The sequence below is a fragment of the Anser cygnoides genome, chromosome 1, assembly GCF_040182565.1.
Source record: "Anser cygnoides isolate HZ-2024a breed goose chromosome 1, Taihu_goose_T2T_genome, whole genome shotgun sequence".
Lineage (NCBI taxonomy): Eukaryota > Metazoa > Chordata > Aves > Anseriformes > Anatidae > Anser > Anser cygnoides.
Window position 1 is genome coordinate 49,638,577 of NC_089873.1, and position 72,089 is coordinate 49,710,665.

Sequence of the window (72,089 nt, forward strand, 5' to 3'; positions counted from 1 at the left end):
ATCACAAAGAAATGATCTAATCATAAGAAGAGGAGGCAAGCCCACATGGACACATGATGTATACCATGATCATGAAGCTGAAAGAAATGTCTCAGATTCGTCACTGAAATTCATTTTCATGCTGTCAGACAAAAAAAAAAAAAAAAAATTCTAACAGACTCCACACTAATCTCTTTAAAATAAACAAAAAATTATACTGAAAAATCTTATGGATTCTGTTCTCCTGAGACCCCACCTGGAATACTGCATCCAGCTCTGTGCCCTCAGCCAGAGAAAGATGTGGACCTCTTAGAACTGTTCCAGTGGAGGGTTACAAACATGATCAGAGGGATGGAACACTTCTCCTATTGAAGAAAGGCTGACAGAGTTGTGAGTTGTTCAGCCTGGAGAAGAGAAGGCTACAACCTTATTGCTGCCTTTCAAACTTAAAGTGGGCTAACAAGAAAGATGGAGAGAGACTTTTTACCAGGGCCTCCTGTTGTGAAAGGACAAGGGGTCATGGTTTTAAACTAAAAGGGGGTATAATATATATAAAATATATATTATATAATGTAGTCCTCAAAAAATAGTGAAAAGGAGCAATGAAAAGGAGCAATAAACTTCTATTTTGTCTTGCAAGCTGGGTTTTGCTGCTCTCATCCACCAAACACCTTTTGATTCCTTATCAAAAGCATTGAATGGCAGCTTCTCCAAGCAAGATGTCTTACCTGGACTTCTAAAGTCAACAGCTTTCATTGTTGTTGATTTGTGATGTCCAATACTGCTTACACAGGCAACAGAGTTGAATTTGTGAGCCAGATTCCATCGAGGTTTCACTGCTAATATAGGGTTAAAGCCTAATCCAAATTTATACCCTCATAAACAAGATGACATTTTGGCACCAGCTCTTGCTTTCTTGTTTATGAAGTGTCCCTGTGTTACTACAATAGTTTGACAGTTTACAGTAATAGCAGATCAATTTCAGATAGTTTAAACCCACACGTGAATGTGATGCAGATATACCAAATCTTTGTGGTTTTGATTCCAACTCATAATACTTTTCTTTTAAAGGTTTTATTTAAATGGTCTCAATAGTAAGGGGACATTTATGCACACGCAATGTAAAATATTTGTGGATGTCTATGGAAAAGTTTAATGTTCTCTTTGCATTTAAAAAAAAATAGGATAAAACATATACATATATATATAAAATTAAGAGTAAGCATCTTACTAAGTGAACTTCGCAGTTATGCCATAATATATGATTTTGAGGGTATCATCTCTTGGAAAAGGAAGACCATTTATATTGCTGTTTCTGTATCTTGACTTCATTGGCAGGCTGAAAAAGAACAGCAGATGGTTTTCAGGAGAAAAAAAAAAAGACATTTAATTAATGAATATTTTTAACTGCTAGCACACCCAAAAATGCAAATAACATTTCTGATTTATAAATGTAATGAAGTATTATTAATTCTATGTTTAGAAGTGTTCTCCCACATAGAGTCTCTATTTTAAGTCAAATTCATTATTTCAGCAAGAAAGATTTAGATGAATTTCACGTCTGAGAACACAGGGATTACTAGAACAGACCAAATGCAATACAGTCTCAGTGTATCCAGCTCCTGACCTACATATGGCTATTGTGCTAGTTGTTACTGGGTTTCTTTTTCACAGATTTCAATTCTGTTGGTAGCATACTGTCCTCTGAGGATTAATATTTTACCAAGGAATAAATTTCTACTTGAGACTGAATATCAAATTCAACTCCAAATTTTGAATTTTAGACTTGGCAGAAGCATGTAATAGGAAGATTCTATATATTGATATTACAATCATTCCTTGATGATGAGATTTTTTATACTTTCATTGCTATTACAGAATCACAGAATCATCTAGGTTGGAAGAGACCTCCAAGATCACTCAGTCCAACCTCTGACCTAACACTAACAAGTCCTCCACTAAACCATATCGCTAAGCTCTACATCTAAACGTCTTTTAAAGACCTCCAGGGATGGTGACTCCACCACCTCCCTGGGCAGCCCATTCCAATGCTTAATAACCCTTTCGGTAAAGAAGTACTTCCTAACATCCAACCTAAAACTCCCCTGTCGCAACTTTCGCCCATTCCCCCTCATCCTGTCACCAGGCACATGGGAGAATAGACTAACCCCCACCTTGCTACAGCCTCCTTGAAGGTATCTGTAGAGTGCAATAAGGTCGCCCCTGAGCCTCCTCTTCTCCAGGCTGAACAATCCCAGCTCCCTCAGCCGCTCCTCGTAAGACTTGTTCTCCAGACCCCTCATCAGCTTCGTTGCCCTTCTTTGGACTCGTTCGAGCACCTCGATGTCCTTCTTGTAGCGAGGGGCCCAAAACTGAACACAGTACTCGAGGTGCGGCCTCACCAGAGCCGAGTACAGGGGGACAATCACTTCCCTAGACCTGCTGGCCACACTGTTTCTTATGCAAGCCAGGATGCTGTTGGCCTTCTTGGCCACCTGAGCACACTGCTGGCTCATATTCAGCTGACTATCAACCAATACTCCCAGGTCCTTCTCTGCCAGGCAGCTTTCTAACCACTCATCTCCCCATCTCCCAGCCTGTAGCTCTGCTTGGGGTTGTTGTGCCCCAGGTAACCTGATCTACAGTTCCTTTTTTTTTTTTTTTCCAAAATCTAAGTATGATTTTCATGAAACATTTGAAAATATTGAGGTGAGTACTGTAGGTACATATGTCTAAGACAAATATTGCTTTTCAATATATGTGCAAAATGTGGCCATCTTGATTCCAGATGCTATAATTTTATCTTGTGATCTTATATATTCAATTAATATTTTCCTTTATAAGGCAAGGCCTTATTATATTGAATATTATATTGAAGTGTTTTTGTTTGTTTGTTTGTTTTTCTTCCTCCTTTTTTTTTTATTTTTTATTGTCTTTCTTCTTAAAGGCAACCTCTTAACACGCCACTATGGACGCTCCGTATTTCTAACGATCACCTGAGGTAAGCTCCAGCATGGGTAGCAAAGTGGGTAAGCAGGAATGGGAAAAGCTCTCCTTGTCTGCAGACTTTAGACCAGCACTGACCAAAGAAATCTGGCAGCATTAGTTTCCACCAAATGTGGAAAAACAAAGGAATCATATCTGCTGGAGATCAACAAAGTCCCTTTGGGAAGCACAGGATTTCTGGTAATCATCAAAACATATATTTTTGCTTTAAGACAGCTCACAAACATCTCCAATGTTATTGTAAAATCCTATTGGGAGCAATAGACTATTACCAGGAAGCAGAATAAATAAGGATACTTATGGGCACAGTTAAAAATATAATCCTGTCTAGCTACCTCTCTGATAACCACAGAGTTAGCGCCCGTTTATACTGTTCTGTAAAACAACTACTTTATTTTTACTAACTCACTGTAAAATAAAATCCACTAAAAACCACTAAGAGCCTATCTTCCAAAGCAGTGAAGACAATGTGATCCATTGGTCAGTTCTCCTTACAAGTGGAAACACGTGGAATAAAGTCAAAGAGGGTAAACTGTGAAGCTGGTCACGATCAAAGGCAATAAAAGGGAAAATGAAAGTTTTACAAATGCAAAAATGAGAAAAGAAAATCTAGACCCACCACTGAATCAAGAAAGAGGAAAACCAATTTATGATCCAGGGAGTGTTGAGACATTTAATGCTACATTTTAATTTTTTTTAATTCTTATTTTTATTTTATTTTATCTTCAAAATGAGGCATTCCTATAAACTGGTATAATATGGTTTAGCTGTGAGCATCAATTTAAGTAAGGCAATAATATGAATAGAGTAGGCAGTTCTTGGTGTTAGTTAATCAGAATCCTGTGTTAGAGCACATGGCCAGCAGTGATAATACTTTAATAGAAACAACTAAACTAATAAACATTCAAGAGTTTACAGAAAAGAAACCTGTGTTTGCCAAAGAGCTTTAAATCCAAGTGTTTTGTAGAATGCTACATTTTATCTTAAATCTCAAGAACAATTATTCTTATTCAGGATTAAATTATGAAAGAAATAATGTCTAGGATAGTCAGATTTTTCAGACTAAAGTTTCTTATGAAATCCACTTCAGAAATACAGCAAAATACTATTTCAACAACTAAGAACTGTCTTTGAGATCTCACACAGATGAGATTTGAAGGGATTAAAAAAAAAAAAAAGTAAATAAAATACATATCTATAAAAAAAAAGTACATATATACAAGAAAGGTTGAGGGAATCCAAGACAGGCATTTTAAATATGATGTCCAGGGGAAAAAATGTAAAGAAAATAAAAAAATATATTAAGTACTCATTTTATAAGATTCCAGAGCATATGTGGTGATTCAGAATATCCAGTTTAGGTTTGCTAAGAAAGAAGACAGAAGTTTTTACTTGTTTCTGCTTTTTCAGGTCAACATTACTTCAAATATGTTCAGAATGCTTTTGCCTGAGCTTCTTTCCCTTCCACTCTACCAAAATGATGAAGTTCATATTGCTTTACTTTTATAGATATTTTTGGTATTAATCTTCCTTTTATCTTACTGGCTTGTGTTATTTTAGAACTTGTTGTTGTTGTTGTTGTTGTTGTTAGAACTGTTTTGTTAGAACCAAATGGGTTCTGCTAAATAAATGTTTTGCATTACCAATATCATGGTGTTCCAGTTGTTCAGCCAATCCCAGTTTTCTTTGTAAATAGTGCTGTTCATTCAGCTCACACTATTGAGATGAAGAGCTTTTTCCTTTTTATGTATTTTTATGCAACATATTCTTTTTCTTTAAATGATATATGGATTATAGTGGTCAATTCTTAGGTAATTGCTTTATGAATAAGAGCAAAATTGCTCGTGCTTGTAGTCACTGATAAGATAAAAGGTTGTTATGAGAGGAGAATGCCAATGTTTTCACAGCTTATATCATTGCTATAGAAGCAGTTTTCTGTTTGTTTGGGTGCTTATGTTTTTAAAAGCTTAGGTTTCTTCAGAATTAAATCTCGATTCTGAGTGCTGTATGCTTCCATTGGCTGCTTTGCTTTTCACAACTACATTGCTTTGGTACTTGTGAAAATATTAAAATAGTGCTGGAAATAGATAGTGTGGTTTGTGTTCAATAAGGAGAGGCACAGAAATTATATGTGCTACTTGATGGAATTCAATGGTTTCACCGTAAAAGGAAATCTGTACAAATGTATCTTTCAGTTTCAATCCACAGAGAAGTGGTATCCATACGATAAATTATCACAGCTTTTAACCTCTCATCTGTGTTCTGCACTAATCTATTTCTGCAGGGAAGGAGGGAATGCATCGAATATTCACCAGTCTGGAACAGTTTCAAATGGAAGACATTAAGATATTGTTTGGGGTACTGGTCAAGCAATAGTCCTGAAGCACAGGGAAACTTTAAAATCTATTGGTAGATTTTTTGTTTACTCTTCAGCAATCTTTTTTTTGCTTGATTCAATAGCTTCTGGACATACTGTTGTTCAGCAAATCTGTTCTGTATTTAATTGGAATTTATGCAATATTCCTATTTTGCACGGTGCAAAAATCAGGATACTCTCTAGAAATAAGTAATTCTAAAACACTTTCAGTATGTATACCATTTATAACAGCTACAGATTTCTCATCTCTCAGGAAAACATTACACAGAGTTCAAGTCAAGGAGTTCAAGTGTAGCTATTTTATATTTTCCTTCCAACATCTGTATCAAAAGAAGGTTGTTTTGTCGCTATATACATCACGAGAGCTGGAATACCTGTGAGAGAATTGCAAGAGTATCTGTTAAACCAATGCATGTCTGACTCATGTTGGTGCAGAGGCTGATTTGTATATGCCTGTATACAAATAAGGGTGAAATGAAATGCAGAATTGCAAGACCACAACCCTGCATTCTGCTTTTACAGGCTGGGTTTGAACGCCTGCACGTTCTTGCCCACCGCTTTTGGAAAAATCTCACTTAACTGACTTATGTTGCAACAGCATTGTCATTTCACTTTTTGGATGACTAATGTGTTAAAAGGAATACAAATAGCATAGATTGCTGAAAAATAAATTGAATTTTTATTGCCAAATTTTCTCTCCAGTTGCTTTACCAGCTTTACAATCTTTAGGTTATTCTGGATGTTCTGAGATACTCACATAGTCAAGTTACTAATACTTTTACCCACTCCCTCTGATTGAGTAGACCATCCTACCAAAATATATTTCTGCCTTGTAACTGCCCCCTCTTCTTCCCTTGTGCTGTCTTTGGAAATGCCTAAACACATGAACAAAAGATGGGCCTAGAAGATGCCATAGACCAAACTATGCCCTTCACTATGGTTTTAGTTTCATTGCTATGTTTTTTTGTGGTATACACCTGTCACAAGCTGCTGCTTGAAAATAGCAAAGTGTCCATAGGTGTTTCTATTCTTACAGACGTACAATATGTTTTCTACTAGAGGTTGCTATTTTGTGGGATTTCAAAATTACTCTGAACATTACATCTTCTTAATACTGGATTATGAGAATTCTTTAATCTGTAGTTCACTCAAGGAGCTCACCAGAGTATTTCTAGGACTTCAATTCACAATTTCTTTTTAGAAAATAGACAAGTACTTGATATATCCACTTATATATTAGTAAAATAATTGTAAAACAATAGAAGTAACTATAAATTAACAATGGTAAAGTCTCTTGCAAGAAACTCCTGGCATGGAAGCTCTGAACTGCTCGAAGGAAAGTCCTGCTGATTTCAGTGAAATGTCTTGTGACTGCCTCAAAGCTAAGAGTCAAAACTCTTTGTTTAATGCATTATTAAGTATTCTTAAACTAGCAAATCTAGATCTACAGTTACATATCCCCTTTATAGGTGGAAATTCAAACCAATCAAAGGCTAAACATATACAGCCTCACATATATGAGGAAAAATGGAGAATGGGACACAACTGTTTAGATGATGACCTCCTCAGAGATTCCATCTCTAAAAAGAAGGCATTACAAATAGCTGCCAATTCCAAAAATGAAAGCTCATAGTTGTGATCTTGAAAACATGCATGCTGATAGTTAAAAATTTAACATGCAAATAACTCAGTTGGCTTTGATGGGTTGCTATAAATTATGCTCATTCCTAAGGTTTTTGTTTGTTTATTTTAGAAGAACTGGGACACAAGTAATTGAAATCATCCCATGGGTCACTCTCTCGGTCACACAATGACTCATCTGCTGAGTTGGTAACAGAACTGTCTCTGCTGGATCTGTATAGCTTCCCCTGTGTTTCTGGCACGAGGCTCTCTGCTAGTTCAGTATGATCTGCAAACTTAACATCACCATCTGCTACCATTCAAGTGGTACAACTCTTTCCCAGCATTCCTCATGTTTGATGTGCCAAAAGCCGAGGTTTTAGAAATTGTCAAGTGCTTTGAAGTTGGAAAGTGTTAAACTACAGCAATTTTATGTCCACTCTGCCTTACCACTTGCACAACTTGAGTTGGATTTTGGAGATCCCCGAATCTGATTCCATAGATACTTAAAAACATAAACAAAAATAAGAATGCAGAAGTCACTTTCAGGGTGTATATTTATGATGGTTGCCATAAGACACACTGCCCATGTATTCCTACTGACTTCAGCATAACAGAAAGATAGAGACAAGACACAGTTGACTTAAATCATAAAAAACAGTGAATCAAATCCTTGCCAATCCTGGGTGGGAATGGGTGATATAAACACAGAAGGCTTTAGCAAAAAATATTAGCATTGGTAAAACAACTTGAATGAAAATGTCATCCATAGAAAGATGGAATAAATTCCAGGTAAGTCTATCTGAAAGAAGGTTTAAGAAGACCACATTTTCACTTAAAAGTGCCCATATGGCAAATCAAGAAGACTGCAAGAAGAGAAGAAGAACTCGAAGACAAAAATATCACAATTTTAAAACTGTTTTCCTCTGTTCTGTGTCTATAACCATTCTTGCTGCTGCATGTGCAGTTCGTGAGGAAGAAGATAGTGAGTATCTGAAAGCTGTTGACCAAACTGAGAGGAAAGGAATAGGAAAGTACCATTATAACCTTCAGCGAATGCGAGGTTATGCCAGTCATGCTATGAACACATCCCCCAAACAACTTCTAGACAGCTGATCTACATGGCTCTTCGAACTGATGGGTAAAGAAAGTGAAGTAGTAAACTCCACTATGGTACAATAGTTTTTAAGTTGCAAGGACAAGGCCCTGAGCAACACAATCTAATGTCAGTCTTAATCCTGGTCTGAGTTGGGGACTCAACTAGAAGACCTCCAGGGGTCCTTTCTGTGATTCTAATAAGAAATGTCTCCATTCCTTTGTCTTACCACTGTATAATCACATACTGGGAGGAGAAAATAGCTTCTGACTGATTCATACATTGGCAAGAAGAGTGGGAAATTACTGGACAGGCCATGAACATCAGTGTCCATACCAGCTTAGAAAAAATGACTGTCAAAAACTGTACTCTACCTCCAACAGCTAGTCTTGAATGCTTAAGAAAGGGATAAGAACAGATCAAGCAATCAGTGATGCTTTCTTTTCCCAGTATTCAACTATCATAATATAAATAATAAATAGAAACAATAAATGAAGAATTGTTCTTTGGCCTTCCAGATACCTCATTGTTTCACACTAAAAAAATGCATTTCAATGAATTTATTTTTTTAAACCAAAAATGGACATATTGTATCCCTTATACAGGTTTGTTAACATGTACATCTATGGACTGCATGCTCCCTGTGGTAGGCAGCAAAAGACTGCTCATTTACTTTTTACTGGTGTCCTGTTACACGATGAGTTGCCCAAAAGCAGGGAGACTACATATTCTCCCTGAGCAACTGAGTGTGCCAAGCCTGGAGGAATTATCTGAATCATAGAATCATTAAGGTTGGAAAAGACCTTCAAGATCTGGTCCAACCATCACCCTACTACCAATGTCAACTACTAAACCATGTCCCTAAGCACCATGTCCAACCTTTCCTTAAACATCACCTGACGGTGACTCCACCACCTCCCTGGGCAACCTGTTCGAATGCCTGACTGCTCTTTCTGAGAAGAAATGTCTCTTAATTTCCAACCTAAACCTCTCTTGGTGCAACTTGAGCCCATTCTCTCTAGTCCTATCACTAATTACCTGTGAGAAAAGGCTGACCCCCAGCTCCCCAAAGGCCTTCCTTTCAGGCAGTTGCAGAGAGCAATAAGGTCTCCCCTGAGCCTCCTCCTCTCCAGACTAAACAACCCCAGTTCCCCCAGCCGATCCTCATAGGACTTGTGTTCCAGGCCCTTCACCAGCTTCGTAGCCCTTCTTTGGACATGTTCCAGTGCCGTGATGTCCTTCTTGTAGTGAGGGGCCCAAAGCTGAACACAGTACTCGAGGTGCGGCCTTACCAGAGCAGAGTACAGGGGGACAATCACCTCCCTGGTCCTTCTGGCTACACTATTCCTGATACAAGCCAGGATGCCACTGGCCACCACACTACTGGCTCATGGTCAAGCGAGCGTTGACCAACACCCCCAGATCCTTTTCCTCTTCACAGCTTTCCAGCCACTCTGCGCTATGTCTGTAGTGCTGCGTGGGGTTGTTGTGGCCACAGTGCTGGACCCGGACTTAGCCATGCTGAACCTCATCCTATTGACCTCTGCTCATCCAAACTGTCCAGGTCCCTCTGCAGGGCCTTCCTACCCTCTCGGCAGATCAACACTCTCCCTCCCAGTTGGTGTCGTCTGCAAACTCACTGAGGGTGCACTCAATTCCCTCATCCACATCATCAATAAATATACTAAAGAGGATGGGCCCCAACAATGACCCCTGGAGACCGCTGGTGACCAGTCACCAGCTGGATTTCACTCTATTCACCACCATTCTCTGGGCCCTGCTGTCCAGCCTGTTTTTAACCCAGCAAAGAGTGTACCTGTCCAAGCCATGGGCTGCCAGCTTCTCCAGGAGAATACTATGGTAGACCGTGTCAAAGGCCTTGCTGAAGTCTAGGTAGACTACATCAACAGCCTTTCCCTCATCCACCAGGTGGGTTACCCAGTCATAGAAGGAGATGAGCTTGGTCAGGCAGGACTTGCCTTTCATGAACCCATGCTGACTGGGCCTGATCCCCTGGTTGTCCAACATATGCTGCGTGATTGCATTCAAGATGACCTGTTCCATCACGTTTCCTGGCACCGAGGTCAGCCTGACAGGCCTGTAGTTCCCTGGGTCCTCCTTATGACCCTTCTTATAGATGGGTGTCACATTAGCAAGTCTCCAGTCATCCGGGATCTCTCTGGATGACCATGACTGATGATAGATGATGGAAAGCGGCCCAGCAATTGCATCTGCCAACTCCCTCAGCATCCTCGGGTGGATCCCATCTGGCCCCATGGACTTGTGACAGTTCAGGTAGAGCAGCAGGTGTCTAACTGTTTCCACCTGAACTGTGGGGGGTTTCTTCTGCTCCTCATCCCAGACTTCCAGGATGGGAGGCTGAGTACGCCGAGGATAAGTGGTCGGACTAGTAAAGACAGATACAAAGAAGGTATTAAGAACCTCAGCATTTTCGTTATCCTCAGTAGTCACGTTCCCCACTGCATCCAGTAAAGGGTGGAGATTCTCCTTGGCGCTCCTCTTGTTGTTAATATACTTATATATGTATATTTAAATATTTATAAAAACATATACTTGAATTAATATATTCATATATTTATAAAAATATATTTTTTGTTATCCTTAACCACAGTGGCCAGGTTGAGCTTGTACTGGGCTTTGGCCTTCCTGATTTTTTCTCTGCATATGCTGGCAATTCCTTGTACTGTCCCCAGGTTGCCTTCCCCTTCTTCCTTCTTCCATAAGCTCTCTTTTTCTCCCAGACACTCAGAAAAACTTCCTGGTTCAGCTCCGGCATTCTACGTCAGCTCATCTTACGGCACATGGGGACAGCCTACTCCTATGCCTTTAAGATTTCCTTACTGAGGAGCGTCCAGCCTTCCTGGACCCCTCTGCCCTTCAGGACTGACTCCAAGGGACCCTCCCTGCCAGTGTCCTGAACAGTTCAATGTCTGCCCTCTGGAAGTCCAAGGAAGCAGTTTTACTCACCCCCCTCCTGACTTCACCAAGAACAGAGAACTCTACCATTTTGTGGTCACTCTGCCCAAGATGGCTCCCAACCACCATATCTCCCACCAGTCCTCTGTCCATGAACAGCAGGTCTAGCAGGCCACCCTCTCTGGTAGGTTCACTGACCAGCTGAGTCAGGAAACTGTCTTCCATGTGCTCCAGGAACCTTCTAGACTGCTTCCTCAGGGCAGTATTGTATTTCAAGCAAATAAAGGAGGAAACACCTTGCCAAGACTCCTAGAAACAACAACAACAACAACAGCAACAACAAACTAGAAAAGTGAAAATAAGATTTTCCTTGTGATTTGAAGGAGAAAAATGGTGGCTACTGCAGTACAGGAAGCCACTGAAAAAGTACTGGCCTGAGAGCAAGCACACTGGAGGGAAGAATGCTGTGTGTCTCCTGGAGTTGTTGGTCAGAAAGGGAATTGGTTGTCATCACTTCTCTGGTATTCTGTCCTTCCAGCGTGAAACTGGACTCCATCTGAGTTTTCTGTTTAAGAAGAGTTAATCTCTTCTAGCACATAAGACACTGAAATTCCCTTTGGTGTTCTTGATGGCCTTATTTTAAGTGAAATGCACAGAAAGTCCTACTTAACACTGGTTATCTAGGATCTCATGTTGCCCTCTCCTCCTCCCAAATCATTGTTACCTGAGAAGAACACAAATGATAAATAATTCAAACAAAAAGAAATGGAATTAACATGAACATCTGGATACAAAAGTAAGATCCTACCATATGCTAAGACCTACATCTGCTGAAGTGAATATAAGGCTTTCTATACTATCATTATTCTTTCAAGATCTGGAGAGCATCTGTAAGGACATTGGATAAGGACTAAAATAAAAAATAATAATTAAAAAAAATAGTTAAAAATCAAATCAAACCAAACCAACCAACCAACAAAACAAACAAACAAACAAACAAACAAAAAAACACCTGCCCAGTCCCCACAGTCCCCAAAGGTTTCTCAAAACTGTAAGGGAGCTTTGTTAATATGTGGTAGCAAATAGAGAAGATGAATGGGCAAGCCTGGAATTTATTTGTTTTGCTTGCTTTGTGTTATGTACAGGTGGCATTTCTACTTTATTTGAACTTAAAGTGAAGAATAATGTACAGTTGTAAATAGTGTAAAAGTGTCTGAGGCCAGATAACTTTCTTTGAATGAGGCTGGGCTGAGTTTTGACTTAAACTGTGACTCCATCAAGGAAAGAGAGAGGAAATCTCCAGAAGTTTAGAGAGGGGAGGGCCTAACAATTTGTGCCTTAGAAAAATAGCTTGTGATGTTAATGCTACTAGATCTATATCTTAAGAATTAATTATTGCTAACCTGTTTATCTACCGTGTTGTAATTTTCTTTTATCCACTTAACAAGCAAGTTGTCCAGTAAGCTATTTGTGAGAGAGAAATGAAAACTCAGTGACTTTTATGTTTGTCTAGCTTTTCCAAAATCCAGGGTGATGGTGAATGTGATATTGTGGTGATGACCCTTTTAAATTCAGACTCAGCCCTTGTTGCCGACATTCAAGCTCTGAAAGAAGGGTTGGATATCTGGTCCCCAGTATCAGTACAGCTGATTGTGGAACTACTGAGAGGACTGTTGTGGTGTTGCTAAACCATTAGAGAGTCAGAGAGGGCAGGAATATGATTCCGATATCCCCAGACTGGGGAGACAGATACTCTCTGTAGGTGGAAATCAGAAATTGGTGAATTTCTTCCTACAGCCTTCTCAGAGTCAAATATTTATTCCCCAAACGAACTTCACATGAAAAGTTCCAGAAGAAGAATTTGTAGATAATTTTTTTCCCTTTCCCAGTTCTACTTCCCAGCCACTCCACTTGCCTCTTCTACAGGATGTCATTAAACAATATGTAAGAATTGGCAAAAGACAGTTGTATAAATATTAGAGAACCCTGGCAGATCTGGTAGTATTTGTTACTTGACCTTGGCTGGCTAGTATCCTTGTGTGTGGGAAGTCCTCCCACAACCATTTTCAGTCCTTCAAAGAGGACCAAGGAGACAGTCCCACACTATGACCCATTGCTCAATGTGAGATGTAGCAGGGGCTGGATATGGGGGTGCAGGTCTCTCATAACAAGACCTGCTGGGGGGTTTAATATGACAAAACTGCTGCTTGGCCCACTCTACTGAACAACATGCATACAGCAGAGTCCCCTGAGGTTAGCGGTGGTCTCTATGGGTTCACTTTGAGTGAACTTGCATATGCATATATAGAAGTGAAAGCCACAACCTACTGAATTCAGTGGGAGTCCTCCCATTGTTTACAGGAAGTTTTTGAGCTGATTCAATAGGATGCTAGCTTGCTTGGAAAAAGCATGTACAAAAACATCAGCATTTCTGCCCAGCGCTTTACAGATGGATTCTTCAGCTTAATGAGATATTTCTTTGTAAACAACACAAAATCCTTAGGTTCCTATCCTTACTTGTATTATTCTTGTATTCAATACACACAGACACACACACACAGACACATACACAAAAGGTCTTTTTTTCTACTACTAGTGCTATGCAAATATTAGTATAATAATCAAATCAGTTTGAGCTTTAGGAAATCTGAAACTGTTTTTTTTATTCCCCACCATCTGAAAAATCATCTTGAATGTTGTCTTTTGGCTGCTGAGTATTATATGCTGCTCAAGTGCTCAAGAATCTTTGGAGGATGGAAGGATGTTACATTTTGGTATAATAAATTGAGCTTTCTAATACATCCAGCTGAAAGGATAAAAGAACTGTTTGATGACTTCATAAGATAAGCAATTATTTTCATGCAGCCATATCATGAGAAGGAAATGAATTAATTTCAGATGAAATTCCTAAAAAGCTATCAAAAATAAAAACATATTCAAAAATGTTCTACGTTAAAAAAAAAAAAAATCATGTTGGAAGAGATTGCCAAATAGATCTTGTACAGAATATTCTAAATATAAAATTTTAGCTCATGCTTGGAGACACTCCTGTTTTTTTTCCTCACAACCATTTTCCTCAAAATTCTATTTGCATAAAAATACATAACTCAGTGAAGTACAGAAGGGGAGAGTGGACAAAATTTTGATGTTCATTTGTGTGTCTTTAAGGCCTCTCAACTGATTACAGATGCAGCATATAATGCACTGATTTAAGTATGTGAACCTTGTCAACCCTTTGAAGCTTGTAATTATTCAAATTAGACAAGATCAGGGAGTTTGCAGAGAGAAAAAATGGCATTAGAGCCTTGAGTTCTTGTTTTCATCATATTCCATTGATAATCTAATTTTTGTCATGTCTAGATTTTTCGAGATTGAAATTAAGTGGAAAATACAGTTTGGCAGCTCACTAATGGTTTTGCCATTTGCAAGAAAAGTGGCTCTAGTTAGAGAAAAACAATGTTAATAGTTAATGTTCAGCATGCACTGCAGAGCAATTTGGCTTTCAAGTCTGGCATAATCAGTTTTATATTATACTGACAGATTTTTTGCAACTAGAACTAGTGTTGTCAGACGTTTCTTTTTCTTTATTTTTTCCTGTTTTTTCTTTTTTTTTTCTTTCCTTTTGTTTCTATATTTATGTTGCTCCATTTTCAATAGTGATAAAGAATAATAAGATTATATGTAATATTTTCAAACTAAATCTGTTTGTTATCAAATTACTAGAGAAAAGTTTGTGTTTGGTTTCAGGTTGCAAGCTGATTTTAACACAAAGTGCTTGGAAAAAATGCACATAGAAAGATCCTTTTCCCATATGTATTGTGCTTTCTACACCTTGGATCTCAAAATAGCAAAATGTTATTAATAATTTCTTTATTTCTATTAAAATGGAAAAAACCTTCAAAAACTTGAGTTCTGTTTGTATTCTGTATATATAATATACATATAAATATATATATTTATCTTTTTTCACTGGGATTTAATAAACAGTAGTCAAGAAAACAAACCAGAGCAATACATATGGATAAAGCAGTTGATATTTTCTGGAGCACTCTGAATAACTTGGCTATTTTTTTTCAGGAACTGTTCCTGCTGAATAGTTCTTCATGCTATACCATCTGCCTTGCAGCAAGAGATGTTGAGGTATGCCAGCTGTGGAGGATAGGAGAGCCTGCTTCCCCTACAGAAGGTCCATGCAACTCAGCTCTAAGCAAGCACTGCTCCTTTTCAGGAGATGCTCTCCCATTTTGCTACTCATAGGGTGTCTTCAGTGGCAAAAGTGAGGTGAACAGTGAAGTAGGCAACCCTAGACAATCTCAAAGAAAAAAAGGACTGCTGATAAACAGCGAAACCCGTTGAACCTCAGGGAAAGCAAGTGAATCTATCAGCAATTGTTCCACAGGAAAAAAAAAAAAAAGAATCGGAAACTTGGGTTTTGGCAAATAAATTTAGACACAACCAAACCATTCTTAGAAGAGGTAAGTCTGTGCTGTCAGACACACTGATCTAAAAAATTCTTTCTCTGCAGGGCACTAAGGACATAAATACCTCCGAGTAATCATTTTCTAACTTTTTTTTTGTTTGTTTTGTTTTTCTTTTCACTTTTCCTTTGGCAAGGTTTCATGAGCTATCTGCTAAGCTAAACACCAAAAACTAAACTTTCAAAAGAAAATATTTTAACCTAGGATGTGTAAGTTTTGACACTCTGTCAGAAACAGAGGGCAGCTAGCATCTCATACTCTACATAAGTCAAAATCCAAAGACAAAGTCTTTTTCTGTGATCTCAGGAATTCAAAGAACTCTGAGACTACATCCTGAGATGATCAAGCCCCATATGAAATGCATTTGTCATTTTCTTGATAGACACACGGTGTAGTGTTCCATTCTGTAATGGCTCAAACATTTTCCAAGGTTGAGGAAATCCTGTGTTTGGTTCTCTGTTATCCTACAATTTCCCTTAACCAAAGCATTAGGATATGGGGAAGAAAGATCCTGAAAACACTGTGAGCAAGAGAAAACCAACTTGGTGTATAAGTACAGGAGTGGGCAAAAAGGATTCTTGGCTTCCTGACCCCACTGCAGAAATAAATATGACCTGCAAAAATAGATTTGAGAAAGCACCATCTCTATTTCATTTTTTTAAAGGAAGAATTTATGATCCTGGTTTCAGGTGCAGATCTTTGAGACCAACTTAAATAGGTAGAACCATTTCCCTGAAGCATTTAGCAAGCAATTAAGTGTGCTCAAGGAGATGAGGTGTAGGATGCACCATTCTCCTCATCTCTGAGCTCCAGACTGATGAGCCTGCCTTTCTCATACCGAAGTACTCAGATTATCTCAGAACCCAGCTGGCTCCCTGGCACAGGAGGTTAAGGTACATTGATGTGTTTAGCCAACAACACACCAAGAAGTGACATGTTTACTATTGCATTTAATATCACAATGACTGCTGTGCTGAGTGACCAGTTGTGCTCACAAGGGACCACATGAAGCCAAGGAATCTTGTGGACCTAAAGCTGTAGCAAGACATTTACTGCAGCCAGCAGAGATTTGGGCCAGTGATCTGAATTCTACCCCTGGAACCAAACACAAAGTTAGGTGGCATTAGGTTAATATTGTGGGATATATGTCCCTCTGTAACGCTGTGACAACTAGTTTATACTCTTAGTGAAAGAATAGAAATATTCTATATTGTCTTTAATACAGAATATATATATGTATATAGAATATATAAAAATATTCTATATTGTCTTGAAAATGTTTGACTAAATGTATCTATAAGAAACTGGTAATGAAAAGTGAAAAATTAGGTGTTTAGTAAAAATGACCTCAGCAAGTAGAAAAAGTTATTTGTGGTTAATACATAAAGAGCTGTCTCCCAAGACAGCAGATTCCCTCATAAGTGTTACAAATTATTTGTGTAGACTATTTTTGTAATCAAAACAAGGATCCATCTGAATTTCAGAGGATTTTAATCCTGGCTTGCTTAACAAAGGCTGCAAAATTGTTTGGGTTACTAAACATAAATCATATCTTTGAAAAATTCAAGGGCTATTACAGTAAGAATTCCCACTCTCAGATATCTCTCTGAAATCACTGTAAAAGATCCTGGAAAGACAAAAGCAAAATCAATCAAACAAACAAACAAAACCCAACACTTGAAGTATGATTGATCATTTTGACTCTGAGATTACAATTTTTTTTTTTTTGTTTTTTTTTTTTTTGGTTCTGTAAGATGCTGCCATAATCTATATGTTTAATTCCTTTGACAGTATAGGACAGTAGATGGGGAAAATAGTGAAATACAACATTTAAAAACTCCATTTATTTTAAAAGATGGACTGTAAAAATCCTCTTGTAGTTTGACATTGGAAGGTACTACTTCTCTGAGTTGCAGTTGCTGAGAGTCACATCTCTGGAGAGTGTTGAGACATCAGTGAAGAGCGGCTGACCTTTTCTGCCTCTGTTAACCCATGAGCCTACTAGCCTGGCTCGTGAAACAAAGATGGTAGATTTCTGTTGTTTTTATTAATTAATGGAGACTAAATGTTACTCCTTGGGCTGTTTTCTTAGACTTTCAGTTTAAACAACCAATCATTAACTTGATTTCTTTAGAAGAAGAAATCCAAAATATCAAAAGCTGTGCACTTTAAATAATGTCTCGAGCATGGAATTGTTAATTCCTGTGAGAACCATAGAGGTTTTTCAATGCATTTCAAGCAAAACAAAATGTCACTTTCAACATAATATGAAAAATTCAAATAAATGGAAAAAAAAAAAGAACAAAAAATACAAAAATTTCTTTTGTTGCCTCAGGATACTTGATAATAAGCATCTTGTGAGGGATACACATAGATTTGTAATAACGATCCAGGGGCCTGGCTTGTCCTCATTCTGTACTTGAGAAGGACCATAGCAATTAATAGATAAAAGTGAAGGTCTGCAGAATCAGGGACCTGATCAGCAATATTTACTTTCACTCTTTTTGAAGTGTACAGGATTTTAGAGGGGGTGGGGTTCACAGAGAAGGAAAATACCGTAGGAGTAGGAAGGTCACCTAAATAAGTCATAACTAATGAAGCATCTACCATTAAAAATAAATCATCATCACTTTGTCACTATCCAATTTCCCATTAAATTAGTTTCCAGATATGGAGTCAGGTCCAATCTTTTCCTATCAGAATTGATGCTTTACTGTCTAAAATGGGAGCACTGGAAGGATTTAAATGTTCAATGTTCATTAGATTTATCAGATTTAGAATCAGTAATCAGACTGTTTGGAAATGTGTTCCTCTTGATGTTTTCTCATTCCTGCTGACATTTATACTGTATAAATATAAACTAAACAACTAACTCCTACCTCTGCACTCTTGTCAAGGTAGTGTTTTCTTCACATAAGCAATTATTATTTCATTCTTTTTTTTTTTTTAGCTTGTGTACACTATTAACAGAAAAATAACACTGTTACAAAGACTGTCAATCCAAGAATTTCAGAGCAATCTAAAAATTTTATCTTAATTAAAATGTTTCCCTGGATAGAGTCACTTTCTCTCAAATCACTGCTGAGATGTGCAGGGTGACATTATATTCCTAATAATAATTTAAGAAAATCCTGTCAATATCTTTGTTTTACCAGTTAATCTACTTTGTTTCCATATGGATCCTCTTCCCTTGTGTCCTTATTGCTGGTTTCTTTTTTTCATTTGGAATTATGTTTTGCTGAACTATAACAAAGAGTTATATAAAAGTCAATAATTCAGTTTGATCAATTACTGTTCTTTTTATAACTAGCATATGAATGGTTTTCTTTCTAAATGGCAGGATATGCTCACTTACAGAAAGGATTCTTCTAGATTTAAGCCAGTTCTAACGGAGATCAGAACTTGGCCCATTATATAGTTAGAGTAACCTTATGTAGTGAGAGCTTAATTGCTAACATGACAGTTGCAGTAACACAGGGCATAATAAATCAGAAAAGGGCATTGCTTGATTAACTACACTGGAGATTGTCATTTTAGGTGGGTGACTGAAGGAGTGGTTCTGTCAGGACTCCCTAGTACTCCCTCTCTGAAATTACTAATTTGAACAGTCAACGATGGGCAGCATGAAGTTTATCTGGGACAAACAGCCCAACAGTTTGTCCCAAAGTAGGAAGAGTTCTTGGAATGAGAGGAAACTGACAGGGCTCATACAGGCCAGGAAACACTTTAGGTCACAATTTGGTTCTGACTGGTCACCTGATCAAAATGGAGTTCTAGCAGTGCTTGAATTTTCCATTTCAGGGTAAATACATTTGCCATTACCCACTAAGAATGCTAACTTTACTGAGCAAATAGCTTTTGCAACTTCAGCACAGCTGTTCATGAATAGGGCTCCTAAACCTTACCATATTATTCCAGTCTGATTCACAGTTGTTCATGGCTTCTTAAGAAATATCTTTGTTAATAGTCCACAAGTCCACAATCATCAGATGTCTCTACTTTAACCCTCAAGGACAGTCCATCCCAAGCCTGATGAATCCATGGCATGAAACTGACTGATTACTTTGTGGTCTGTTCTTGCATCTTGGTTGGCATCTAAAGACACAGCCTGGGTTTAAGTACAAGAGATGCACATTCATCCTTTTCTAAAAGACTTTGCTTGACACAGCATGTAGAAAAATGTACAAATAGCTTCACAAGAAAGAGTTAAAACTTTAAATGAGATTTATGTAATTTATTCTGAATAGATACAGATGAACTAGAAAACAACTTGTGGTCTAGAGCATCAGACAATGAACACAAACATTTCAGAAAAATAGCAAATTCCTCTTCTTTTATGAACTCAGCTTGTATTCACTTCCAGAGACAGTTTAGGACAGTTCTACTGTAAGCTAGTTTGCCACAATGTTGTGCTTTCGAAGGTATCTTCCACCTATAAGTGCTTATATCAGCAAGTACCCAGAGAACCCAAGTGAGAAGCTTTTCTTTTCTTGGCTGAGGGTGCACTGTGGAATTTCTTGCCTGCATTGTACAAGTGTCCTTCCCAAAACAGGCTGTTCCCATGGAACTGAGGATATGGAGTTCATTGAGAGATGCAAATTCAGACTCCCTTGACAATTTTGATATTTGAATAATTGCTTTGACTGTAAATGCGGACAAGAATCAGTATATTATATATATTTTTTTTCATTTAAAAAGTCTAAAATTGCATTCAGAAAATTCAGCATATTTCAGTGTGGATCAAGCCAGTGTTAAGCTGAATGTATCTGAGTTACTATGGTGTCTCAAGGAAGCTCTGCATCAAATGGTCTCTTCACCTAGGGGTCAGGTTTCCCAACTAGTTGATATTTTATGTATTCCAAGTGGGGCTGTGGTTTTAGTGCAATGCACAGCCTCAGGGAAGACTATCTGGTGTCATGGGCCAGGTAGTACTATACCCAAGTCTACTCCATGTGAGGCATCCTAGTGAAATACATTGATCTGGATTAGCCAGTGGATTAACCTGAAACATTAGCGTGCTTCAGGAAGCTTTGTAATTGGAAATATGGGAAAAATACTATTTTCAGAAACAAGAAAGAGACTCGCCTGGTCTGTTATGGAAGTGCAAGTGTAAAGCAGTAAATGAAACTGTTGGAGATAATTTCTAAATGCACAGAAGACACCTAACATATGTCTGGAGCTCCCACCTCTATAAAACTCTGAAGTATCCGTCTCTTTATTCTGGGTTCTGGGGCCGAGGACTTACACTCTATCCCCTGTCTCTCTAAACTGCTGATTTAGACTGTATGAATGGAAGTTTAGTCCTCTGTAAAACATCAGTGACATTTCAAGGTTACAGGTTGTTCGGTGAAGCTGATGTGTCTGTGGGAAAACAAGTTCCTGTAAATTGGGAAGAATAAAGCACTTACGAAATGTGTCTGTGAAACTTGGAGAACTACCCACTCTGTTTGACTGGCTTGTTTTATGGTGCTCCCAGGGGCTGTGTTTTGTTTAGAGTTTGCTATTAAGTGACTGTAGATGGGAGACTTTTTCATTTGCATAATCTTCTCATGGGACTACAGCTGCTAATTTGGTGATTAATTATCCATATTACACACTGTTTATTTGACCATGCCTAGATTAATTTCTCTTTCCAAGCAAATCACATTTAGATATGAATTTGCATATCTTGATTACATTTTAATGCCTTGGCTATCATTGTTTCTTCCCAGGGTACCTCATCAGATTAGAGAAGAGTGCTCAAGCAGGGAATGATGGAATGTCTTAAATGACATTGTGTATCACTGGACAGACCATGCACATGACTCTCCTTTAATGTAAAATATGCTCCTTTTGCTATCAGACAGGTTTTTGCCACCTATCTGCAGGTTCTTTGCAAGTTTTTGGGTATTGTTATTTAAGGAAGTGTTTCAAGCAGGATATTTTAGCAAGGTAAAATAAAGAAAATAACTAATATAAGTTTACGAATTAAAGAGATACTGACATTCATAGATTTTCATCTGCACTCCAGCTCTTCCAAAACTTTTCCACCTTTATAGGAATAATAAACATATGTAAAAATTCTCTTTCATTTAGCAGTAGCTGTTAAGTCACAGGCATAAAATCTGTGTTTTGACAATAAGGTTCAGAAGGCAATATGGCAAAGACTAGGATATATTCCAATAAAAAGTAAAAACAAAAAACAATTTGTTCCTGACATGCTTTTCTAAGACAAGCTTTTGCAAGAACTTCATTCTAACACAGCTGGAATCTGTGCAAACAACAGGAAAAACCGGATTAGTGTATTCACAAAAACCTTTCCAAGGATCACTGTAAGACCTCAACAGAAAACTAAGAAATTCCCTTTCTAAGGCAAGATTCTTTTTCTGCACACCTTCAAGTTTATATGTACTTGTTTTTTTATATATATATAAAAGTTTATATATATATAAAATATATAATACAAGTTTATATATATATTCTGAATATATATATATATTCAGAATTGACTGTCTGTCTTTTATTTAATTTCACAACACTTGCACTACTGAGGCACCACAGCCAGGCATAGCCTTAAAAATAGAATAATATTTATCATAGGCAGCATGATTTTTTATAGTTCTTATGATTAAAGGAATGTCCTCTTATATATGTTTTTCAGTTTCAATATACTAATGATCTATACACAATATAAATTATAAAATGCAATGCATCCCAATTGTAATAATAATTAATTCCATCATTCTTTGCCATAAGATGAAGGCAAATAAATACAGAGGTCTCCAAATGTTGTTACATACAGGCAGGGGGAATATATTACACACACTGATTTATACAAATCATTAGCAGTAATTCTACTTGATCTCTTCTGGGTAAGTGCTCCTCCAACACTCTTGTATCCAGGAAAAGAAAGCTAACAAGTAAAACTGTAATTGTTATAACTTGATACCCCAAAAATACTCCTATATTTTGGAAGGGGTTTTTGGTGTTCATAGCATTTTATCACCATATGAAAGTCAACAGCTCCTATCTAGAAAACATTTCAGGAAGTATGTCAAAATATTCGGAGCCTGACCCTAAAAACACCACCCTGTTAAAATCAGTTGGATTATTCATATGAGGGAAGTTATTCACATGTGTTAGTATTTGCTGTAGCAGACCCTTGACCTGTGGCTTTATGGGAAGACAACACAGTTGTCATGATTTCACAATATAAATAGACACTATTAAAAGACCCAAAGTAACAACATAGACTTATTGGGATAAAAACAAAGCATCATAAATGTTTATGGATGTCACAAATAAAAGGGTAACTTCAAGTTCATGTGTGCTCTGCACATTTGTTGTTTGAAGTCCAAGTTCATGGGCTGCATTCCTCCTTGTGAAATGCCTGCCAACACATGTATGCATTTCAGTATCAGTTTGATCCTCCTTTTAAAAACAAACTGTGTTTTGTTGCACAATGGAGATGAAAAACAAATTAAACCAGAATTAATACTGCCTGAGAAATGAAAACCAACTTTGGAAATTGCATACAAAATTTTAATTATTGTTATACTGTAGCTTGTAAAACTTTCAAAAGCCAAACTAACATTTAACAAAGAAGTGGGTGGGCGACTACATTCTGAAACCCCCAAACACAATAAACAAAGCAGCTTGCAAATATGGTGCCTCTCTGTGTTCTAAAATAGTGTTCTTTGTGTTATTGTCCTCAGTGAGGCATGAAGGATTTGGATGAAATTCTTGCCACATTGAAATCAATGGTAAAAATCCTTTTGACTTTGAGCCAAAATTTCACCCTCTGTGCTAAATTAAAAAAGAGACGGGGTGGGGGTGGGTGGGGGAGAAGAAAATCACTGAACATAGCATATAAATGAGAGCTTGCTGTGGGCTGCAGCCCCCTGGTTTGGCAGAGCTGCTTGCCCTCCAGTCTTGCTCCAGCTCAATGGTGGGTGACCTTGGTCCCTGCTGTTTCTGGCATGGCCCAGAGCGTTGCACAACTGTGTCAGCCACTTCACCCACACGAATAAGTGCTCCAACCAGCAGCATTGTCTTTGCAAATGTGCTTTGCATGCCTGGGAGAAGTAAACAGGGAGGAGGATCCTAATGAAGATATTTACTGAACCTGCAAATAGTTGAGAATCTCTGCTAGAGAAGGACCTCAATCTGTTGGGCTGAAAGTCTCCCTCAAGCCCCAGATGTATTTGGTTTGCTCCTGACCATGGGATGCACAGTGGGGGTGACTGAAAAATGTTTTAGAATGCAACCTGCATATTCCCCTTGTTTAACTGAGAAGAAACTTCTCTAAAGAACCTCGTTCACGTTCTTGTCCCACCTGGAAAACAGTGTGAGAGAAATGTAGTAATAACATCCATTATGGAAGCATACTGGTTTATAAATACACAAAAGGGTCTGAGAGGTGTGTTTTTCTGCCTGGCTGAAGTCAAGAGGTAATTTTTATTCTCCTTCCAAGCATAACTCTACAGAAGACATGGTATCATGAATATGGCCAAGCTATTCTTACACAACACATCTACAAAGGAGTTCAATAAGAAGGCAATGAAGAAAAAAGCCCACCGTTAAAGGGAAAAGTTGAAGAAAAAGATGAAAAAACAACCAAAACAATAACAAACAAAAAAATGCCACTCTATGAAACAACTCAAACATCTGCCTTAGTGAGATTTCCTGCATGGAGCTTGTGAACTTTACTTTTCCTGGTGTTATAAATTAGGTGTATTTTTATTACTTGCAAGTGTTCTTTAGTCTTATGTTTCTTCTGATAATAGAAAAGGAAAATTAAAGAAATGACTGCAAATGGAAGAAATTAGGAACGGTTTTCAGAACTTCCTGGAATTTTTCACTTGCTCTCGTGGACTAGGGTGGAAGTCCTACTCTTATTGTTTTATTAAGACATGTAGAAAATCTATGTGTACCCAATACAGAAGACATGGGGGTGCTAAATTGGGCCCAGATTTGATTAGAGACCAGTGTGATGATAGACATTAGAAGTCAAAGGGACTTAGATGAAATTCTTTCAAAATTCTATTGTGCATTTTTTTTTCTTCACATTGATGTATACTTCTCTTTTATTAGAGAATATGTTTTTATACCATTGCTCTGATTATGTTCATGTATATGAACTCTTGTATCCATGCACCCACTTCCAACAAAATATTTTGCAATCTTTTTTCTATAGAAATATTTAAAGTCCATGACTTTACGTCAGTGTTAATGTTGTATGAGAACAGCCCATTATTTGGCTGTTAGCTTCCATAAATTGTAGTTGTCTGTATCTTTTTGTGTGTTGTGGGTTGTTTCAATCTTAAACAATAGCTCTATGTCTACTAAAGTGTTCCTTAAAATAGTACATACCTTTATAACCCTTGGAAGCTGTCATATATATCTTAGCTCAGAGATATTTCAACAATTTTCTTGTGGCAGTGGCTGTACTAGGGATTGGGAAATGTACAAACACACATTGATGCTGTTGTGTATTCAACTTCTTACAGACAACACCAGGAAAATGAACTTTTGACATGAACTGATTTTTTCAACAGTTATTCACCAAAAAAATAATAAAAAAAAATGCTAGCCTTCTCATTTATGAGTGATGTTGCCAGCAAGAGGAAGATAATATCTCCCTTAATCAAATTTGTATATGACTCAATGTATTAAAATGTGCACAGTTATTTAAAACTGACAGAAAAGTAATTTTTATCAGTATCATTTATGACTTACAGTCCTGAAAATCAAGTTGGTCATTACTAAAAGCATATTTACAGGATTTCTCATACGAAATTTAGAGAAAAAAATGAAGCCATTTGGATGGTACAGATAAATAAATATAGATTCTAATGAACAGCAGCAGCAAGGCTGTTTTCTTTCTGCAGTAGGACAATGTCACTATAAAAAACAAGAGTCTGGGAGGTTTATGGGAAAAAGTCTTTCAGATAAAAGTGTCAAGTCAAAATTTAGTGCATGTGTTGTACAGCATAGTAGATTAAAAAGGTTTGCCTAAGAGTTGATACATGCACGTAGAATTATTCAGCACCCTTCTTCATCTGCTCTCTTTTAATCCGAGTGAAATTAAATCTTCTGCTAATCAATATAACACTCCCCTGGATCCTGAATTATCAGCTGAGCAATGAGCGTGACCTAACCAGGTTCTCTAGGAAAGAAACTCTCCTTGGACTCTGCAAATAAATTCCAGTTGAACTAAGTGGGGCCAGAATTGCACTGGTTGTTTCCCCTGCCTTCTTTTGCTCTTTCTTCCTGTCAAAAATGATGTGGAGAAGCACTGTGACCTCATCACTGGTGATGGGAGATAGCAGGGCACATGTATACCAGGACTTTTTGCCTGGCAGCATGTTAGCACTTTTCTCTGACTTACTAAGTCACTTACCCACAGAGAGGTGCCTCACTGATGTATACAGCTATTAACACAAAAACCCCACAGTCCTTTACATCTGCTATTCTGTGAAAGTAAGTTCTTGGGTAATCTGTCATGGTCTATCAGCATGATGGGGTTGCCCATGCAGGAAAAAAACTCTTGGTCAAGGAGGAAAGCTCAGGTTGTCTGCGGTGAGAACCTTTCCCTCTCCCCTGCTGCATTGCTACCAGCTCCATGTTGACTCCCATGGGAACCAGCCTCTCCATGACTCTGCACCTGTTTGGTGTCCCAGGAGAGGCTGAGCCTTCAGAGAGGTGAATGGACATTCTGGCACTTGGCTGGTCATGGAGGATACCTGGCTGGAGCCAACCACCCGTAAGACCGAGACTGCCTTGTCTGAAGGGTGGGGGAGGATCCACACAGTAGGTATTGGGATCTACAGCAATGCAGATCTGTGGAAAGGCCTTTTAATCTCCTAGCTACCCCTTCCCTCTAAACCCTGCAGTCTGGAGGGAGCTGCAGGAAGTTGATGATGAATAGCAACTAATCTCTCTATGCCTTGTAAATCCACACCTGCCTGCCCCACAGGTAAACTCCCTACATTATCCTCCCACAAACAGTCTTGCTTTGGAAGACTTAAAGGTGGAAGAGCAGTGTGTGAATGTTTTTAAAAGTACACTGGTAACCTTTGGGACACAGGCATGAAAAAGTGGTACCTCCCACTGATACAGGAATTACCCTATTCATTTTGTCACAAGTTCCATACACATTTCAAAGCTTGCAACATATTTGTCCTGAACTTTTGCTCCTCCAAATTAGCAAAGGTTTTTGTATAAGCATTCTCAACCTGTTTCAGCAAGTAATTAAACATCTACCTCAAGGTCTTCTAAATCAAGAACTTTGTGCTGATGGAAGACCATTGTAAGTACCTGGGTTAATTTTAACTTACTGTGCATATCAGCATTTCTCTCATACCTTCTCAAGCTTAAAGGCCATTAGTCTTTATGTTTCCATAATGCTTTGGACATTTCCAAAGGAAGTAAGATATTTCTCTGAAGAGCAGTATCGTAAGGAGCACAAAGCTCCTTACATATCTTGTTAAATCCAAGACTGTAATTTGGCTAATCAGGACTTGGTATGGTTTCTGTTAAAGAAGCTGGAGTCAAAGAGAAATAAGTGTTCATATATATACAGTCATAACCCAGCCTAATCCAGTCTAGATGTCCTGCATATTCTGTAAATTGCATATAATCAATGCAATTGGCTGTGATGTAAGACATCGCCTGTTATGATAAACTAAGGAGGTATTAAAAGTCAGCAAATATTAGCCTTATTCATACACACAAACAGTACAAGGGAAATGGAATATTAGATTTTGGGAACAAATAAAAACAAACAACTTACATCATAATAGAAAAGGTCAAAAGAAGTTAGCAAGAGAAAGACCATTCATTTGATTTAAATATGTAAACTGAATTATTGTATGAGTCATACTAAAATAGAAAAATAGCCTTTTCTGATTGTTTTAAATAAGTAAGTAATATTTATGTCACATTCCCTGAACTATACAAACTACAAACTCTGAATAATGTAACTGGTACAGTGTCCTTACTTAATTCTCTAAAACAATATCACACATCCAAAAAAGGATAGCCTTACATGTTTAATGAAGCAGAACACTGTGTCTGGAAAATTGAGATACTCTTGGGTAACTAGGCATGGCTTGCATTAAAACTGACTCACAACCTGAATTCTCCAAACTTAGAAGGCTTTAAGTGTGTAGTATACTAGAACCACATTTTGGTCAGAGAGTTCCAATCTGCATTTGGCATTTCCTTAAGCTGCCTCAGCAACATGTGTGTCAGGCATGAGTGGGTGGGTTGTTCTGTTCACTGCATTAGATTTATTACAGAAAGTGACGTAAGTTGGGCTGGTCAGAACCAGGACTGTTTTGTTGGCTTGTTTTGTGTTTTTATTTGGTTGGTTGTTGGTTTTTAAATATAATTTGAATCAAGTCACTAGCTTTACTGTTTTCTTTCTTTAACCCTTTCTTCTTCTTTCCATTTTACATTTCAAAATTTTAGTATAATTGGAATCTGAAACAATACAAAGAAAATTCTCTTGAAACGGGTTTTGTAGACTTGTTTCAATGGGACAATAAACAAGAATCAGCTTTCAACCTGTTCAGAGAATTAACATTTCTTGCTGGGTAAATTGACACAAGTAAAAATACTGTTGGTGTCAAAGCTGACCCTTCCAATCCCACAGCTAATGTTTCACTGTGAATTTACCCACCTGTCCTTGAATAATCTACAGTCCTGTTAGCTGCCATATCCAGGTGTCAATAACTTTGAATGTGTGAATAATATTGAATCAAAGAACTGGGGGACAAACCTGAAACATTGATGCCAAAATAATATAATTTTTCAAATAAAAATTATACTTATAATAGTTCTATATAAAGTATGATAAATTGAGGGAATGATGTTATATCTGTACAAAAGACCTGGATCCAAACCTTACTCTAAATTAGGTACGTGTTACATTATCATGCTGTGTCATGTAAATTTGATTTTCTGATTCATTTTGCGCATGCTCATAGAAAGCATGTAGAGAGGAGACTAAAGGGTGGAAGGGCATTCTTGTGAGACAACCTTCTTTAGACAACCTTAAGATTAAATTTAAACGGTACCAGAAAAAAAAAAAAAGAAAGCCAGTATTTAATTACTGTGATGAAAGTCATGTATTTCATCAGCTTTAAACAATAATAATCACATTTGTTACAATTAAAAATTATGCAAACACTTACTTTTGATTTTGAGAATGCCAGAATATTAAAGTCCCATTACATTATGATTAATTGATTCAGAAAGGTTCTTGTTGAGTAATTTTATGTTTAATGAGAGTCCATCCATTCAATTTGTTATCTATTCTCTTGTCACAGAAATTGTAATAGTCTCAGGTGCAAATTTAAACTTTCATAAAATATGGATCTTTTACAAACATTATATCTTCAATATTTATTAACTTGAAAAAAAAATACAATTTCAAAGAATTCATATTGATTCATTTGCTTCAAAAAGAAAAAGATCTTCCAGTGAATTCATACATTTACCTACTTGCAAGAACCAGAAAAAAATAGTCAGAATAACCTGTTAAGAACTGTATGGAATATGTATAATATCTCTGTACGTCTTTATGCCATCCTGAAGTATGTCACATAGATATTTAATAGCAATACTGTGCCCTGTTTGTGGCAGCCAAATACTAATCAGGAAACTATCATTGGTTAGTGATTAATTAAGGAAGGGACACCTGAAGTCATTATGACGAGTGGGTATTGACCAGGATTCAAGTTTATTTTTTCCAGATTTCATCTTGTCAAGCTGCATCAGGACACTTTTTGTCATATTAGGTTATCCTTTATGACATCTGATATGATCACAACATTATGCAATGTGGACTGAACAGTGACATGAAACAGACCAAATTATGACAGTAAATGTGGACCTTGGGAAAAAGAAAAAAAAAATAAATCTGAATTTCTGAATACGAACACGAAAATATACAGAATGAAATATTTGTCCATAATCAGTAATTTGCATTAAATGGAAACACGTTGTACTACACATATAGCATGAACATGTGTGTGACACCAAGACAAGGGTTGCTTCTGACCCTGTATACCTTGTGATAATCCATGTGAGCAGAGGAGCCAGAGGAACTGCCAGTGCAACAGCAGGCTGCACCTAAGGAACACACTGTAGGTCTGCAGAGGTCTAGTTTTATAGCAAATGAAGCTTATGAAACTGTACTTAAACCCATAACTTTGTGCTACACACATACACAGCCACTCAGGAAGTCAGGTGGCTCCACTAAGTAGCTCCTAGGCTGCTTGAAGAGATGCTGTCCAGCTCTTGCAAACTCACCATTGTCTTGTGCCTCTCGTGACCAAGGTGGGAGACAACAACTGAAAGAGGAGGGAATACAATTCTTGCAAATTTTGGCAGGGGATGCAAATACTCATAGCACATAAGACACTCAGGTATTGCTGTCTTTCATTTCACCTTGTTCATAACTGTTCTCTCTGGCATATGATAACTGATGTAATATGTAAGATCTACTTTAATTGATTATTGATGCCTGGCTTGCAGGGGACTGATATGTTCCTGGTCCACCCTGGGAGCCCCTGAAGAGCAGGGGATGCCTTTCTTAGGAAGCCATTTGCACTCCCTCTTGCCAAGCTCCTTTCCACACGAGTGAAGTTGCTTAAAGTACATCCTTTTTTCAATGTGATATGTGTGATTAATATTGTTTACAGCTGACAAGATATAATTTTAGTCTCATTAATTAAATACTAGCTCAATTCTTTTCTGGGAGACGTTAAACTGAATCCTAAGGCTATTTGAAAGAATACATCTCACAGCTGTGCCTGTTTCAGCATCTAACAGAGTTTTTCACAGTTGAACCTTTTCAGAAGTGGTTTGACCTCGTATTCTGCTCTGGTGAGGCCACACCTCGAGTACTGTGTTCAGTTCTGGGCTCCTCACTACAAGAAGGACATTGAGACCCTGGAACATGTCCAGAGAAGGGCTACGAAGCTGGTGAAGGGCCTGGAACACAAGTCCTATGAGGACCGGCTGGGGGAAGTGGGGTTGTTTAATTTGGAGATGAGGAGGCTCAGGGAGACCTTATTGCTCTCTACAGCTACCTGAAAGTAAGGCCTTTGGGGAGCTGGGGGTGAGCCTTTTCTCACAGATAACTAGTGATAGGACTAGAGGGAATGGGCTCAAGTTGCACCAGGGGAAGTTTAGGTTGGAAATTAAGAGATATTTTTTCCCAGAAAGAGTGGTTAGGCATTGGAATGGGTTGCCCAGGGTGGTGGTGGAGTCGCCATCCATGGGGGTGTTTAAGGCAAGGTTGGACGTGGTGCATAGGGACATGATTTAGTGGGTGACATTAGTGGTAGGAGAATGGTTGGACCAGATGATCTTGAAGGTCTTTTCCACCCTTAATGATTCCATGATTCTATGAGTCTATGATTCTATGACTATGCTTGTGCTTGCACCATACCACCCCACCGTGTGAGTATGTTCGTCCTCTCAACTCCTTGCTAGGAGAAGGAAGGCCTTGTTTACCCTGTCTTTGATCCTTTCTTCGGCCTTGGAGTGAAGAGCTGCAAAACCATTCCTGCAGCCATGACTTTCTGAGGACAACCCTTTTTGTAGGTGACCCCTTTTTCTCTCTTGTCAGATGACACACTCTGCTACACTGTGCCTACAGTGTGCTTATCATAGCTAACAAATCTTCCTCCAGGAGATCGATTTGTGCAAATGGAATCATCCTGTGGCAGATGGAAATGATATGCTCAAAACAACATCCCACCCCCATTGGTAAATGATCCTCTTACATGTGCGAATTCATTATCTCTGTAGGGGCAATAGAGAATTGAGCCATGACATAATCCAAGGTTATCTTTCAGGAGAAGATGAAGTTGCTTGCCATAGTGCATTGATTGATGAAGATAGAGCATCTACAAATGAATATATAATCTGCTCAAATTAAAAGAAAATTCAATTCACAGCCTAAAACAACATTTAGATAGCATTAAGGATGAGATAGAAATCAAAGAGTCAGGAAGTTCTGCAGAGAAAAGCATGTCCTGTCTTATCTGTAACTTTTCTGGCTTTTGTAACATTATGCTACAAATGTAATTATTCAGCTAAAATTTTCAAATGTATCCTCATTTCATCATTTGTGAGGCAGTATTTTAGAAAACGTCTTTTTAACACGAACTATGCCAGAGTAAAACCATTCCTTTTTTGTAAATACAGTACAATGCATTCAACATACTTTTGACTTGCAGAATATGTACCTGCAGGTGTTTTTTGATGCATCTAATAATATTTTGGCATTAAGTCATTAAGCAGAACAAGAAAAAAAAAGGAATGCCTTCTGCAGAAGATATCTCTGCATAATATTTTGATAAGCACGTGCTTATTTGTTTAACCACTCTGTATATACACAGATCACACAAGCACCATGCCAGTCTTCTCACAGAAACAGTTTTCATTTCACAGGACTCATTACTGTATAAATTGTTTATGGTTCACTTAGTGAACAAAATACTTTAAGTCAAAATTTATAGCTTTAAATTAAGTGTGAAATATTAAAAAGGGGAGAATTTATTTATTCTATATCTAATCTTCCTAACATTTGCAGCGGTTGCATCCACTCACAGACACAAATGCACACAAAACACTCCACTTTATTGTGGATATAATTTTTTGAAGAGAACCTTCCCTTGCCCCAGACTGAGAGCCTGATGTTGGGGTTACTCCAGTAGTGAGGGCTGAATTGGACACAGATGTCAGCTGCACATCTGGCCACAGCCAGCCAGCCAAGGCTTTTAGCCTTCAGCCACAGCCATGCTGAACAGCCACAGCCTCACCCAGTCCTCACTTTGGCCTTTTGCTATCACTTCCTGAAGAAACATACAGTGTGAGAAAGGATTTCAGATGCTCCAAACTGAGCGGGCTTGTGAGCTGAACTTTGAGGGTTGCTCTAATCATGCCCTCAGACATTGCTTTGGATTATTGACCCAGTCTCTTTCTCAGTATTTTTAAAATATATGTTGGTATGCAGTCATGTTACTGCATCTGGGGGCAAAGACAAGACTCTGAGTTTAGTTTGTGCCCTCTTCTGAAACTGCTGTCAACCAGAAGAGTAACATGCCCAGCAACATGAGGACATTTCATATCAGAATTCCAAGAATTTTTTGCTGCTTGAGAATGTATTGGGAAAACATTTGTATATTAAATATTGCATTTTTCTGGTGAAGAGTTGCATCTCACTTCCCCTATTTTTATCCCCTGGACTTCTGTTGAGTCTAAACTCCCTTTAAAGTAGGTCAAAGATATTCCATCTCAGGCCTCAGAATAGTTCAGGGGTCAGGGTAATAATGTCTTCACTTTCAAGTCAGCTATACCTCGGCATGTTACAAAGAACCTGGTCTGGCAGAAAAAAATTGTGCTGAAGCAAATCTCTTTCCAATGATGAAGGAGCTGGACTATAGCAGAGTGCAATGGTGTGTTTTTGTTGTTGTGATTTGTTTTCTTATCCATGCTGATATTTGTTTCTTTAGGTGTTTCAATTCAAAATTTCCTCTCTTGGAAATCTGTTCTTAGAATGCACACATTTCTACAAATTTTTCTGTTGATGAAATGGATTTCATGATAGAAAAGTAATATTATTATTATTACTCTCTTTGGTCATCCTTATAAAAGTGTATAAGGATTTAATGTTGGAAAAAAGTGGCTGCCATTTAATGTTGGAAAAAAGTGTGTATGTCCATTACGTTAATAAAATTTCTGCCCACATTTAGGATATTTAGTGGCATTTTTACTCTGAAGTGACAGCTCTAACACTTTCATGAATAATAACAGTAATAATACAAATTAAATCTTTTTCTTTACACCATTGTATAAGTCAGGGAAATCAAATTTCATCTGGTGCACAACATGTGTAAGGTTGACACTAATCTTCATAGAATCATAGAATGGCTCGGGTTGGAAGCAACCCTAGTTCCAACCCTCTGCCATGGGCAGGGATGCCACCAACTAGATCAGGTTGCTCAGGGCCTCATCTAACCTGGTCTTGAACACCTCGAGAGTTCATATAGAGTTAGTGGCCTGTTAGAGTTAAGGGATTTTTTATTTAAATTCCCTCAAGGATGTGGATGCATCCTTGAAAAATGTTTCAAAATGATATCGACTCATGCAGTACTTTCTTCTAAGGGGCATATTCTAAATCTGCTTCTTGAACAATTTCATATAAAAAATGTGTTAATGCACAAAAATTGCTGCATAGCTGCAGGAAAAATTCACTTAAACCTAAAGGTGACATTGAGTAGCAAGACAAAAAGTGAGAGTGGATTTGAAGTGACAGTCAAAGCTCACATAGCAAATATGTCATTCAGATACCAGAATTTTATGTAAGACCATTACTTGCATAAGTGACAATTCAGCAAGAAGACTTTAATCAAGATTGGAGCCCCATTACACCAAGTGCCATACTGCATAGACATGAAAAACAGCCCCTGTCTCAGAGAACTTCACAGCTTACAAGTGACAGTAGGGCAGAAGGAAGAAATGGGAGCAAAACCAAGCCAGGACTAGTACATTCCCCACAAAATAAGTTAGACAAATCTATGTATATCAGCTGTATCTGATTTTGTTTGGTTCTGCCTTCAAAATCAAAATTGGCAAACTATCAAGATGCCTAGCTCACATCTGAAAATAACACTTTTAGTTAGATTTTTGAAAAAGATAATTTACTTGCTGAATTTTTCAGAGAAGTTGAGCTCCCATCCTTTCCAAAGGAAGCAGGCTTTGGAGCCCTTTCATAAGGATTGCCCTTGTTGTTTGCATGACTGACTGCTGTAGCAAATACATTATTTAAAAAGGCAGAAAACTGCTTATATTGAAATGATCACTGGAACATGCCCTGGCACAATTTTCTACTGCCATCTTCAACAAATCTGAGACACCATACTGCAACACTAGCGTAATACTTAGTGATGATCTTCCCAGCTACTATTTAGAATCTGGGATGCGATTTATGTAAACTAACTGCAGATGTTGAAAACCTACAGTCCTCAATGAGCCAGCCGTGGAAAAAGTTGTGGCAAAGAGACACTTAGGGGTATAATTCATCCTACCCAAAAGTAGAAGTCCAAAATAGGTCTGATGAGTTTCTACTTTACAACTAGTTCTATCTGCATCTTAAAATCAGTTACACCTTTTGGAAAACTGCTTCAGGTTATCACTCCCGGGAACATTAACCCATCTTGGTACCAACTGAGTGACAGAGTGCCTTAGTCTCCCTTGTGAATATACTGCAAAGGAATTTAAGCCATGTAAGGGCCAATTTAATAATAATTCCATAAGTAGACCATACATTACTCACTACAAGCAATTCCATATACAAATACAAATCTGGGTCAGCACTATCTTAAATGAACTGTACCATTCTTGAAACATAAAGATTAATTTCTCAGCTAATAAACAGTAGGTTGGTTGTTAGCTTTTTGTTGGCTTCTTTTGGTTTTAATAATTGGAAAAATATGCATATCTGTCCCATTTTAAGATAGATAATACACACTTTGTCACTGCTATGAACTAGAAGACCCCTCCTAAAGAGTGAGGAGAAAAATCAACAACACACTGTTTTCAAACTTTTTCTCCAGCTGCATGCTATTAATGTCTGACACTGCTTTTTTTTTTTTTTTTTTTTCCTTTTTTTTTTTCTTCTATTTACCACAGAAAATAAAGGTAATGAGAAGCTACTTATGCTAGAGATATTTGTGGCTACAAAGAGGATACTGGGACCAATACATGGCAATGGGATATGTGCTACTAATGTGCAGAATTTTAGCAAAACAAGTCTTATCAAATCCATGTATAGTTTGGGCTATTGGATAAAGGGTCAGAATCAGTCCGGATGTTTGACTTTTAGGATCTAGCAAGGCAAGAAGAGGCTGCGGTCATGGGAAGGAGGACTCTGCAGCAACTTCTAACTTAGAGCATGCACCAAATTAGACAGCACAATAAAGGGAGAGAGCTCAGGCATCCTTTCACCCTATCTACCCACACTTTTGATCACTGACACCTGTTTTTTACCCATCTGGCAGCAGCAGAGAGCTGAGAGCCCCAAATTACATACCTAGGCTGACAATGTGACACAAATTTCCACAGTGACCCTGTGGAAATGAGACCCAGAAGAGACCTCATGAGACTGAGAACAAGGAGCTGCTATCCAACCGGAACCAGTGCTGAGGTTTGTGCCCTGTGCTACAATGAGAAACACTTAAATATGGCCCCCTTTTGGGCAAGGATGCTTGCTCCTCGTTCATAGGCAGCAGTCAGTTCAGAGACCCAGTCTGGAGGAGTTTCCCAAGAACAGATACCTACAGGCCCTATTTTGAATACCCGAACCAGGTTCACTCATCCTGTTTTCAAGCATGGTCAGAGAATGTATGAAGAATGAATGCTATTCAGACACCATCTTGCTTATAGCACAATCCTGTGAGAAGGCATCAGATGCAGGTGTTCCCCTTTCAAGCATCATGATCTAACTGCTTGCTTCCTTGCTTCCAGCTCGCTGATTAGGGCACTCACCTGAAGTATTTGGAAAAGAGGTTTAAATCTCCTGCTCAGCAAAAGTACATAAACTTGGGACATCCGTTCCCCTTGCCTTTAGGACATAGCCAAATGAAAGGGTGGTAATGGTTGTTTTCCATAAGATACTTTAACAATACCACCACTATATGGAAAACAACCATCACCACCCTTTTCTTTGGCTATGTCTTAAAGGCAAGGGGAACCGCAGCTGCATTTTGGCAGAGACGTGCCAAGAGACCTTCCTTTCACCCCAGTAACATCTGCAGGCTAGAGAAGCTGGACTTGGACTTGCCAGGTCCCACACTTTGGCTCAATTAAACAGGCCTGGCCATACTGTGGCTGTTTGTGGGTACTGAGACCTTCATCCACTTGGAAAATGTCTCAGCATGTCAGCTAAGCACAAAAGCAGATGCTAATAAGTGGGGCTTTTTGCGTTTGCAGCTTTGGACTGGTACAGAGTTACAGTACCTTTTAGATTTGGCACAAAGTCAACAAATAACACGTTAGCTCCTGATTTGTATCCCATTACAGACAGCTCACAGCAACAAAATTCCCACTAGCTTTAACTACAAAAAGCTAAAACTCTCATTACAGTTGCTTGTTTCAGTGCACTAACACCATGGACAACCTTGCCTCACAGTCTCAGGCAGGGGAAACAGCATATTTACTCTGAGCCACAAGTAGCAGAAGTGCCTACTGGACAGGCCAATATTTTCCAAACCAGGTTTGCTTAATGCATAAATAAATAATGAATTCAGCAGATCTCTTTGTTGTGTAAAACCGGAATGGACAAGAAAGCAGTCCAATTGGTCACTGTTATGTTCAGTCTCTCATAATTATGGAGTCATTATGCCTGGGGAAAAAAAAGAAAAACCCTATCAAAACCAGAGCTGCATAATGCCCTTGGGATAATGTTGCTTACAAAGAAAGATATGAATCACTGATGTTTTACTACCCATGAGTTGGACCATTAGTTTTAAAACCTTGTAGAACAGTTAAATAACATCCCCTTTCACTTAAAAAAAAGAAAAAAAAAGCACTAAAACAACAACAACAACAACAACAAAAAGATAATCTAACAAAGAGAGAAAAAAAAATGTAGCCTGTGATAAATTAAGCTAAGAAGGATAGATTAAAAAGGAAAAAGAAAAGAGGAAAAATGTGAACTTAATGAAAATGGTAGGAAGAAATATTTGATATTTCTGAAAAAGTGCTGTGGCTTGTAAAGGATAAAGGTAGGAATGATTTATTTTTCTTTTGTTTATTGGCGTGATCCCATGAAAAAGAAAGGACTCAGAATAGTATCGGCCTATCTTTAGAGACATCTATCTCATTTTGCCTTGTATGGAAAAGCTGAACAGAAGAGGAGGATCCTGGCTGCTGTCATTGAAGCTGTTTAAGTCAGAGTAAGAGTGAATGAAACCCACCGCTGCCAGAAATGATACACTGCTGGCTAAAGTGTAAAGTCCAAATATTTCATTTTCTCATTAAAAAATCAGTTTTATTGCTAGTGAATGCAAATCGGCTGGGAGTTTCATTTCTTCCTGTCTGGAGAAAGGAACAATGGAAAACATCATTCCAGTATCAAAGGCAATATAAATAAAACAAAAGTTCAATCTGACCGCCAGAGATAGCACGTTGGTGCTGGTCCAGAGTTCACTGACACTGCACTGATACTGAACCTTGGAAAGTCCACAGTAGAATTCCAAGCAGAAATGACTTTAATTCAGAAGACTTCTCAGTAAAACAGAATAATCATAGTACTTTCAATGTCCTTACGTTTCAAGTTTCCAAAATGTGCAGTAAACATATAGACCATAGGCAGTACAAGACTTTTTTTTTTCTTTTTTTCTGCAAGAGCTTTTATAACTAAGTTAACTATACAAATATGTGATTGATACAAAACCCAAGCACAATAAAAAACCTACTGCTGCTTAAATGGTCAAATTTGGCCAAGCTAATTTAAGGTTAATCTCTGCTTTTATTCTACAATAAGCCCTGCAGGAGTGATCTTTACATGTCTGTGAAATGAATTGCATGGCTGAACTATTGGCCGGCCTGCCCCACAGGGATTGAAGAGTAGGACTGCTCTTCCCATTGGCCACATCCAGAACGGTACTGAGGTGTCTCTGAGCTAAGCGCTTCACTACCTAGCATTTATCAACTGGCTCCTAGCTGAGAACACAGAATTAGATGCCTGCAATCATTATAGAAGGAGAATTAGGTGACTCAGAATGGCAAAATCTAATCAGACCTATATAATGAACTCCTAGAGTTAGGAAATAAGAATGATTTTGCAGGTCTGTTCAGGCATAGACCTGAGAAACATGTCTGAAAACTCCCTTCTTTTGAACTTATTCAGGCTTCATGAAACAGCTCCACTCAGGGGCACCGGCGCACCTTCTCCAGGTGGATGCGCAGAGTCTTCCTTTGAAGAACTGAGTGCTTTTGCTGTGACATCTTGCTGGCAGTAGTTCATCTCCACTCACAGCTGGGATGCAGGCTACCACCAGACCCATGCCAGGTCAGCACGGTCATGGGACACACACCCCACACATGCACTGGAAAGTTACAGTTCAGTAGCCATAGGTTGGCCATCCCTGTAACTGCAGTTTGTAGGGGTCCTGCAAATAAAGCAGGTGGCAGGAGGTGCATGACTGAACCTCTCTGAAGGGGAATCCTTGATTATGTATTCTCTGCAGGTTTCAGTGAGACAGGCAGCAAGGTATTCAGATAGGGTCATTTGTGACCACATGTAAACATGTCACTTTGAGTACTTGAGGATCAAATAGAAAAGAAAAAAAAAAAAAAAGTAAGCTATTTATGCAACAGAACCAAGATGAGAAAAAGATTTGGATAAAAACATCTTTGGATAAAGATTTTTTAGAGTTGCTTGAATTCACCATTTTATCTAGCTGAAGGTCTCTAAATACATGTTTTGTTTTTGTCCTATGCATCTGTTTCTTCATTTTGTGATATATGACAAGTTACTTGGTCTACACACACCCTTACTGATTCATCTTCAAGATGGAAGATGCACTTCACTATCACTGCAGATATTAAATGTTTCAACTGGAAAACTCTCTAAAGGACAGCAATGTGCGTTGAGTACCGAGACATATGACCCATGTTTGTCACTGTGACCTTAGATCATAAACTACGCTTTTTTTTTTTCCCCTTAAAATTATTTTTTGCTTTTGTTTATTGACTTGGAAGGAGAGAAGGGGGAAGAACAAGCCAAAGATTTAATTGAAATCTCATTTTTATATATTTAAGATATTTTCTTATTATATTCTGTTTTTGTTTCAAAATATATTCCTGGCACCTATTAACATTGAAAATATGGGAAGAATGAATTGACAGAAGAGGAACAAGCTGTAATAAAGAAGATAAAGAAAAATGTTTAGTAAGATTTGAATTCCATATCCCCAAGAGTTAACATTTATATCTCCTAGATCCCAGTGGGTGTTCACATCAAGGTACACAAACTTACAAATCAGGTGTTTATCGCAGTTGCTTTCCTTTCAAAATGTTGTAAGTATTCTCTTCACATTTTAAACAAAAAGTATGTGTTAGAAAGAAAAGCCTAAAATCTTGGGAAGTTGTTAAAGATTCCAAAGTAGAATGGGACAAAAACAAACTGAACAAACCAAACAAACAATAATAATAATAAAAAAAACTAAACTTATTATAGTCAAAATCCATTCACATTTTTCCACAATAATGACATTACTTTTTCAGCTTGAAGTAAGTTAAATAAAGTATTTAAATTCCAGTCGTCGTACAACTACCTTGTAAACAAGGGCTAGATTGTGTACTCTTTGTGTATGCACCTACCCACCTGGGCACTATATTTCTCTTGTACCCTGTTTTCATCCTTTAGTTCGTGTCTAATACTCAGTCATAGAGCCTGTTACAATCTTCTGTGAACAATTCGCAGTTTTGGTCCCAGCAGAACAAACAACAATGAGAACTTCACAGTCACAACATGGCCAGCAAGGACTTCATCTGGGGACCTGAATGAAGCTAGCCTGTATTTACATAAATGAAAGGTGATCCAAGCACCAGAGCACTTCAAATCCAACTGTACAATGAAAAGTGGTGGCTAGATACAAATGGAGTAAAATTGGTGATCACAAGCAACACCACCTGCCTGATTTTTGTGGATTAATTAAGAGAGAAACTAAATCAGGAACCCACAGATAGCTCCAATTTCAGGTTCTTTAAACTAAAGGGTAAAGTTTAAACAAGCCCAAAGCATTCTCAGTGTTTGTTGAGTACCACAGATGTCCTTGATAAGGTCTGATGGCCTTACTTCAAAGAGAAGCTGCTGCTAGCCTCCTGCAACTCGGCTCCCAAGTGACAGAAGCAGCTGGACTTAGTTAAACAGTTACCAAGCAAAAGTCATCTTCTTGCTCTGCTGTGCAAAAGGTTGTTCTAAATATTATTTTCACTTATTCAACTCTACTAAAAGAGGAAAACATTCTCTTGAGAATAATTCTTTGGCTCGGACAGTCATTAAATATTGTGTTTTGAGTATTGCTACCCTATCTTAAGTAAGATTTATCATCTAGATATTAATTCATTAAGCCTGTGGGTTTTGCTTTGTTTTTGTAACTATTAATTTTATTCATTTATTTATTATGGGAGGGGAATACATGTCTTTATAATTCATAGACTTTCTAATAATTTATAAAGCTATTTTCTATTTCAAAGCTTACTTCACTGTATATAAAGTGTCTCTTCATGGTTTTGAAAAGTTATAACAAGAAAATCATAGTTTGTTAAGAACAATCCTCTGCAGAGAAGACTCATTTAAAAGTTCTGTGTTGTGAAATCAGGTTTTTATTTATTTCAGTTTGATATAAAGGCTGTTATCAGACTGTTCCATTCATCTTGTGTTCGTCCATCTTGTGAAATCAAAAGTTGTGGATTTCACTTGATGAAAAATCTGTCTCCTGTATTATCCCAATTTTAGGTCATCCTTCTTCACATCCAGTTGGAACACCATTCTGGTGAACAATTTACATGTTCCTCACCTAGAATAATTTTTCAGCACTCCATGGACATTGAAGAAACAATGGGTATTTATACCAGTAGAAGACCCTCCTCTGTGTTTTTACATATGTTACATTTAAGCAAAACAAAACATGAAAATGTTTATACGCTACATAAGACCTTGAATCCAGCTATTCCCTTTTCTTCAGTCAGAGGGTAGTGAGGCACTGGAACAGGTGGCCCAGAGAGGTTGTGGATGCCTCATCTATGGAGAGGTTTAAGACTAGGTTAGATGAGGCCCTGATCAACCTGATCTAGTGGGTGGCGTCCCTGCCTATGGCAGGGGAGTTCAAATTAGGTGATTTTTAAGGTGCATGCCAACCCAAGCCATTCTATGATAACATTTCGAGTCTTAGCATACACAGAAACCCCACCATTTTAAACTTCAACATAGAAGGATGTTTAAATTATGTGCTTCATGTATTGCAGAATTTGGTTTTAGATGACTCAGTTCTTATTTATGTTTAGTTAAAGTTTGCCACATACTAGCACTCGAGAACATTATTCAAGTATTCAAAGCAAGAACTATTTATTATCTCTTGTATATTCAAAGAAAAATTTTGCAGTTTTGAGAGTAAGGAAATGATCTATGTATTGTGTGCCTATCTCCTTGTCTCTTCTGGGAAGGAAATAAGACAGTATGTGAAAAGAAGGGGAAACCAAAAGGACTTGGAAAAAAATATCAAAGTAAGAGTAAATTAATTGCTTGATATAAACTGTATCATTCTATCACTGACATTTTCCAGTTTTTCATGCTTTCCTGTATTACTTTGACCATCAAATAACATCGAGTAATAGCAGCATGTTACTTATAGTTGTTGAGAAACGCTAATAAGTTCAGATAGTATACTTTCTGTTGACATTTACCCATCAGAAAGCAGACAGGAGAATGACATGGTCTGAAAGCACTAACGCATTGTATCAATATTGTATTGTATACTTGGAGTGCACACTGAAAAATCAATCTATTGCTTTAGTGACTGATGCCTGCTTATTTTGCAGTTTTCGCTGTCCTCAAATGTGCTAATTATGTTAGTTATTGCTATGGTGTTTGAACAAGTTTGTGCTGAATGGCTTTGTCGCTTCATAAATCACCATCAAACATAAAAAGGCCCCACTTGTACAAAAAAAATCTGCAACAAAATCCTGCCATAAGTTCAGACAGAAAATGTTTAAGACTGAGAATTTGTCTTGATTCTTCCCACAGTTCCTGTAATGAATGCGGGTCTTAGAAGTGAAAGAATTGGTAATACCCAAATACTGAAGATCTCAACAGTAGAAGGAATTGAAGTCAGAATTGTCACACATAGAATGTCTAAATGTTATATATCAGGTCCCCCAAAATAATTAAAAAAAAAAAGATTCAAAAGAATTAATAAACGCCGTAGGAAGCACAGTTGTGTGTCTGTCTCTGTTGCTTGTGTATTCAGAGTGGGTTCACACTCAGTGAGGATGTAGACTGTCAAGGATATGTGTTGTCACACATTTACATGACCTGAAGACCAAGGACTTTTAAAGACCTACTTGTTATTGCAAGATTCACAGTACAGTTATAAGAGCTAGCAATCTTGGATTCTTTCATTTTATTCACAGCTGAATAATTACTTTGCTCTGTGATGCTGTGTAAGTCATTTCCTGGCCAGCAAAGGATAGAAGGATTGATATTAAATATAGAGTATCCATGAATGGTGATAAATTCAACGTCAGTTTGAGGAATCATACCAAGCAAGTCCAAAAAAAGAGTGGATGAGTCAGAAATTTTGACATCAGAGAAAATAGTTCATTCAGTTTTAACCTAAAACATGGAAAAGTCATCTCTCCTAGTTGGATTTTTGAAATATACAGGTAAATATGTTGCCATTTTATTTCCAGAATGCTGGACTAACAGACTTTAAAAATGGAAACATGAAATAGAATGAACATACAGCATTCAAAGAAAACAAATTGGATCCAATGAAAAAATCTCAGTAAAGATGACAGGAAGAAAGAAAAAGGAATAATGTGCAATTGATTAGAAAATGAAAAGCAAAAAATGTACTGTAATTAAGGTAGCAAGACAGCTACTTGATTTTAATTGCAAATAATTTCTCTGTGTTTAGTAGCTCTTCCAGGGCTGAAATAAATATGGTTATTCTCTAGATTAAGAATGTCACCATTTAAGACAGAATTTTCTATCAAGTGTCTAGAATTTTGCAATCACAACCTTTTAGAAACTAAAGTAGCAGATGTGCTCCAGCAGTCAAGCTTCTTATGAACTGCAATACACTTTCTAGAATAAAGCTGCAAAAAGATTTAAGAGCAGTTGAAAAGTAGAATTTTACTTGAATGTAGGTCAATAATCTCTAAAGGTTTATTTATTTATTTATCTATTTATTTTTTTATTTATTTATATATTTTCTGAGTATGTTATCCTACTCTATTTTTTTTTTGGATGTAGAATTTTGACCTAGTTTTCTAGTGTCTAATTTATTTCTACGATATACTATTTTCACACCAGTGAGGCAGCAACAGTTTTAGCATCATGAAGACTTTTAAAAAAGTTATTTAACGATGATTCTCAAAGCCTGTGATATGCAGTTTATTTTGTTGCTCTTTGCATTGTTATCCTGCAGTACTCAGAGCCTGGATATGAACATGAAAGAGGAGTGGAGAGGAGAGGAGCAGAGAGGAGAGAAAAAAAAATAAAATAAAAAGAAAGCCAATGACAACAAAACCCTCCTACTGCAATCTGTGAGTCACTCATATTATTTTGCTACAGCTTCACTACCCAGAATTACCCTATGGTATTTTGCTGATTTTTTTCTTCATTAGGCTATTGAGAAACCAAATGGGAAATTGAGGATGAGCTTGTTTCTGACAAAAGCTTTCTCTAAACTTCAGTTTGTGTATTTGACAGGGAATGAAGGCTGCAGAATACACAAATTTCACAGCTTTGAAGGAAGTGAAACAATATTAGGAGCAAGGTTTAGTGCTTCAGCTCCTAAGGGAAGAAGAGAGGACACACAGGTCAGTTTTAGATTCCTCTGGCAGTCTGCTTAGGGACTACCCAACACTCTGGGCTTGAAAGATTATAGAACATTGCCCGCTCTCCTCTTCTGTCCTCTGGCTGTTTCCCCAGAAAATCCTTGTTCTGGGAACTGCAAAAGAAGGCAATTTTATTTTATTTAATGGATAATTTCTCTATTGTGTCAGCTCTCCACAGGAGAGATACTTGTGGGCTCAGAAGTCATTTAAGATGCTCATAAATATTTGAAGGAAGCAAACTTAAACTCAGAATATTGCTGTTATCACTACGTAGCTGTGGCTGGAGAGGTGGTCAGAACCAGGTTCAGATGTATGAATAGGGAGACTTGTGAAGTCACAGACAGCTCAGTTTGCATATCTGAAACGCAAGTGGCTGGTGGGGCATGGTGTGAAAATGCCTTTATTACAAGGAACTTAAGCTAAAACTAGGAGGCCACCACTTAACACTTTACTGGTAAACAGCTTTGTTATGAACATTCATAATGATGCTGTGAGGGAACAAGGGTGCATGGGCTCTCTCAGGGACACACTCTCTCTAACACAGATTGTGAAGATCATCACATCAGATTCTCCACCAAACTGCTCTGATGAGCAGTGTCATCCCTGGACAGCTGGCAGGATATGTGAGTACAGCTGAAATATGCTTTTAGATTCTGCTTTTCAGGTCTACCCCCACAAGTATCTGTGACAGTAGGGGCTAATGCCATTGCTGAGGATCACAGATGTCAACATATACCAACAGTGGAAGAAGAGAGTGGGGAAAGCGTGCTTACTTGCCATGTGAGGAACTGGCTAGATCCCTGTGACGTGTGGATACTATGCATATGTTCACTGCAACTGAGGTTCACAGGCCTGAAAACAAGCTGAGGCACACCTTTTCAGCTGCAATAGTCATGAGGATCATAAGCACCTTTATTAATTATGTCAGCACAGTTGGACATTTTGCCTTTGTGAACTCCAGTGATGATAGATAACTGGGGTGTTACCAGACAGTGGTAAGTTGGCAAGTGCTTTGCAAAATTTAATTTACAAAAGCAGAAGGTGCTTAACAACATAGAATGGCTCGGGTTGGAAGGGACATTAAAGACTATCTAGTTCCAACAACCCTGCCATGGGCAGGGATGCCACCCACTAGATCAGGTTCCTCAGGACCTCATCCAGCCTGGCCTCGAACACCTTCAGGGATGGGGCATCCACAGCTTCTCGGGGCAACCTGATCCACTACCTCACCACCCTCTGAGTGAAGAATTTCCTCCTAATGTCTAATTTAAATCTGCTTTCTTTTAGTTTAAAGCCATTCCCCCCTGTCCTGTCATTGTCTGCCTGAGCAAAAAGTGAATCTCTATCTTTTTTATAAGCCCCCTTTAAGTATTGAAAAGCTGCACTGAGGTCACCCTGGAGCCTTCTTTACTTTAGGCTGAACAACCCCAGCTCTGTCAGCATTTCTTCATAGGAGACGTGCTCCAGCCCTCTGATCAACTTCATAGCCTTCCTCTGGACCCACTCTAAAAGATCATAGGTTGATGAACTACTTATTTTTTCCCATGTAGATCGGTCATACTAAATTCCCAAAGGGTGATATTGATTTCTGAAACAAGGTGGGTTCAGAAAAAGAAATATTGCAGTTCTGTATCTCATACCAACTTCTCGAACAAAGTCATGTTAACAGATTTCTGAAACTTTTACCTAGAAAATAGTAGCCCACAGTTGACATGGAGGCCAACAGACAAACCTAGGGTAATAGCAAAGTACAAAGGAGCTGATGTGGATTCCAGGAGTGTCCAACCCCCTTCCCAAGGTTCTGGGGAGTGGCAGGCATGTGGCTGATGCTGTTGATGGAACGGATGCCAATTCTGAGGTTACACCTCTGAAAGGTAACACTGGCCTTGCACAGTGGAGAACACTACCACAATACTCCCATGTGGTGGCCTGCAGAAGGCCAACAGCATTAAGGCTGGATAGTGTTAATATGGCTGGGGATCCATTTGCAATGGGTATCTCTTCCAGAAAATGATGATTAGGACAGCCTTTGAAGAAATTCAGACATGGTAGAGTAGCTTCTCTCTGTTTAATAGTAAATCCACTAGAGTACATTTAAAATGATCGCTAGCTCAGGAACTGATACATGCTATACCTAAGCAGGGCTTGTTGTTAGCTTGCAAGTAAGCATGTTTGACATATTAAAGCACTGGAAAATACATTTCAATGAAGACTTACTGTGATTTTTACTTGTAAAGAGGTCTCCATACTCAAAACCTAATTAAAAGTAGGCTTGATATATCCATCATTACAGAGTCAAAATCTCCCTGTAGCTTTTGAAAACAAATAGCTCTCATTTCAAACAAGTAATGCCATTACAGTTTCTTAAAAGGTAGGGGGACTCAATGTAAACATCAACACTTTTGAAAATTTGTGTACTCATCAAATACCTTCCAAGCCATTACAAATCTTGTACTTCTCTAAAGCATTAGTTTATTCTACAGCTAATGAATCCAAAGAGCATCATGTAGAATTAATGTTGGATGAGACAGAGACAGAAAAGTGCTCTAAGTCCTTTGCCTTATTTGTATAGGACTGATTAGTCCTATGTAGATTTGGGAATTCAATTTTAAAGGATGTTGAATGTTGTCAGATCTTGCCATTAATTGATTTCATATAAGGTTTCTTGTTTCGTTTTCCTTCTTATTGTGGTGACATGAAGTCCAGAAAACTTATCAGCAAGGAGAGGCTTTACATTTTAAAAGGCTGGAAAATTCTCACATTTATAGATCTAAAATTACAGAATTAATAAAGAATTGGGAAATAAATTCCACATGTTCCAGTACTCCTAATTTTTGGCCTGATTCTCATGCTGGTAAAATATGGGAAATTAAGCTTGGCTCTGACAAGAAGCTTGGCTTCTCTCTGTTTCCAGAACATGAACTTTTGGTACAATTTATTTCCACTGATTAGAAACATTTGTTGGAATTATTCACCAAGAGCTACAGTTTAATTCAGAATCACTATAATGTATATACATTCAATAAAATAAACAAATGAACAACTATATAAAACTTTCCAGCTCTGTGAAAGAGTCTTGTGTATCACTGTGCTATACAGTGTCACATCAACCTAACAAATCCTTTTCCTTTCACAATATTTAACATTATATAACCCAGGGTTCATAAAGTGCAATCTAGAGATAATGGAAAAAATACAGGACGCAAAAACTTTCTGGCTGATAATATTGATTCCAGGTGTTCTGGGAGAAAATTAATTCAGTCATATGTTCCAGCTATAACACTGCTTACCCCTTTTGTAGATGCCTGTTGAAACAGCTCTTAATATTCTGCAGACCCCAAACCACAGATCAAAACTAATTACAAAAATTAAGCTAATTGTTTAAGAGCTTGCAGCAGAGTGTAGATTAGAGACATCGGCAGCTGCACAACACCACCTGACTCTTTTCTAGCCCATGTGGAGTTTATAAGAGGAACGAGCCTCAGCAGAGAATTAATAAATTCAATAGTTATGTTTTGGAAATGTGTCTTAAACTTTTCCCAGGCTATTATACTTATACTCTTGGCCCCTAGTTAGGTCATAACTGTGATCTGTTTTTTAAACTTGTACATACCACATGTCAACAGATGCAAAACATTTCCATTTATTTCAATTGATACATTAACCAGAACACTGGTTAGTAGCGCATCTGAATTATTCATCACAAATACTGACCTGTTAATCTGCAGATCTTTAGCAACTCAATTCACATCTGTGCAAGTGTAAAAAAAACAATTTGCCAAGTAGTTCATTTGTGGCCAGATCTGAATTTATGGCATACGTGTGAACTTCTCTTTTTCTCTACATCACTGACCCTTTGCTGTGGTTATTCATCATGCCCAATTTGTCATGTCCTGATATGTGATGTTACCTTTGACTCCCAACTAAGGGACATTCTTTACCTCTGAAAATATCCATACAGATTATGCACAATGAATACCACTCACTGGAAATTAGTTTTTGGATGAAACTGCATTTTTGTTGAATAACAGCAATATTTCAAGGCCACCACACACTGTTAAAAATATTTCCATATTATTTCCTAATATTTCAGAAATTAAATGACTCATTTTTAGAAGACCAAAGGTCTAATCACCTCTGACTATAAAAACAGTGTAGTGCATGAGAACTGCAGTAAAAGCTATCTTGACCTCTGGAGTCAAGACCAGCAATATCAACTTTCTTGAGCCAAACACTGAATATATACTGGACAGGAAAAAGCAACGATTCCCTTGTGTCATCTATAGTGCTGATACAGCAAAGTGCACCTCCCTCAAAGCTCATTCAGAATTACAGCCATGAGTGAAAATACAAATGTGCTAGCCATGAAGCTTACTTGGATTTTCCAGAACTGGTCTGCTTTTGTGCTTAAAGAAGAATTGTTTTTCACATACTGCTTGTAGTTTTTCTTAAAAAGGAAGGATGAGTTTGCTTAAAATTTATAACCACAAAAGCATGATGTTTTTTGATGAATCAGATTTTAGATGTGAAGAAAGTGTATCTAGGTTTTACATGAGCAATCAGTCTTTATGTTCACATTTACCAACACTAGTCTTAAAAAGAATAATTTTAACATTTGATAATATAGCCCTAGCCTTAAAAAGAATAATTGACAATAGCATACCAGATGGTGAATCTGAGTTTCCAGGGTCTTCTGCACAGGTAAAAAGTAAACACAGTTCTGCTGTCATGCTACCAGAAGGATCTAAAAAGCAGTCTGACAGCAGAGCTATTTAGAAGTTCTTGGTTACTTTGTTTCTATATTATTCAAGTACATATTGCCTTGTGAGACATAATTCTAATTAAAATTTCTTTCTATTTTGATTTCATTATGAGACTATTTTAGAGCTACTTCAGAGCTGATTAAGTTGCTTGAAGTTATCAAGCAAATTCCACTGCAGAGGAAACAAAATAAGCTAATTTTTACCTCTGAAAATCTTGTAGTGTTGCTGTCCTATATCTTTCCAGTTTATATTAGAAATCATCTGACTAGATATTTCTGTCTCTTCATCCGGCCTGCCTGAGAACAACCAGCATGCAGTTTGTACACATTATCATGGGAGTGAAACTGTAAGCATCTTGTGAAAATTTCTTCATCCTGTATAATATTCATGTTTAATTTTATGACATTTCTCATAAATGGACTCCAGTTCCATAATTACATAGAATTTCTCTCTCTTATTGGAGTCCCCCCAACCCCCACCCCTCTTTTTTTTTTTTTTTCTGTTAGAGTGTAACTCTAAACCAAGCATGCATATAGTTATAAGGTCTTGTGCAAATAAATGAAAATATATTCAAATGACTGATGTAGTCTTCCACCACAGAAGTCATTGAAGGGTACAAAAACTAGAAATTCATTTTCTTATTTGCATTGTCCCTCCAATTTATTGCAAATACATGGACAGAGTTTGCCTTTTCAGTCCTAATAGGCTACAGGCAGAACCTTTTGAAGATAAACCAGCCATTAGCAGCTGGAAGAACAATGCTAACTGCAATACTGTGTAACAGTTTTTATAGCTTAACTAGAACAAATAGACTGATCCTTCAGTATGGAAATTCTAGCTTTGTCAGTACTCACAGGGCACTGGATTTATTTGTATTAGGTTTAGAAACATACAAAGTGTATCACCTGATATGTTCATGTAACATATCCAAGTTATGATAAAAGGAGCTTCAGTGCACATTTATTAATAGCCAAAGATAGCTAAGGTTTAGGGAAAAAAAAAAGTATATATATGTATTATGTATTTACTGTAAATAAATATATATATATATATATATATATTTTTTTTTTTCCCTGTGTGGGGAATAGGCAAGCCAGAAACCAAAAATTTCATTTCCAGTAAAAGTTGATTCCGAGCATCTACTTCAAAGTTTTGTAAAACTTCAAGGAATACTGAACTGTTCACTGTTAGGATGTCACTGGGAAACTATTACTATCAGAGGAAGGAACTCCCAATGATTCTGAATGAAGGTTTTACTGAGGAATGAATTTTAGTAGAGTTAATCCATGAAATTATTAGTAGATTTTGTGACAGGAAGTTTTTTTTCTGCTAGAATAATGTTACACCAACAACATTGTCTCCACTAATTATTATTAAATCTCCATTAATTATTAAATTGCATACCATACTTATGAATAACTACTAAGTCAATCCTTCAAATCAGATTAGGAGTTAGGAACACAACTATCCCCATTAAATTCAACATCTGAAATAAAAGTGATTCCTCCGGTTTTCCAGTAATTAAACTATGAAATGTTGGAGGAAACAGGAATGCCATCTGACAGAGGAAAGTGGTGCTGGCTTCCTGCAGCAATGAGCCTCATATATGGGAGAGTCCAAGCTGATGGGGTTGACAATGACAGAGTCCTGACTCCTTGTACATTTTCTGAAGAGAGCTGCTATTTCCAGAACTGAAAGTCTGAGAAGTTCAGTGTCTGTAACAGCTGTGTGGAGACCACGCTCTACATGTTTGTACCTACCAACAATCTTATCGGACAAGTAACTGAGTCCCCCATTTTTCAGCAAAAGAAACGCAATGCTAAGGGCTGAAGCAAGGCATGGAGACAGTAACATCCTTCAGACTTTATCTATTTAAAAGTTAGGTCTCTAGTGTACAGAAATTATTTTACCTTTCTACAGCCAGTGGAAAATATGACACCTTGAAAGGGTGCTTAATTTCCTGTAATTCGGACATACTTTAGCAAGCTGAATTGTCCTCCAGAGGTTATTCTTCCTCCATAGACTGCAGAAAGAGCCTCAGTAACTACTTTACACTAGCTGTCTGGCTTTTAAATTGCTAAGGTTAGTGAGCTGAATCCCATTTCAGCTCTGCAGCTTCAGAAGGGAGAACTGACTTGAATGATCGTTTGTTCACTTATTTTGCCAGTGCTGGGCCTGAGCAGATGTTTCTATTGAGCTGTCCACAATGGCTCCAGAACTTCTCTTGGGTGCTCGCTGTTAATTTAAAAGTCAGTCATGCATGAGTAGTTTATGTTGTTCCTCCCGAAAGTCCGTTATCTTTGTACTGAATTTTATTTATTTAAACTAATAAATAAGTATGCCTTCATTTATCTAATTGTCTGTGGAAACACTGTAATGTAATAATCTGAATCTGACTATGACGTTTTTCAAAAAGCTGCGTGTGCTGGTATACGTGGGAAACTTTCTTAATCCAGATTTTCAAGCTGTATATGCAAATAAAAACAGAGATGCAGATTCAGATGATGAAATTAATAGATTCACAATTAAATACTTGGCAGTCTGCCTCAGGAGTTCTGAAGAATAACATCTCCCATCATTAAATAGCATTATTTCAAGTGTATAAACACACCTTGTGTTCATCATCAGACCACAGATAAAGTATTATCAAGAGACATGAAACTTGGCCAGATGGAGCACAAGCCCAAGAGGGAGTTAACAAATAAATTAATTACCATTCAAATTAAAATAATTACAATTCTGGTTGCATACAAATATTGAGCTGTCAGATCTAAGCTTTGTTTGGAAAGACAGCATTTGCCCGTATTGATGGATGGAAGAAGCAGAGTAACTATTGACTAGAAATCTCAAAGTCTATTAAGCACATGCATCTCTGGATTCAACCCTTTGTTCATTGACACATCTGAGTGACATCTGTTTAATGGCTTGGTCTTGATAATATATTTAGTGTAATCTCTACTACAATGTGATTAACTGTACTGGAAATGCAGATGAAAAGGTGTATTCAGTGATTTGCAAAGGGTCACAGATGGGGAGCATTACCTTCAATATTTGTAGTTATCTAGGCACAGGAAGAGAGAATCCATACTCAGTGACAGACTATCAGAGCTTTTCATTATTAAATGTAATGACCATACATAATAGATTTCAAAATAAAAACTAATCTTCTCATCATGCAACCAAGAGACAATAACAACCCCTAATAATTAAGGAAGGGGAACAATAACTTATTATACAATGATTAATATGAATGGTTGGAAGATGTGATTACCAGGAAAGAGCTCTCACTTAGGTTCAGCCAATAATAGAGGTCAGACGTGTACTGGTAACCTGTTCTTGCAAAGAGATGCATACATATAAATACTTAAATGCACATGCACACAGACACGTGCACAATCCTAATGTGATCCATTGTGAATGGCATAATTGAAATCAATGGACCCACTCACAAGGTCTATGACTTATTTACTCTGAGGCTTCTCTAAAATTATCTGGTAGCAGGATTGGTCTGGATCGAGTACATTTCCATTCATTACAACGATGTAAAACTCCTCAGTTTAACTAAGAATAAGGCCCAGTGTACATTAAGTTAAAAACATACATAAATCTTCGTACAATCAGGGCTTAAGGGCATTATGCAAAAGGTGCTCCTTTCAAGAGCTCCTTTCAGATGAAATCATTTGATATAAACAGTTAGCATAATAATAATATTGCTAAACAAACATGAATAAACTGAAAATGTATATTTAAGAGAATGTACTTTGAAAAAGCTCATTATTTGCTAATTATTATTTCTGCTGTGTTTTTTCTTGCTTCACTTCTTTGTATGTACATGTTGGGTCATTTACTCCAATGAAAAAGAAAGCCTGTTAGTTTCTTTGCTTTAAATTACTGATCAGTAATTTCACAGACCAGGAAAACTTCCTCTTCCCTCATTTTCTCTCCAACAAGATGCATCTTCTGAGCAGCAGAATAGAAATGATATTTAGTTATCATTGAATTTTTCCCATGCACCTGTCCAAGCACAGGACTGCTGATGAGTCTGTCCATTCTTGCAGAACTGCTACACAAAGAGGACATGGTCTGTGCTCTGCAACAGCAACTGCATACTTCATAGTCCTTTCCATGTCCATACTGTTACCCATGCATGAGCTATCAACAGCTACTACCCGTGAATGAGTAATTTACCATATTCACAAAAGTATCTTTTTCTGCTTATACTGTTTGGCCTCTCTTGTGGAAATATTATTAAGATGGTTTGCTGTTCTTGGGCTGGAAGTAGTGGAGGCTTGGAAAATGATCACATCTACTCCCATATGGAGAACATACATGAATAAATATATCTGCCAAAGGCATAGATTGAATCCACTTGTCTTCTGTCATTCATCAGTTATTAATCAAGAACAGACTGGTCTTAATTTGGCTTAGTAGACAGTGGTTTAGGTTACTGTCATTTTCTCATTCTCCTCACTGTTCTCTTATAAAAAAGCACCAGATAAAGCAAAAATTACAATGCTGTACCTATACTGATAGAACTTAATAATGCAGCAGCTCTTCCCAACCTGGACAGGATTTCAGTGTTATTGAGGTGTGTGAACATGATTATGTGTGTGTTTATATGCTTATCACTATAAGATATTCTTATACCTGGAGGAGAATAAACTACCTGAGTAAGCACATTTACGATACTGAACTTATGTCCATCCTAGTCAAGCTGGGTTAATAAAAATACCAGTATGCCAGCATACAGAGAAATAAAACTTATAGGGTAAAAGTGTGTCAGATTAATAAATTGGCATAAATAATTTTGTATATGCCATAGCTGTTACAACTGAAAAAGAATATACATCAGCTTAAACCACCTCTGCTGAATTTTAGCTGATCACATTTCACTTCACAAAGGGGAATGGTTAAGCGTATACACATGGCCAGTTACCACAGCTCATATGAAAAATGGAAACTGGATATGCTATGACAGCTAGGTTGTTCAAAAAGTTCACTTGCAAATCTGTATCCTTCATTAAAATGACACAGGGACTGTTAATGCCAGATTTTTGTCTCCAGCTGTTCCAGCTGTAAAGAAAATGTCAGTGTACTTTCTAGCTACCCAATATGTGTTTCTTTTCAAGTTTTTAGTTTACAAGAATTAACATTTCCAAAAGCTGTATATATCATTGCCAGAGGCTGAAAGCTCAGATGCTTAGTGATAGCAATTTAAATACCTTGTTTATTAATTTTGATCACAGTGGAAGAGCAAGTATCATATTTGGAAGACCAGCACAAGGGTAAGTTACTGTTCATTTTGTTGCCTTAACTAGGTATTCTCCAGGGAACTGAGTTCCACAGTAACGATAACGTCAAACCCAGATGGACATATGAGCAAGAATGAAGAAAGTTGAGATCCTTGAGTACAAATAGCCAGATTTAAAATACTGAGTTACACATACAGATCCTAAAAAAAAAAAGGCATGGATCACATTCAGTGCATTTATTGAGTCTACCACAAGTAATGTTACAAAAAGAGTATTAAGGTCTTGGAGTATCTGACATAAGAGAGTTGGGAATGTTCAGCCTGGAGAAGAGATGACTTTGGGGGATCTTATCAATGTATATAAATACTTGATGGGAGGGAGCAAAGAAGATGGAGTGAAATTGTGCTCAGTGGTGCTCAGTGAGAGGACAAGAGGCAATGGGCACAATGGAAATACAAGGAAACTCACACAGGGGAAAGATCAGTGTGAGGGTAGTTAAACACTGGACTGGGTTGCCTTAAGACGGTTGTGGTATTTCCATCCTTAGAGATATTCAAAACCAACTAGACATAGTCCCAGGCAACCTGCTTTAGCTGACCCTGCTTTGAGCAGGGAGGGGGACTAGAAGATCTCCAGAAATATGTGCCAACCTCAACCAGTTTCTGATTCTAAGATTCCATATTGACAAATTTAAAGCAAGAGTTAATTTGTTTCTGGAACCAGGAAGAACACTATTCTTCCCATACTGTAGCCTTCTCCTACTTTGAAACTTTATATCAATGCTGTTGTTTGATCAGACTCTGATCTTTTCCCTGTATTCCCCCACTGATTTCAAAGGGCATTAATCCATGCTCTAAAGAACATATTAAGGTGCCATATATACCCCAGGTATATTTGAGGAAATCACTGGGAGTAAGATACTTAGTCCACCTGTGTATTTTTTGTGAATTCAGCTATAGTCCTATACATTTTTAAAACCTTTTTTTTTTTTGATACTTATAGGTAGTTCTGATAATTTCCTGACCCAAGTCTAAGGAGTGTTCTTCTGTGGTTGTGACTTCACCCCCATTGTGGATCTGCAGCTTTAGTCATAGAATTTATTTCACTTACTACTTTAACATTTTCTATGTTATCTGCTGTGGCCAAAGTTATCATTTTAAAGACAAGTGTTTTACAGGCTAACTGTATTACATTGACTTCTGTTTTCCCTCTTTACTTCTTCTCTCATCTCCATCTAGAATTTCATAGAGTTCCCATTTTCCTATCAAAGTAGAATGTCTTTAATAACCACATGACCCCTTCAATCATGAAAGATGCATCTGTACCAAAGCATACAGAACTCGTAGCTGGACTTCAGCAATAAAAACTCAAGATATATTATAGCAGAATTTGGTTTTGATTCTGAGAGAAAACAGTTCAGAAAAAGATTCTGAAGATCTTTGTATTATTTAAGCATAAGTTCAGTAATTGTGAAAAAATCAATACCATGACACCTGATTAAGGAGAAAATTTATGGCTTTTTCATAGATGATATGGAGAATGTAGGAAAATGTACATATATAGACTTAATATAAGTATACATATATACTTTCTTCATACACACACACATACACATACACACACCTTCATTCAATTCAAATCACTATACAGTTCATTGATTTTAGTAAATGTAGTCACCATTTCCTTGCAACAAAAACACCTCTGCATGACTGATTAGGAGGCAATATTGGATACCACAGAATTCTCTTTACTGTACCGCAGGTGTTAATGCACTTAGAAGTGCTATGCTTCCATGATTAAATTTGCCCTCAGGAAGAAAGGAAGTATTTGTTCTTCATTAGCATTTTTGCTAGATGGGATCCCACAATCCAGTCTCAGGAACAAATGAGGCATTTTCACTCATCACTGCAGATGCAGTATATTTGTGAAATGGGCTTTAAGAAATGTAAATTGAGCAAAAGCTAGGAAAAAACATGCAGACAGGAAAAACCCCAAACCGATAAGAGCGCCTCTCCTCTTTGGCAGCATGCTCTCCAGGAAAACTTCACAGTTCAGGGCTTGAAGCAACCACCCTGACTGCACTTGGCTGGCAGCAAGTGCAAATCTCTGCAGTCAAATGTTTGTGAGCTTTTAGTAACCTATATGAAGCAAACTACTGCTTTGTGTTTTGGTGGCCCTCTGTTCCCATCATAGATTCGCCCCACTAACATTACTTGTAATCTTTACAGAGAGGAAAATTTACAGTGGGATAAAAACTGACCATCTCCTTTAAGCCCCAGGGTGGTTTTCCAGATCACATTATGAGGGTAGTGTGGTGAATTTTTTATAGCACAGTATGTCTTCAGACATAATACATTCAGGCTGAAAAGCTGTTAATCCATCCACTGTCATGAGCAATGTGTTTGTTTAATTATGTTCCCAGGCAAATAAAGATCTCAGTTGGCTGAGTCCTCATTTTTCCCTTTCCCTCCCTCTCCCCAACATTTATTGATGATGGAAGGGCCCTTAAATGTGGTTAGGTATCTTCTTCAAAGAGCTGTTTACTGTAAAAAATAGCAGGCTTCATCATGTCACTCAGAATACTAAGGCAAAGACTGTGTGGAATCAAGGACAGCAGGAGTCAGAAAATACAATTATACAGGGAATTTTAAGATTATTGTGTATGCCTTGCTTCTCCTCAGAAAATTCCAGAATAATATGAAGTTCAAATATAAATATTGATTAAGGATTATTGAAGAATTTATTTTCCATGAAAAAGCACTCTTCTTTATTTATGTAGGAAACGATATACTGTGGTATGCTGTGGAGTATATATAGGGTGGAGTATAAAGGAGCTAAAAGAAAAAAAAAAAACAAAAAAGGAAAAAAATAACTTTTTTTGGTGATATCGGAACAGCTCTTTGCAAAAATTTACCGTAGATGATTCTGTTAGAACTGATGTATTCATTCAAAATATTTCAATTTCCATGAAAATCTATTTTCTGATAGAGTACATTTTCCTCATTTTTTAATCATCTCTTTTCAGTAATTTGTTAAACCTGAAAGCATAATGCTCAATCCTTCCTTTATTGATGTAAATGCTCAAGTCCTAGACACATTTCATTTGGCTAAACTTAGAGATACTTACAATCTTTCTTAGCACATTTTGTACATGCATTGTCAGAAAGCTAATGAAATTAGTATTTTTTTTAAACCCTTTACTAAAGAATTTGCATTTAATGAAAGCCCCCTACAGTAGCTTTAAACACTTCATTTTCTTTCTTAGTTTTATGTGTCTCACATAGGTAATTTCTAAATTCCTTAAGAAACCTCACAGATTCAAACTACTGTTTCTGTTTGCCTGCCGTAGATATATATTATCAGATGGAAATTTAACAGTGTTGCTAAATATTTCCTTTTATCGCACTGTCATGAAATATTGATAATATGCCCTGAAGATACTACACCTTGTTTCTATGCATTTTTTTTCTTCTATGAAGCTGTCAAAGTTATTTTTTTCTTACTTTATTTTCTCACTAGTAATATCCTGGGCCTGCTGTTTATTTTTCATACACGCGTGCTGTTTTCTTTCATTAGGCGTATTTTGGCCATCATGTAGGGGTCATTCCATGGCCCACTAATAAGGGAGGAAAAGCCATGTGTAGAAGTTCTTGCTTCATTTGCTTCCTTCATCTGATCTCCATGATCCCCTCACCACTTCATGGTTCATTTGTCACTGACTGAGAAGTACCTGCAGCACTGTGGGGTCACACTGAAATGAAGGATTATTTTTGGGGGGGGTCTCTTCTTTTAGCTATTCTGTGACATGCAGCATGGCCCCATAGCATGGAGCAGGGGAGGGAAAGAAGGGAGAGGAATCAGGACCTTTTGAAGAAGTATCATGGTCAAGTGAGAAAAGAGAAAGAGAAGCAGGTAACCAAGGGAGAAATCAGAGCCCTCTTGAAGTTATCATGAGATTCCCTGTTAGCTTCAGGAGGGTAGAGACTTCACACTGGGCTTTGCTTCTTGCTCTAAAATAGAACTTAATTGTTGGCTGTTGAGTCTTCATTTACAACTTTTCCAAATAATTCCGTATGTGCTTTCAGCAATTTGAAGAGAGAGTAAGCATGTGGATACAAATTCTCAGCCACCCCTGAGATCTGTCTAACACAGCTGAGGTGGCTGGCTTTTTGCCACCTTTTTTGTTCATTCTATCTCCAGGCTAATACGTCTGTGAAATGCCTGTCTGCCTTTTCTCAGACAAAAAATATTTTACCCAATACAAGGTGACTCTAGGTTGGACCTCATTATAATGGATAAAATATGAATTAAACACTGGACCAAAAGTGAGTGGTTGCTTAGGGACTGGTAATCACATATTGCAGAAGAAGAAAGTAACAGGCCCTTCAGAAAGGGAAAGTTTTTTTTTTGTTTGTTTGTTTGTTTTTTAAACTCTGGAGATTGATGCTAGGCAAAATCAAAACAGAAATTAGGTGCAAATAACTAACAAGTTCATACATCTAACATCCTGTATTGTAAATTTTTACCTACCCTAAGTCCTCCACACTTAGGAAACATTTGTAAATAGAAAACTATGAACAAATGATATGGATTCATTAGAACTGAAAACTTTAATATCACGAATTTCAATTTAGAAGACTTCAGAACAAAAAAAAAAAAACAACACGGAAAACAAAAACTAAAACAACAATTAAAAAAAACTTTTTCACAAAGCTAACTTTGTGACAAAATAGTCTGAAATGGCATGCCAAAATCTGTTTGCCTGTCAGCCCTGCTGCTATATAACTTACAAATATGCTATTAGCATTCTAGCACCTCATCCTAGCACTTACTTTCATACAAAATTAGCCCTGCATACAATATATGCACACATGTCTTTTTGTGACATAGCAACACTGTTTTAAAAACTGGAATTCATAGTAACCCAATAAAAATGAGGGCTGTAAATTAACTGGGCATAATGCAGTCTTTGCAGTTCTCCAGAGTTCTTGAATAAATGCAAAAATAAATGAGGAAGAAATGTAAGTGGAAAGAAACAGCCTTTTCTTCATCTTTTCTAATTGAAAATTGTGACTGGCATTAGTGGGCTGGAATATGGAACACACATCAAGAAAGGTCAACAAATGAGTCCAATACATGGAAAAAGTGCCTTACTGGAGAAGCTGAAGGACACCATCAGTTTTAGATGTACACGGTTTACATTTTTACCCATTCTATACTCCTTTCTAGCAGTTCAGTGACACAACTCCATCACATTGACCGACAAGGATCTCACCAGTTCAAGTTCCAAATTAGGAGATATAAGGGAAAAATTTAGTACTTAATACCTATCCTGTTCACATAGCTGGCAGCAAACCCATATTTGTAAAAGGAATAATATCGAACAGAAAATGTACATCTCATTCTGCAACACTAAAAGTCTGCAAAAGCAGTATTTTAATGGTTTGGAAAATGTTACCAATGTACAAAGAAGCAAATTAAAAAGAAGTCTTACAAAATGTACCTGAATTACGGTGACAATTCACATTCATCCAGTGCTGTTTTGTCTAACAATTCACAATAATTGTATTTTAGACTATTTTGTGCTTAGCCTCAGGGGAATTCTCTGCTGACTTTTACAATACAAAATGAATGTATTTACTTAGACGGCAAGTCCTCCAGAGGCAAGAACTGTCTCTTATCATGTGTCTTTTACCAGGTCTGGCAGAGTGGATTTTATCTCGATGGTGTTGTAATACAAACAAGTAACATATATGAAAGCCAGAAGGTGCACTGTAATCGCCCTCTTTGATCTCCAAAACAAAATGACAGAAGATTAGGAGAATCCAAGTTTTCTTGCTTAGGAAGTAAGTGTGAAATATACAGTGTAAGGATTTTAATGGCTTTCTACATGACAAACAGAGACATTCATCACTAACGAGGAGAATATGAATCCTTTCACATTCACTTCATAACCCCTTGCCACTCACTAATAATAACAATAATGAATAACACCAGAAGCAAGAGAAGTATATTTGATTTCCTTTCATTTCTTTATTCTCAGAAACTCAGCAGCAGTTCTTTATGAAATTTAATGGTTACATTAAACTATGTTTTAAATAATGTTCAAGTTAAATCTGAAATCTGTGACATCTGAGAGCTTGTACTCAACAGTGATAAAATGGAAGAAGGTACAACAGAGGGATTTAAGAAGAAAAAGGTCTTTCAGCATGGCCAAGGCCTTGCACTATTTAATAAAGCAAACCTTGTAAATAAACTTTTCTTCATTTTTCAGTACACCACTTTGGTCTGGTCTATTTTATTACTTTCAGCGTTTAAGTCCTTGAGGATTCCCTGCTTCGCATTAGCGAGGAGACCTACAGTTACTGAAGCGAAGTGAAGGGTTTTGAGCAGAGGATCAACACTTGTTTTGTGGCTTTCATTGGAGTTTCTCTTCAGCCATCTGAAGAGAATGCCTAATACAAAACTGCCACCAGAATCAGCAGTATGTATATATAGCCATATATACAGCAATATATAACATATATATATGTAGATAGCAGTATATAGCAGTAACCTACAAATCACACGTCAAAAGTATGTTTTCCTTGTAACAGAAATAACTCTTTTTGACTAAGAAACAGGCACAGCTACTCTGCTTTCAAGTGTTCGTCCTCTTGAATGCCTCTTGAGTGCTATTTCCTGTCCTTCTCATCTTCTGTTTGCCATCTGTGTGTTTAGGCTAGTCTGTAAGAGCCTCATCCTATGGCCAGCTGAAAATGGCAGGATTGTGTCCCTCTCTGCCTGTCCATTGCTTTAAAGGCAAATCTTTCTTAACCCCACAGGAATCACCTCCTGATTTTCAAAAGAATGAAATGTTCCACGGTTCCTGTACAGCCCAACTCAGTGTCTGCAACATCTTTTTTTCCTGACATATCTTTCAAATTCTTTTAAAAACATTTCACCAGTCCCTGATCTTTAAGTAAAACTTCACTGACATTAAAGGAACGACCTAGACTTACAGTGGTTGAGATTCATTCCTCTTTATATTACAGAGACTGTTTACATTTGCAAGTAGTACAGTTCAAGGCAGAGTAGAAGCATAGATCGTGGCCTAGAAACAGTGATTCAGAGGAGCAAATGCCCTTACTGCATGTGATAAAAGATTTTAATTTGGTTCAGTTTTTCCCATAGACTGAATACCCATTAACAGTTGACATAAAGTAGGGGTGCTGCTGGAGGGTATTTTTTAATTTAGTTTCATCTTAAAGGATTCTGGTTCAGGTGCTCCAAGACTACAGTAAGACTCAGACCAAAGCATAATTAGGTGAAATGACTGGGAAATCTGTTTCAAAAGCACAGTCCTGATGTGAACAAAAATGATAAAGTAGACTTACTCATTATTGACCCTTTTGATAGTATACTTACATGAATCAACATAGTAAATCTTGAGTGTTCCTTCAGAGAACGTAAATTGACTTTAACTTTGAGACACATTCCCTCAAGAGACTACACCAAGAATTTATATTATTATAATCTTGAATATTCTGCAGAAGACTGAGTAAAACCAGCAGAAGGACAGCCCTACCAAGGCACAAGGAGGTGCTGAGCCATTCATAAGCCAGCATCAGGTCTAGATATGGGCATTTCTCTACACCTGACTATCTTCACAATATGAAAAGCAGAGGTCCCAGCAAGCTCAGGCACATCCAGAGTTAGGTAGCAGCTATGATGTTTATTTTCAAGGTTATGATTTTTTTGTTTTGTTTTGTTTTTGTTTTTCTGTAGTATTTTTGTTTGGGGTACTGAAAGTCTTTATTAGAGCTGGCCTGACTTGCCAAGGTTGTGGAGAGTCAGTTTACAGTAAAACTGGATTTTCTCAGCGTAGAGGATGTGGTCGTGGATAAGCAGGAAGGAATCTATAAAACAGCAGTGATGAATCAGGTTATTTGCTTTCCACATCCCACCATGATAATATTGACTTCTTCTTGATTGCAAACAGTGGGTGATTGGTGTTCATCATTTCCCCTACTGGTCTTGTTTGTCAGTGGAATAATATAGGAGAAATACAATAAGAAACAACGAGGTGAACAGAAGCAGATTAGCTAGGAGGGAAAGAAGGAGGGTCTGTGGGTGGCCAGCTGCCACAGCTTGGGGTGGGAGTCACTGCAGGTTAGGTGATGCCATGGCAGATCTGCTGTTGTGCACTGCCATCACCAAGCCCTGGTGAACAAGCTGGTTTTGTTTGAAGTCACAGGTGACAGACAGAGTTTGACCCAATCAGTGTAATCATTTTGTGTTTGCACAGGTCAGGAATCATCCTTGTCCAGCCTATGCCTATGTTAAACTGGATTTCTGTGTGACAAGCCAATGTCTGTTTTATTAAGGAAAAAAATTGCCAGCTTGTTCAGGCTTGTGCTGGTATTTGGTGCTGAAAAGAGCTTTTAGTGATATCTGTGGGAAACTTCAAATAACAGCTTTAAAATTTGTCTGACAATGAGCCTAAAGAAAATACCTTGGCATTAAAAGATATTTTCCTTTCAAACTAATCACATGTTAACGATATATATTATAATAAGTAATATCCCTTCTTCATTCAATAAAATGTAGTTTCTGTATTTTGAACATTTGAATTCAGACTCAAGTCACCATGGGTAAATACTATTTTTTTTTAAATTTTATTATTATTGCTTTTCAGTTAGAAGCTCCTCTTACCAGGCCCTTCTGAAAAATCTGATTTGAGCTCTCCTACTCTTACACATATCCAGATTTTCTCCTTGTCCATCCTTCCTTCCTGGTCCATTCCCGTGCTGTGTTCCGGTTGTGTTTTCTCTGACTGAGATTAACTCTGGACTCTTGGAAGTGATGTGTAGTGGTCAGGTGTTGTGACAACAACGGGAGCACTGCTAAACATAACTTTTTTTTTTTTTTTTTTGTCTAATCTGACACGTCATGCTATGTTTACTAAGATTGCAGAGAATGGGATTTGAGGATTTAGATGGTTCTGTCAAGTCCTCTGTTCCCATATTCATACAAAAGCAAGCAATACAATTACAGATCTTGATCAAACAATTCATTTAGCTGCAAAACCTTAAGTAGGCATATTGCCATCAATGACATGAATTAATGTGAGGCACATGTTTAGCAAGGGCACACACAGGTAAAGGCAATATAAAATGAGGCTTTTCATAAGGTAGACATACTCATGTAATTGTTGATATTCTATGTCTTAAGAATTATTCACCAGAATATTTATATTGGGGATCCTAATTTTTCCTGGAATATTTCCTAGATCTCAGTAAATTAAGAGCACACACAAGAAACCTGTGGAATTTAGATCATCTCATACTAAACCTAAGGGGCAACAGTAAGATTTTATTTGTAGCACAATCTGGATAAAGTAAATTTCCCTCCCTCTGTAAATTCCCAGAGACTCAAAAGGGTGATTGCATCTGTTTTACCAGCCCATTAATGTCTTCAAGTGATGAGTATAAATACAGGGCACAAAAAAGGAAGGAAGGCCACCAACAACAGGATAAAAAACAATTCAGAATACTGCTTTCATTTATTTTGAAGATTTCCTGCAAGAGCTTCACATCACTCCAGCCTCTTCACATCTTGTAAAAGGGATGAGGCAGCAGGAGGTGTTACGTAGGCTTCACTTAAACTCATTAAGAAGCTAGTTATTTTTTACTAGAGTGAAGTGTTAATTTAATGAGGACCAGGAAGAAACTTAAGCTTTCTACCAAAAAAAGAAATATATTAAAAAAAAAAATAATGAAGAGTTCTTGTATAATAACATCTTACTGGGAAAAGCACTCAAAACACTGTCTTTGGCGGTGGATTTGTGGCACACATCTCCACACAGAGCCCTAGTTAAAGCTCACATAGGTCCTTTGTGTATATCTGCAGCTAAATTTCTGTCTGTGACAGTGGTAGTCAGCTTTCCTGATCTAAGAGCTGTGTACTTCGTATGTCTTCGTATGTCTTCGTATACTAAAAGCCACAAGACAGTCACCTAAATCCTTGAAGAGCTAGGAAGGAATGCTTGGGAAAGGGTACACAAGTGAGAGGTGACAATTACTGTAAGTGACCCAACACTCCATGGCAGATTAGAAGTGGGTTAGGCAGGAAGCTAGGACAACACTGGTAAGGATATAAACTCAAAAGTTGTAGACACAGATTTTATTTGTCTGTGAGGCCCAGGTCAGAAACAAAGCATATCCCTAGTACAGGAACTGTACCTGAACTGCCTATGAGATACATGTACTCACACACACAGTACCTGACCTGGCCATGTTTTTATTGAATGCACATATTAATTAGGTAACATGGCATAGAAATGGTATTTCATAGTGACCTTAAGCACTGATATCTGTACTCTTCTCTATAAAATAGCTGTAAACATGTTTCAGTTTTTTCTTATATGTCTCAAAGTTGTGTAGCATTACATGGAACCAAGTGCTGTTAAAGTCTGAGACCTGAGACCAATCCCCATCCACTCAATGTCTTCCTCTTCTCCTGAACAGTAATTGGAGAAGTGAGAGGTGATGCATTAAACCTTGTAAATACTTTTGGTTACTTTATCCTTTCCTTTTGACATTATATCTTAAATTTGTAATTTTTATTCATGTACATAAATTGGTTTAAGGAACAAATTCAATTTAGCATCCAATTTTTAAACAGTGTTGCTCATAAATTATGCACAGTATATATCACTTTTAAGAGGAAAAGGCAAGAAGTCCAAGGTGTATGAATTCCTTGCTGCTCATAAATTTTCCTGGAAACCTGGCTTCTAATAATGTTACAGTTACCACTTCCATTTTTTTCTGTAACTTTGACAAAATCTTAGACCAAACCTGATTTACCATAAAGACTTAGTGAATTGCATCTTTTTATTCATTTTGTTGGAATGCTAGGCATTACTAAGTGTGACAGATTTTTCAATGTCTTTGATAATACTGGTAAAAAGGAAAATATCGCTCTACACAGGTGTTAAAAAGAGGAAAATTTACTTTCCTAATTTAACCATGAATTTGAATTTTGAATTTTAAAGTTGCTGAAACACTCAGTATGTCACCGATTTCTTTTGGAGTTGTAGATCACATTTTTGTGCATCAGAGTGTCATCGTTGTTCTTTCGTTTTTTTTTTTTTTTATTATTTTTTTTCGTTTTACATCAGTTTTCTCATGTCTTAGACAACTCTTAGAAAACTTCAATTGCTCTGACAACTCTGGCCCAAGAACCCAAACAGAATTGCTATTTTAAAAATAAGTATCAGAGAAAATAAATCTTATGCCAAGAATGTACCTTTGATATGATAATTCTAAAATATCAGGAAGATCTTTACCTACAGATTGAGGATGACCATGATTTCTGAGACTGAACTGATATTTTTGTTGTTTCTGGAAGAATGGGACATAAACCAGTGCTGATCTCAGTCAATGCTAACAACAAATTTTACAAGGCTATTGAAATGTAGGTTTAATGTTTAGTGCATATCTGGAGGAAAAATGGTCAATAGTGAATTTTTTGAGAACTCAATATTTTCTCATCAAAACACAGAAAAAATCAAAGTGTTTTCACAAAGTCAGATTGCATTTTTATTTTATTATATTTTATTTTATTTTATTTATTTTTATTTTTTATGTTATTTTTGTGGTGAATCAAAAATATTTTCATTAAAATTAATAGTGCTTTAATTTTAAAAAAAATTGTTAATGCAGTCTCATATTTGGGCTCATGCAATTTAAATTTTGGACTTCTGATTATATTACATTTATACATTGTTTTAAGACATTTAAGACTTCATTTTTTTCTTTTTACATTGTGATTAACTTTTTTTTTTTTTTACTTAGATGTGAACTTAAAAAAAAATCATCCTTCCTCTTTGAACGGAAATTAACTATCACCTTTTATCCATGTTCACTGAACACTTAATATGTACATAATACAGTGGACTTGTAATTGGAAGTCACCAGGAAAGAAAAGGTTTTGCGGGGAGAAATAACCTCAGCTTGGCTGAAGCCTTGTACAACAGTAATAGTTTAAATCCAGAGATTTCCATTCACACATGAGAAACTTTGCACTGATGATTTCATGAAGTGCTTCCATTTTCATTTCACACAGAAATGAGTGTGTGCCCATTTTTTTGACCTCTTGAATTCTGTACTCATGCATTTTTAGCTCTAACATATATAATTTGGGTGGAGCTTGTGCCTCCTGCTTCAAGAAGTAGCTGTTGTTTCAGTCACAGTCTAGGACAATGATAGTCTTTCAGTCAGTTGCCATGCTTGTTCTTCCTAAACAGGTATTTCCAGAATTATGGTCCTGACCTCAAGTCATGACATTTTCTCACTTTTGTGACTTACAAGGAATGCAATCTCAAGGGGATTCAACTGAAGAAGTCAGGCACGCAGGTGGAAGTGAAATCAAAGTTTTCAAGGGCGGAGGTACAATGAACAGGGGGTTGGGATTCCTTGAAAAAAACTAGTATGTGTTTTTTTGCCCCTTTCCTACTTTGCAGACTCAGTAGCAGCTTCTAATTCAGCTTATTGTCTTTCAGAAGGATTTTCAGAGAAACTAAAGCTAGACTATGATCAAAGATGCACAGAAGAAAAGAATTGAAAGCTTTCCTTTCAGCTCAGAGAGGAGAAATGGTGAGATCAGATTCCCCACAGCATGGACTGGTCAGATTTCCTGTATACTCTTCCAGAATTTATTTGCTCAAATTCACTCTCATCAGGAAATCAAACCTTTTTAAAAGTAGTTCCTTTGTGAACTGGCTTCAGTAATACTTGGCTGTGTCACTCTGCCAATGGAATTCATTACAGCCAAATGTTATCAACACTACATTGCTAGAATACATTCTCCTGGTGATTTCAAATGCAGTTTAAAAACTTTGCAATGACTATTGGCTGGAATGCAACGGTGCATGGAGGAAGTTTATGTTGATAGGAAGTGAATGTGTGTTTACTTTCCTGAACTTTATCTAATGGTACTTATTTTGGGGATCATTCACTTAATATTATTCCTTTGAAATTCAAAGTGTCTCTGACAACTCTGAAGTTCAAGGATATATTCTCAGTTGATGTGATTTACTTGTCTTTATTTTACCATCTTCTGGCAACATTAAGATTTGTATCATGGCTTATATCCAAAGAAATGAACATAGTATCTTAAGAATAAATCCAGTTTTCTTGCTTCATAGGTTTAGAACCTGTAATGGGGTAAATTCCATAAAAACAAAATTCATTAAATACAGTTATACATTTTCATTTTCTTGAAAAAAAAAATGTACATAATGCTTCAGTTTACTAATTTGCCTTCAAGTTAAGTTACATTTTCATTACAAAATCTTTGGTTTGATTTACCACAAAATCTGGGAGACCATTTTAGAAGATGGGTGAGGATTTCTGTTGCAGTATGATTCCTAATGTTTCCAACATGACCATGTCATTTGCAGAAAAAGACATTGAAAAAGAAAGATTGAAAGAAGGCAGAAATTAGAGGATTTTTGTCATGGAAGAACAGTTAAATAATCTCATATAGTGGTGACTTTAGGTTAAATTGTATCTTGCATTCCTTTTGCTAAGGCAGGAAGGATAGTAAAGGAATGATTCCTAAAACCCTGTAACTGTAAACATAATGTTGAGTTGAAGAGGTGCTATTTTCAGAGAAAAGTAAATATTTAAGAGGCTTAATAAACATAATAATGTCCTACAGATAGAGCTAGTAAGCTCAACAATGTTTGCAAAACCCTTGTGTGCAGTAAATTGATGACACGGCTGTTTGTACATAGATTGGCCAGTGGAGGAAGTCAACTTGCATTTATCCTGTAGTTTTAAGTTTACTGCATTATAGACATGGTTGAAAACAGAGTCTTTTCAAACCTGCAGAGGGTGAGTGAGTCTGTTTTGGCTTCTGCTAATACAGTTCTGTTGTACTACTGGTTGTTCTTGCAGAAACACAAGTGATTATGTTAATTAGAGGATATAGGCTTCATCCTGTCTAATCCTTTTTAAAGAATATTTCATTTACGATTATTGTCAGTGCTACAGAGCTGCGTTTTTGATTCAACATATTGCATGGGGTGCTGACAGAGAACTGCAAGAGAAAGTGGCACAGGCCAAAGAAATGGGTGTTAGCCGTGGCATTAGAGAGGAACTTGTCCTTCAGCACTTGCAGCAAATTACGTGGAAAAAAGTGGCTCCACGATGGAGCCTCAAGAAGATATTACTGTTGTAGAACCAACCCCTGAATTTTTATTATTAATATATTTTTTTATTGTGAGTAATATAAAAAATAGCATTTATTTATTTTTTAAATCCTAGCTTAAGTGCCCAATCACTACTATAAACTTCATCTTCCTCATTTTCTTTTAATTAAGCTTTTAATCCTATATGTGTTTTGTGGAATAAAACATGGCATCTTATTATAATCATAAGGCTGGAAAAACAGAAGACAAAGTACAAGAACACCAAAAATACTGGGTTATAAATGTCATTATTTTTAAACTATTCAGTGATTTTGAAAGCAGAAGTTGACAGTATCTCCTGTGACTTTAGTTGGAAATGTAAACAACTCTGACAGTTTTGAAAAATGTTCACTGCACAGTTTTTCGGGTTTAAAAACCTATGTTTTTAACTTGGGTAATGCCAAATCATTGTACATATTTTGGCCTTTTTTTTTTTTTCTTGGTATATATGCACTTACTTCTGCATTCAATTAGGTTAAACATATTTCTGTATATAATCTTCATCCTCTATTTTTCAGGAAGATTGCATATCCATTTCTTGTTCATATACATATGTGATATATATTCAGTCAAAACAAGTATAGAAATAAAAAAAGCGTTAACAATTCTACTATGTAATACTGTTCTTCCTTGTCTTTGCTATTAACTTAACAGCAAAAGCTATCTGGTCAGGGTACTTTATGTCCGTGAGTGTAGTCTGTATCTGATCTTTGCTCTTTCCTGAAAGGGTTTGGTTTAAATAATCCCTGTGGCACAAAGTCTCACATACACAATCTTCTATTTTAGTTCTCATCTCAAGGGAATTACTGCAATTTTAACCTGCTTCTTGTTCTCTTTCCTAGTGCAAAGCTGTGTGATTTCAGGGGAAGGGTGATGAAGCACATCAGCTTGGTCTCTTAAATCATTTTATAAACCCTGACAGATTTTGAAGATGAAATTTGGCAAATGTTAATTGTATGTGCAGAATTCATGCTGGGAAGATCTCCTTCAGAGAAAAAATAAATATATAAAAAAGAATGAAGCAAGTAAAAAACTGAGTGCACAGCCGGACTGTTATGTAAGATGTTTATTTCCATCAAATGAATCCCAGTGGAGGCTATGCAGAAAATAGGCCAAAGCTGCAGAGTAGTAGTGACATCACAGACATCCTATCATCAGAAAGGTCAAAGAAAACATTGGTACACTGAGAAATACTACTGTATAGTACTGGTAATTTTGATCTATACTTAATATATTTTCCCTAAATATTAGAATCAAACCCGATACCAGTAAGAAAGCCAGGCCTTCCAAAGAAACATGCTTGTGAAAGTACACTGCAGCATAGGCACAGCTCTGAGAAGTATGCATTGTTTTGATGATGAAATTGAAAACGAAAAAAAAATCAAGAAAAAAAATGTTAGAATGCAATGTCATATCTTGATAAAATTTGGTTCTGGAGATTTTATTTAAGAAATTGAAATATTTTATATACAGAACATCTGAATAAAATGACCGATTTCTTAATATATATATATATATATATTTTTTTTTTCTCTTGTCAGTTCAGGACCAAAGTCATGAATTATTTTAAATGCCATAAAACTGTTTGTTTGTTTGTTTGTTTCCTGTGGGATAAAGTCATGATTGGAAACATTTCTCCAGTTTTTACTGCATTACTCTCAGGCTCAGAACAGCACCGTTTCACAGTTGCTGTTCTCTTTTCTCCTCAAGGATTTTACAATTTAGCCATGTGTGCCATTACATTCACATGAATAGCCTCTTCTCATGATATGTCTAAAGTGAGGCAAAAAGATTATTAAGTGCATTACAAATTCTACACAAAATAAACATTTTTAATCCAGATTTTTTTTTTTACCTTTCATGACTCTATATACTTGTGGCTAGACTGAAATATAGCTACCCAAAATTAAATCAGACATCTGCATTCACAAAAAGATGCTAGTATATAGACACAATTACCTGAGTACAGTAATCATTCTGAATAGTTTCTTACATATTTGTTATTGTCCATGTTTTAAATTAATTTGATTTTCTATATGCTGCACATAATCAAAGCAAATACAAGAGGTGTTTTAAATGCTTAGGTAAATGTAGGTATTTCTTTTTAGGTACAGAAGGCACTGTTGGAACAGTTGTTTATAATTCACAGACAGACCTTTTTTCTTTGAAAGATTTAATATATCCCTATCAGTCTCAATCTCCAGTACTACTTGAGTAGTACTACCACAGTACTGTGATAGGACAAATAATAATGGATTAGAGTCTTATGTGCTTGCAAAACAAGGACACAAGGAAGGATTTATTTGCCATCGCTATTAGATCTCACTGTTTCAATTAATCCATGTTTTATTCCCTGGCCTGTGTACAGTAAGTTATTTCAATATATTTTTTTTTCTTTTTCTCTCCATTAGGCTAGTGTGTAGCAATCATCAGTGACTTGATAGCACAGTGAGGTCAGGATAGGTGCCTGAAGTTTTGAGGTTCCACATTAGCATCGCGATGGAAGCAAAGCCTCTTGCTGTTGATCTGGTCAAAGTCAGGCAGTGTGTTGCAGGGCCACAAGAAGGGGTGAAAGCACCTGCATAATACCCACTAGATGACTCGTCGCTCAAGGAATAATTAAAAACATTTAATCTCTCTCTTTTTTAAATTATTTTTTTATTATTATTTTTTATTATTATTATTTTTTTAGCTAAACTATTTGGGTGATGACCTTCTGTAGGCTCTCCAAACATAAATGTGGAAACCAGCCTTAACATCTGATTGTATTTGCCCCCAGCTTGTCTACATGAGGGGAGGAGAAAGCAACAAGGCTGAGGATTCATCTGACCTAGAGTAAATACCTACAGCACAGTTGCCATGTAGGCTGTTTGCCAAGATTCACCGAGAGAAATAGGCATTGTTAGTGAGCAATGTTTCCTATCCTAAATTAGACTTCCAAAAGCAGTTAGATGAATCATGCCATAAAATATCTACTGTACTGCTGCCTGGGGGGAACCTTGGGTCACTAAAACACAAGGGTCTGCATTGTAGATGTCTGAAGTCAGATGAAATGACTCTCATCCCAAATCTTCTTTTGCATCTCCATCCCTTCTGGCACAAGGAGTCAACACAGCTTCTCATGTGGAAATACCTTTTGGGCACATATTTCTGTGTAGGCTTGACTGCCTACATTGTGACAGACACACAGGTGACTGTCACAATGGACACTACTTCAAGTTACCTTTGAAAAAACGCTTTGTTCATATGGTGAAACACCCACTTCCTAGCTATTTCTGTGATACGCATATTTTCCAGTGGAAAAGCAGATCTTTATCATCCAGCTCCAGTGATCAGTAATATTTTATTATTCCTACATTCACTTCTGCGATCAACACAAATTTTTGATCCCCCCAAAACCAAAAGATTTTATTATTCTGAAATTTATAGTGGTAATGAAATTTATGATGGCAAATAAGCTGAGTACTTAATTGAGAAGCTGAGTACTTTGAGTCTTCTTCCGGGGAACACAATTTACTATTGATTACTTATTGATGGTCACTTACACACATTAAATTATCCCACAGGCATCTGCAGAGTCATGGCTACAGGTCTGTGTTACCTTTGACAACTATAGGATTAGTCTGTGTTCCTGTCAGAACCTGAGTGTAACTTTATACCTTCAGCAGGACCCTTGGAGCAACTGAGGCATAGAACCATTCCGTCACATGTAG

General features: G+C 37.2%; 1 long non-coding RNA gene across 1 annotated transcript; it reads left to right on the plus strand.

Annotated features, from left to right (window-relative positions):
* The first annotated feature begins 44,416 nt into the window (after positions 1–44,416).
* On the plus strand, positions 44,417–55,520 carry LOC136790561 (uncharacterized). Its single transcript, XR_010830708.1, has 3 exons — positions 44,417–44,579; positions 44,670–44,748; positions 55,143–55,520. It is a non-coding gene; the product is annotated as an uncharacterized lncRNA (long non-coding RNA).
* The last annotated feature ends 16,569 nt before the right edge of the window (positions 55,521–72,089 follow it).